This window comes from Hermetia illucens, chromosome 1, assembly GCF_905115235.1.
Source record: "Hermetia illucens chromosome 1, iHerIll2.2.curated.20191125, whole genome shotgun sequence".
In the NCBI taxonomy this organism is placed as follows: Eukaryota; Metazoa; Arthropoda; class Insecta; order Diptera; family Stratiomyidae; genus Hermetia; species Hermetia illucens.
The window spans coordinates 5,875,037-5,947,125 of NC_051849.1; the positions used below are offsets into that span (position 1 = coordinate 5,875,037).

General features: G+C 47.0%; 3 protein-coding genes across 3 annotated transcripts; all 3 read right to left on the minus strand.

The window, feature by feature from the left end:
• Window positions 1-18,102: 18,102 nt before the first annotated feature.
• Window positions 18,103-18,516, minus strand: LOC119646205 (glycine-rich protein 5-like). The gene has a single exon (XM_038046587.1). The coding sequence runs from the start codon at window positions 18,514-18,516 to the stop codon at window positions 18,103-18,105; it is 414 nt and encodes a 137-aa protein (XP_037902515.1).
• Window positions 18,517-39,479: 20,963 nt separating this feature from the next.
• On the minus strand, window positions 39,480-40,119 carry LOC119661648 (glycine-rich cell wall structural protein-like). Its single transcript, XM_038071080.1, has one exon. The coding sequence runs from the start codon at window positions 40,065-40,067 to the stop codon at window positions 39,621-39,623; it is 447 nt and encodes a 148-aa protein (XP_037927008.1). The 5' UTR covers window positions 40,068-40,119; the 3' UTR covers window positions 39,480-39,620.
• Window positions 40,120-41,038: 919 nt separating this feature from the next.
• On the minus strand, window positions 41,039-41,461 carry LOC119646210 (glycine-rich cell wall structural protein-like). The gene has a single exon (XM_038046593.1). It carries the CDS (start codon window positions 41,459-41,461, stop codon window positions 41,039-41,041), a length of 423 nt encoding a protein of 140 aa, XP_037902521.1.
• Between the last annotated feature and the right edge of the window lie 30,628 nt (window positions 41,462-72,089).

A 72,089-nucleotide genomic window follows, 5' to 3' on the forward strand; every position in this document is an offset into this window, starting at 1 on the left:
TTATTTTCTACTTCATTGAGAATGTATCACAGCCTTTTACTTATTGTTATTCCAAGAAATCGTTGAAAAAGATTAAATTAATAAGATTTAAATTAAAGCACTTTTTAAAAAATGTACTGCTCAGATCAGCGGACGAGACTAGAGAGTTGTTGATAAATGTCATCTTTGACATTTGTGACCCTAGTCTGCTGTCAGGCCGTCAGCTGTTTCTAAGTCTATTGAATGCATTGGCAGAGGCGAAATCACAATGGTGCTCAGGTTTGCGCCTCCGATGTCCCGCCATACCTTCTTGACGATATAATAGAAGCATAAAAAAAACCTGAAACCGGAAGTTTTAGGTACTAGTATCGTTCCAGTTTTAGCTTTTTTCAGCCAAATTCACACTTTTTTCCAACAAAATTTGAATTTTTCCCAACCCATTTCGTAATTTTCCTTAGCAAGTCAATTTCAAACAAGTGTCGGTTTCATGGAGGACAGTGTCAGTCATACTTGGCCCCAAAGAGGGAACTATGCATCAAAGAGGTGTAGCGACATGGTAGTGACATGATAGCACCAACATGGCAACGCCTCTCAACAGCTGATATGCTCAACAAAGTAACGTCACTATATGGATCGGCAAGGATATAAATTCGACGCCATCCGACTCTTTTACATACTCTTTCTCTCGACCTTCCCGGTGTTTGTAACTTAATTATTTTCGAATTTGAATAAATGGGTAGAACCTAAAAACGTACCTTTTCATGTTTCTATAATACATTGGTGACCCCGACGTGATGAGTTAAAATAGAAAGTGCAGTGATCTTAAATTTCCATACGTTTAATCGACACCAAGCGCGAGTTTCAAAATGGCCACTGAAGCCAAATCGCCACAGACGCCGAAAACATCCCTTCAGAGTGATTTCCTGCCGCCGATAGCTAATCGACCAGCAGGCGTATTCGTGGAAGCGGCACGCATACAAAAATTTCCGTCATTTTATCGACCCAACCCGGCATTTTGGTTTGAGCAGGTAGAGGCTGCGTTCCACACTAATCACATCACGTCGGACGAAACAAGATTTAAGTACGTGATACAATTTGCCGAGCCGGAAATCCTTCCGCATGTGATCTCGATAGCACGCAATCCTCCGGCAACAAATAAGTACGAAGCCGTGAAGGAGAGGATATTGGCAGCATTTGCAGAGTCCGCCGAATCCAAGCTGCGACGACTTTTCCAAGAGAAGAATTTGGAAGGAAAGAGACCATCGCATTACCTGCAGGACTTGCGAAACACTGGCGGAGAGCAGGTAACTGACGCCATGCTAAGATCGTTGCTACTTGAGCAATTGCCCGAAAATATTCGAATGGTGTTAGCGATTTCTAACAAAGCAGACGTCGATAAATTGGCGAAAATGGCGGATTTAATGATCGAGGTGCAACAACTGCCTTGCATTTCCACCGTTCAGAAGGCATCCACGGAAAATGATGTCTTGGAGCAAATATTGAGCCGAATTGACCGACTGGAAATCACGACACGCAACCGGTCCCGATCCAAACAACGGAGCACCAGAAGGCAAAGATCAGGTTCACGGAATCGAGGGTTTTGCTTCTTTCATCAACGGTTTGGGAAACAAGCTCGTAATTGCCGACCGCCATGTAAGTGGCAAAATAATTCCGCGACTTCGGAAAACTAAATTCGTCATCCCGAATTTCGGCGGTCGAGGACGACCCCTCTCACAGTAAACCCAGCCGATTATTAGTACTCGATCGGAAAAGCTGCATGCATTTACTGGTGGATACCGGTGCTGATATTTCAGTTTTGCCTGAAGACAAAAATCAGCACACGCCAATGCAATTTCAGCTTTATGCCGCCAACAATACGCCAATCAAAACATATGGACATCGTATCATAACGCTCGACCTCGGCTTACGACGATCGTTTACCTGGAGGTTCGTTTTAGCGGATGTTCGACAACCAATAATCGGTGTCGGTTTGCTGCACCATTATGGCTTATTAGTGGACCTACGCAGGAGAAAGATAATCGACGAAAAGACCAACTTATCCTGCATTGCAAAGCTCACCGACACCATAACTTGTGGTATGACAACGCTGAAGTCCATGACATTCTGAGAGATTTTGTCGACATCACAATTCCATCTGACCGAGCGAAAGTGATGGCTCATGATATCTACCACCATATCCTGACTAAAGGACCGCCTGTTTTTGACCGACCCAGACGATTAACGCCCGAAAAACTGCGCGAAGCGAAAGCCGAATTTGACTACATGCTACAACAGGGAGTTTGCCAACCATCGAGTAGCCCATGGGCGAGCCCGTTACACTTGGTACGGAAGAAAAACGGACAATGGAGACCATGCGGAGATTATCGGCGTTTGAACGCTATCACCGCCCCAGATAAGTACCCCATCGCTCACATTAGTGACTTTGCGCACAAACTGAGTGAATGCAAGGTATTTTCCACGATTGATCTGACAAGAGCATACCACCAGATTCCTGTAGCACCCGAGGACATTCCCAAAACAGCTGTCATTACTCCTTTTGGGCTTTTTGAGTTCCGAGTAATGACGTTCGGTCTACGTAATGCCGCACAAACTTTCCAGCGGTACATTGATCATGCACTCCGCGGATTGGACTTTTGCTATGCATACATCGATGACATTCTTATCGCTTCTAAATCGAACGAGGAGCATCGGAAGCACTTATTGACGATATTTAATCGACTCCGTGAATACGGATTATCCATCAATGTCGATAAATGCAGCTTCGGAACATCTTCTGCCGAATATTTAGGATATTTGGTGAGCGAAAATGGCATCAAGCCCCTTCCAGGACGAGTGGAAACCATTTTGAATTTCGGAAAACCGTCAACAATTGCCGATTTGCGACGATTTCTAGGAGCTGTTAATTCCTATAGAAAATCGTTCCAGAATGCAGCCGAAATTCAAGCACCTCTCCACGAGTATCTCATTGGTGCAAGGAAACGGGATAAACGCAAAATCGAATGGAATCCACGAGCAGATGTCTCATTTGAAAAGTGCAAGCAGCAAATTGCCAACGCTGCGTTACTACGACATCCCATTGAGAATGCACCATTGGCCATCAAATCAGACGCATCGGGCACGGCTATGGGAGCAGTTCTCGAACAGTGGAACAACGATGTTTGGGAACCGCTCGGTTTCTTTTCGAAGAAGTTCTCCGATACACAACGTAGGTACAGCACTTACGATCGAGAACTCCAAGCAATCTACAGTGCAGTCAAGGTTTTTCGCTACATGGTCGAAGGTCGTCCGTTATTAATCAAAACCGATCATAAACCGATAACGTTTGCCTTCCAACAGAAAGCCGATAAAGCTAGTCCACGGCAATTAAGGCAACTGGACTATATCGGCCAATTCTCGACCAATATCATATACGTCACTGGCGAGGAAAACGTTACAGCAGACGCCTTGTCCCGAGTTAGTGCTGTTACATTGCCGGTTGCCATAACGCCCGAAGAATTAGCTACACCGCAACGAAACGATGAGGAACTCCATCATCTACTGCGTTCTGAAACGACCTTGGATTTGAAAATGTTGCGAGTTGACGACAAGGATACAATGTTGTACTGCGATGTGTCAACTTCCCAAATACGGCCGTATATCCCAATACTTCTCAGGAGGAGAATATTTGAGATTACTCACCGACTATCTCATTCAAGCGGACGCGTCACGAAGAAGCTAATTTGCCGAAAATATGTCTGGCCTAGTATGTCCAAGGACATTCTCGAGTGGGCACGAACATGTCTAGCGTGTCAACGAAGTAAGATTGGACGACATGCAAAACCAACGCATGGCCAAATCGATATGCCGGACACGAGATTCAGTCACGTACATATCGATATTGTCGGACCGCTAACGCAATCACAAGGTCACTCGTATGTATTGACTATGATCGATAGATTTACGAGATGGCCTGAAGCGGTTCCGATACGATCAATTACGGCAGATGTTATCGCAGACGCATTCTACACCAACTGGATTTCACGATTTGGAGCACCTACTATATTAACATCGGACCAAGGATCCCAGTTCGAATCCTTGATCTTCCAGTCGCTGACACACTTAGTGGGTTGCAAAAAGATTCGAACCACTGCATACCATCCTGCTTCTAACGGATTGATTGAGCGATGGCACCGATCGATGAAAGCAGCTATTATGTGCCACAACAACCGTGAATGGGTCGAAGTTTTGCCAACGGTTTTGCTTGGTCTTCGTACAAGCGTTAAGGAGGATATTGGCGCAACAGCTGCTGAGCTAGTCTATGGGACAACGATTCGCATTCCTGGAGAGTTTTTTCTTGACGAGGAAATGCCTCCCGATCCGAAATTTTTCGTTGAGAAATTTCGTCACCATATGACGCAAGTTCGTGCAACGCCAATCTCCCGACATGATAGAAGGAAGGTGTTCGTCCACAAGGATCTTTCTACATGCTCACACGTGTTCGTGCGGATTGATCGAGTGAAGAAGCCGCTAGAGCATCCGTACGAAGGACCATATAAGGTGTTAGAAAGACTTTCCGACAACGTTTTTAAAATGGAAATTCAGGGCAAAGCAACAAATATCAGCGTCGAGCGACTAAAACCTGCCTATTTCGAAGTAACATCTGATCCAACGGAAGCAGCCCAACGACCAATAAGTTTGGCTCCCAAAACGTATGCAGGACCAAGAGCGAAACCAGCGAGTGGGAGGCGAGTAATATTCGATACGTAGTTTTCCAGCCGTTAACCGTCAAAACTACTCAGGAGGGAGCAGTGTAGCGACATGGTAATGACATGACAGTACCAACATGGCAACGCCTCTCAACAGCTGATATGCTCAACAAAGTAACGTCACTATATGGATCGGCAAGGATATAAATTCGACGCCATCCGACTCTTTTACACACTCTTTCTCTCGACCTTCTCGGTGTTTGTAACTTAATTATTTTCGAATTTGAATAAATGGGTAGAACCTAAAAACGTACCTTTTCATGTTTCTACAGAGGTGGGAAAAAATGCATGAACAAAAAGATGGGAAAAAAAATTCTCTCCAATTAGTCTAGTCCAGCATTAAGTGAATGACTACTCAGGACGCGTGATTTGGCAGCATTCGGATAGTTTCGTTTCGCCTTTGTTTTACATTGAGCTGGCGGGGAAATTATCATCCTAGCTTCCAATCAAACATAAATATATTTTAAATCTTAATTTATAAATGGTGATTTTATTTCCCTTTTAAAAATATGTATCACAAAACCTTGTTATTTTTAAACCTTTGGAAACTCTAAAACCTAAATGCTATTTAATTGTAATAAATAAATTTTCAAGTACTAAAATAATAATCAATCAATAACCCCTTTTTTGTTGTTGTTTTCCCCATACATTGCATGAGCCACCCATATACGTACATATCCAATCGCCGAGGCGCAGACGTAGTTCTTCAGAGCTTGAGAACCAACTCAAAATAAACAAAAAAAAACAAAATAATATATAATCGTGGTGGCGACAAAATCGGAAAACCATTTTGACAACGAAAATTGTTTTTCTGTTCAATACAGAATGGAGCCTGGGGAGAGATGCCGTCCGACACGCAAGTTGGGCGCTCCGCCACAAGCGAAAGGGGCGTCTTTCATGCTATAATCATGAATGAAATCGTTCTGAACTTCGAAGTCGATGGGAAAAAACCAAAAGGTCGACCGAAGCAACGGCGGCTTGATACGCTGGATAGCGATATGAAAGCCTCGCGACTGCATCCAGTTCAGACCTTTGATAGAACAAAATGGTATCCCCAAATCAGAAAAGGAAAAAGAGTTAGCAAAATAGAGTGTGAAGATCCGCCCACAAATACTGAAGCTCAATCAAAGTGGCTCTATCCGTTGGCACGCGCTTCTTAGCCTCTATAGTAGCCAGGCTCGCTACTCTCAGGGCAGAGCCGACGCACCATTTAATAAGTTGCATCTACCCTAGTGACTAGGACTAGACCGTCGGCTCTGCTCATTAAGCCGACGGAAGGCAAGACATTTGCGGAAGTCCTTAGTGAAATCCGCTACAGGATGAAACCCGAGGAAAACGGAGCAGAGGAGTCTTCGATACGGAAAACGAAGAGTGGTGGAGTTCTGGTCGAACTGGGCCCAAAGACGACCAACAAGAGCACGTTCTGCGCAGCAGTCAAGGGGCTATTGGGGGAGAAGGCTCTTGTTTCCAGCCTAGAACCCATGTGCTCTCTAAAAGCACGGAATCTTGACTGCCTCACAGAAAAGGCCGAAGTAGAGGAGGCGCTAAAGCGTGAATGTCCAGAGGTGACCAATGCCCGGGTAGGTATTGCCTCTGTAAATGCTCGAGGCCAAAAGCTCGCCGTGGTGGAAGTCTCCGAGCAATATGTGAGGAAACTCCTTAACAGCGGGAGAATCAAAATCGGATGGGTAGTATGCAGGGTGCGAATGCTTATAGTCCCCACCAAGTGCTACAGGTGTCTGGACTATGGACACACGTCAGCAGCTTGCAAGGGTCCGGACAGGAGGACAGCATGCCGGAGATGCGGCCAAGCGGGTCATCAAGCGAAGACTTGCAAGGAAAGCGAGAGCTGTTTTCTCCGCAGGGATCGTGGCGCGTCTGGCGAAAGCGTCGCACACACTGCGGGCTCGGGATGGTGTCCGATCTTCAGGGCGGAATTGGAGAGGGCTAGGGTGCGAACGCCATGATCCGCATTTTGCAAATTAACATGCACCGGAGTGCAACCGCTCACCATTTGCTAGCACAGTTCGCTGCGGAAGTAAATGCTGATCTAGTGCTGATTAGCGAGCAATTCCAAAACAAGGACCCGTCCTCATGGCATCTCGATTTATCGGGCACCGATGCCATCTGGGTTCGGGACAACGTTCGACATCGTGTTCTTGCCGAAGGCCGAGGGGACGGGTTTGTCTGGATCCGGTGTTTAGGGATAACGTTTTTTAGCGTTTACCTGACGCCGAATGAGACGATGCCGGACATTCGGCGCCGGCTTGATGCCGTGGAGGACGCCATTTCGATCACGGAGGGACGAATCCTGGTTGGCGGTGATTTTAATGCCAGGGCTCTTGAATGGATCATGCCTCAGTCAGACTCCAGAGGGAAACGGATTCTGGAAATGGCGGCGAGAACCGGGCTCGTAGTTCTAAACACCAGATCCACGTCAATGTTTCGGCGCCCAGGTTGTGAAGGAAGCATTCCTGACATCACTTTTGCGTCGGAATCTCTAGCATCATCGGTGGACAGATGGCGAGTCCTAGAAGACTTCTCGACAAGCGATCATCAGTACATTGCGTTCGAAGTGGTTGACGCTACTTGCCGGCGAGCACCAACACGACGTTCCCCCTGCGTGTGGAATGTCGCGAGGGTGAACATCGGAAAGTTCGTCGAAGCTCTTGGAGCAGGTAGGGCCGCGCTGGGGGGCACTCCAGGGGGTGATAGTGTCGCAGCTGACACCGTCGTAAATTCAGTGATGGACCTGATAACGACGGCGTGTGAGGCTTCCATGCCCCGGAGAGGCCCCAGGCGCGACAAGTGTTCTATAAACTAGTGGACGGCAGAAATTGCCGACCTACGAAAGGAGTGTCATAAGCTCCGCCGTTTGGCACAACGTGTGCACGCCAACGAGGAGGCATGTGCCATAAAGGCACAATATATATCAGCAAAAAAGGAGACTCCGCAGCGCTATAAATAAAAGCAAAGCTCGCGGCTGGCAGCATCTTGTTAATGAGGTGAATGAGGACCCGGCTAGAAGCTTGTCACCCGGAAAATCGAAGCTCTCCGGAAGCCCTGCATACTGAGCACAGACCAGATGGACCGCATTGTGCGGGCATTGTTCCCCAGACACCCTGTACGGGTTGATGTAAATAGCGCGAAAAGCGTCATGGTTTGCCCCTTTTCACAATGGGAGAACTCGAAGAAGCGTTTCTCACTATGAAAAACAGGAAGGCGCCAGGTCCTAATAGCATCCCGGCGGAAGTTCACAAATTGGTATTCCGCCAACGGCCAGAATTGCTGCTCGAAGCGTTCAACGCGTGCTTGAAGGAGGGCATTTTTCCTTGCCGCTGGAAAGTGGCCAGACTCGCGTTGATCAGTAAGGGTAAAGGAGACCTGGAGCTCCCGTCTGCATACCGACCGCTGTGTATGCTTGACACGGCCGGAAAAGTGCTCGAGAAGCTTATCAGGGGTAGACTCGCTGAAGCGATCCGTGCTGCCGGGGACTTATCCGCAAGGCAGTTCGTTTTTAGAACAGAGAAATCTACAGTGGATGCTGTTATGGAGGTCGTAGATGCGTTTAATCGAGCTGGGGCACACAACAGCCGATCTCGACGGATAGTGCTCCTCATAACACTTGATGTCAGAAATGCCTTCAATTCCGTAAGATGGACAGATATGTTAGGCAAACTAGAGAACTCCTTTCACGTGCCAAGCTATCTCTTGCGGATATTGAGGGATTATCTGAAAGACCGTTCCCTGTTCTATGAAACGCTAGAGGGTCAGAGGAGGATGGAAATCGCGTCGGGAGTAGCACAGGGATCTATCCTAGGGCCGGACCTCTCTAACGCTTCCTACGATAGTCTGCTGAGACTCGATATGCCTGAAGAGTCGCGCCTGGTCGGTTATGCAGACGACGTTGCGGCACTTGTTGCCGGACGCACTGTTGAACAGGCGCAAAGCAGACTTGGCATATAGATGGGACGGATAAGCGGATGGATGATTGCTCACGGTTTCAACCTTGCGCTGGAAAAAACCTGACCAGAAGGAGAATCCCGACCCCGCGTCCCATATCGATCGGCGAGTTAACTATAGAGTCAAAACCAGCGATTAAATACCTTGGTTTAATGCTCGACTCGAAGATGAGCTTCTTCGAGCAAATCAAAGCAGCAGCGGACAGGGCTGCAGCTGGAGTCGCGGCCTTGAGTCAGGTAATGGCGAATGTCGGGCCCCTATATTAACTAGGAAACGTCTCCTCATGGGAGGAACGCAGTCCGTTCTTCTCTATAGCGCGGAGGTATGGGCTGATGCCCTTGACAAGGAGCTGCATAGTAAACGCCTCGCTCATGTGCAGAAGCGGGGAGCTTTGCGAGTGGCGTCTGCTTATCGCACCGTCTTCGAACCAGCTGTGATGGTAATTGCGGGAGTGATCCCCGTTGCCCTCCTTGCCAAGGAGCGCAAAGCTATCTATCGCCGTAAGGGCGAAAACTTAAGAGAAGTGGTTACCCGTGAAGAACGTCAACGCACCCTTAGCGAGTGGCAACTTTCTTGGCAAAATGAACCATGAAATTATTACTTCCTTTTCCAACTTCTAAGTGGGCATGGAGGTTTTCAGTTTTTCCTGCACAGGATCTCCTGATTGTGTGTTCTGAAATGGAGTGGCAGACGACGCTGAACACACCTTTTTCTCATGCGAGAGGTGGGACGGCATCCGCCAGCAGCTTTATGCAGACACAGGGGAGCTCTCCCCAGACAACCTTGTCAGAGAGATGCTGAAGAGCGCTGGCAGCTGGAATCGTATTGCGCATTATGTTCGGGCTCTTCTTATTACGAAGAAGATTGAACTCGACCGGCAGAGGGATCGGACGGTAAGAGGTTCCCTGAACTAACAACTCCCTTCCTCCCCTCCCCTCCCGTTGGTGAAAGGAATTCCCTGACTTGAAGCCTCCCAAAGCCGGGAGAGCGGGAGGGCTAGCCCGAAGTAATGTGTCAAACGGTTCCAGGCTAGTTCTCTGAGGACAGGGAGGTGTTTAGTTGGTAGTCCGCCAGCGTGCTGTTCCGGGAGTCCAACACTCTGTGCGTAAAGACATTCACCTACCCTACTCCCAAAAAAAAAAATGTCCAGAGAAATCCAACGTAAGGAAGCGGAATCTTCGATGCAAGGTGGGGATAAACTGGTGACCCCGGTGAGATCCACATTGGATGCACCGGACTCTTTTGTCAGGGGTAATGCGCGCAAGAAGTATAAGACAAACACATCTGTGTTGGCCAACGCTTTATTGTGCTCCGGATCAGGGCCTACATCCACGCGTTCCGCGGGGATTAGGACCCGTATGCCGGGAGGTGGCTAAATCAGCGAGAGAAATCTCAATGAACCTGGTCCCTCCTATAGGAATACGGTCACGAAGGCGGGAAGGAAGAGGACATATACGCTAGCTGCAGCCTCAGTTCTGGCTGCTGTCGTGGGAGTTTCCTATAAGGATAGAAAAATGTTACAGGCGCACTTTACCATCCACCGGCAATGCCTGTGGAAAAAAACCTGGAGCCTGGAACCCAGCCAAGATTTAACGATCAAGGTTTTCGCGATGGCCTATTTGGAGTGCACTGATGAGGCTGCCTTAAAGTGACTCCAACAGGTAATCCCGGCTTTGAGCTCTGGCGGCCGGCCCAAGTTCAGGCTGCGAAGGATTGAACATGTTACATGTTGGTTAACGGGCCCTTGAAAGAAGGCAGAGGACATCATGGGTGAACAGAACCCGGACAAGGACTTCGAACACTGGAGAATAATGTTGATGAATGCCAGGAAGGACAAATCTACAAGCGTGGAAGATTTCAACATGGTATTCGAACTGGACCAAAAGAGTCTAAATGTGATCAGGGGAAGTCACCATATGGTGCTCCACGTTTTCATAGATAGATTGAAATTCAATCATATCAGGAAGCTGTAGAACATCACCTCCATTTTGGGAGGGAATATCACTGATGGTCCTCAACCCTCACAATATAGAGCAAATTGCAGGATTTTCGGTGTGCTCTCTCACAATGGATCTGCGCGGAGAATAGTGCATACAGTGGCAGTATGGGGGCTCGCACTGGTGAAAGAACTACAGAGTGAATCTTACCTGCTAGCAACTTCTCCTACACCTTTCAAGGAATAGGCGGAAGAAAGGGAAGCCAGCCACGTGAACGGAACTAATTTGATGCCAGTTCGAGTGATCGAATCTATGTAAACCGGACACGGCAAACAAGTCAAGGTGTAAAGTGGAAAACAAACGAATGCTCTGCGGGATGAAATGAGACTTTTGATGGATGAGAACATGGGAACTTTTCTGCCTCCAAGTGCAGCTTTTCTCAGAGAAATCAAACACGAAGGGATCGAGTCACTGTCGGTACGGTGTGGGAGAAGCCCCGTCACACGTGGACTCCGACATGCGCTTCTAACAGCTTTCCACTACTTTTTAGACTAAGCTTATGTCGAAAGACATAAAGATTGGTCAAATTAACCTGCAGCACGTCAAAGCCTCCTCTTATCTGCTGCCAGTGAGGTTGACAAAGCTGCACGATTTCTCCTACATTTTTCTGGTGCAAAAGCCATGGGTTCGATTTAATAGAATCTGTGGCATCGAATCAGTAAAGGGGGCTATGATCTTCTAAGATGAATGATCCATAAGACCAAGAGCCTGTGTGTTGATGTCGAGACAGTTAGAGGCAACCATCCTGAGACAGTTCTGTTGCCAGAACTTAGTTACGGTCATCGTATAATACCAGATTAATGGCGGGAGGAAAAACATCATAGTTAACTCCGCAAGAACTAAGGGATCATGTAGCGTATGCTGAATCAAGTGGTTTCGAACACTTAATAGGTTGCGATGCGAATCCTCAACGTATTTGTTGAGACAGTAGAAAATGCAATCCAAGAGGAGAGAAGTTATTGGATTTCATCACTTCTCCTGGTCTCATGACTGCAAACGTAGGGCGCGCCTCTATGTTGGTGGGACCGAGAAGAAGTGACCTAACAATCTGTACTTCAAAAGTGTTGGAGTTAATTGCCCCCTGGCAAGTGTTAGAGGAGGTCCCACTGTAAGATCACCGATACTTAGAATTCAATCTGACTATTGTGGGCGAATCCCTGGAAAACGTGTTAGACAAAGTCCAATAAACTCCTTTGGCACTTGAAGATGAATTGGAAACTCTCAACTAGACACTTTCAAAGTGCTATCAGCAGCTAAGGTTGTCTTCAAAAACTGAGAACAAACTTCTCACAATGACAAGTGGCAGAGCCTAAATGCTACTAGACACGTCAAACATTTCCTGTCAGTACCAAACATGCGTATCGGAAAGTTTATCCTGTCCTTGAAGGCTCTGATCCAATTGGATTGTTGATATTGATATTCCACATGACTATCTTTGGCGAAAAAAGATTTTACATCCTGACATGTAGATGTAGGAGTAACCGTTTCTGAGAAAATCGGTGTGACAGACACACGGTTAGACAGACAGGCGGACGGAAGAATCAAAAGCTAATAATGATTCCGAAGTCAAACAAAGCTCTAGGTGAACCTTCCTCGTACAACTTAGGAGTGCCGATGTACCTGATGGATATTGTTGCCGATTTCTTGATCGATAGGGTTTTGTGATGCGAATTAAAAAAAGATATGAAATCATGTCCAGCGACACGCGGAGTTCCACAAGGGTCTATCCTAGGCCCACTCTGTATAATTACTGATGTACTGATGGTAGATCTCCCTACTAGAATTCATTGGTTTCATGAACGACATTGCAGTGACGGTTGTTGCACACCTCTCCAAAAAAGTCGATCATAATGCGAATAAAGCCGTTGATGGCATTAAGTCCTGGTTAGAGAACGCTAGTCTATTGCTCGCAGAACATAGGACAAAAGCAGTATTTATCATCAAGCGGACGAACTACATGCCCATGAAAATCAAAGTGGGAACACCGACAATAGCTTCCCACCCTGGGCACAAGTATTTAGGGATAATGATCGACCTGAGGCTACACTTGAAATCATATACGGAGCGTGCAGCAACTAAGGCATATAACATCGGAGCCCTGATCGTAGGAATGCTACCAAATATACGTGGCCCAAGGTTGAGCCGCTGACTCTTAATTTCAAGGGTGGTCAGCTCGATCCTATAATATGCAGCCCCAGTGTAAAAGGCACTGAAAATTAAGTAAGTAACAGGAAAATTGCAGCTGCGTATTGCATAAGTGCACTTCAAACATGCTATGCTTACAGAACAATATCCGATGAAGCAGCCTGCGTAATAGTAAGGATGATCCCGATTGATATTCGGGCGAAAGAAAAACAACGCCTTTACGATCGTGCATACCTCACCGGAAAATCTTCCGGGAACGCGATCTTCAACACAAGTGTAGGCTAAATTCTGATCAAGCCCCGCGAAATAATCCTATATGACTGTCCCGCGGGGAGAATGAAAGAAGAAGCAGGTGGTTTAGTGGGCCAGAATTCACATAACTGTTTGGCTGGAATCAACGGTAGCTTTTAAGGTTTTCCACCTTCAACCGAAAAAAGACAGACGGTCAAAGGGTAGTATAGGCCCCGGGGCGAAACGTGGATTGGTACCCACGATGGAGCATAAAACCTGGGAAATGCCTGCTGAACCAACACCAACAGCTCTACTACCAAACCCTATCTCCACCTCCACGTGGTGACCGCTGGGAGCTCTTTCTTGACGAAAAGCTGCAGACGGAGAAGGATGAAGGCGAGTCTCCCGCGCCTAAAAACGGGACAAATTGTACCAACTAGTCCTCCAGGTTGGGGGTTGGGTAGGGCTGACAACCCTACATGGAAAACAACTTGTTACGAAGCCACAACAGGAGCCTCGGACAGGACGGATTTTAAAACGACGGACCCGGCAACGACAACGGAACAACGATTTGCGCATTTTCTCATCGAACGTGCGCTACCTGTACAGAGATGAAGCTGATGAGCAGCTAGCCGATACCCTGTCCCAATATAAGGCTGATATAACTGCGTTGCAAGAGATGCGATGGACAGGGACCGGTTTCCTGGGGAAGAGCCACTACACCATATATTATAGCGGTCATCCAGTAAACCATGTGCTCGGAGTATGTTTCTTAGTCAGCCAAAAAATGAAACCTGCTGTTATCGGCTTTGAAAACATAAGCGAACGGCTATGCACTCTGCGCCTGCGAGGCAAGTTTAGAAATATAAGCCTCATAAACGTTCACGCCCCTATAGAGGAGACTGCAGAGTCAGAGAAGGATACCTTCTACGAGGCAGTCGAACGAACCCTCGAAGCCTGTCCCAGATATGATATCAAAATCATACTTGGGGATTTTAACAGCCAAGTAGGGAAGGAGCCCGTATTCAGGCGATACGTTGGCTCCCATAGCTTACACGAAAAAACAAATGATAACGGACTGCGGACTATTCAATTAGCAGGGTCACACGAAATGGTTGTTGGAAGTACCTGGTTTGCATGGAAAGCGGTCCACAAACATACGTGGGCCTCTCCAGACGGGACCACTTTCAACCAAATTGACCACGTGTTGATCGAACGCCGCCACCTCTCAGCCTTGATCAATGTCAGAACATATAGGGGGACCAATATAGACTCGGATCACTATCTCGTTGGCATGGTGCTCCGAGCCCGAATAACAATACCACCTAGAATCCCCTCTGACAATCAGGTGAGAGTGAACACTGAAGCCATCCACAACACAACCCTCCGCGACACCTATAAGAGGGAAATGGATGTTGCAATAACCGCAGTCAACAGAGGACCTGGAGATGAAGCATCAACAAATGATCTTCACAACCACCTGAAGAACGTTATCATGGATACGGCCACAAACATACTTGGCCCCAGTCGCAAAAGGAGGCGGAACGGCTGGTTTGACGATGAATGTAAGCTAGCAACGGAACGGAAGAATGCCGCATACCGAGTAATGTTACATTCTTAAAGAACGCGGGCACGCGCAGAGACTTATCACGAACTCCGTCGAGCGAAGAAGCGACTTCACAGACGAAAAAAGGAAGCCTGGGAGAACCAACAAGTTTGTGAACTAGACAAGTACAGGGAGCAACCGCACCAGGCGCGGAAGTTTTACCAGCAAGTCAGCAGGATGAAGCCCTATACACCTCGATGCTCATCCTGCCGAAACAAAGAGGGAAATCTGATTTCCGACAGAATGGGCATATTAGAGCGATGGGTTGAGTACTTTGATGAGCTACTGAACAACCAGAACATCGGCGAGTTGGAGGTCCCGCCAACTGAAGACGACGGACAAATACTGCCACCACCAAGTTTAGGAGAAACAGTCCGTGCAATTCATCGGCTAAAAAATCATAAGTCGCCAGGAGCCCATGGAATTACAGCCGAATTGGTTAAATATGGAGGCGACCAGTTACACCAAGTGGTTCATCAACTTGTGCTCAAGGTATGGGACAGCGAATCAATGCCTGACGATTGGCAACGAGGCATTATCTGTCTCATACACAAAAAGGGAGATATCACACAGTGCAGCAATTATAGAGGTATCACGTTGCTGAGTACCATCTATAAGATATTCTCCACTATCTTGCTAGGCCGGATAGCCCCATACGCTCAGAACATCATTGGCCCATACCAAAAAGGCTTCACTCCAGGCAAATCAGGAACAGATCAGATTTTCTCTTTGCGGCAAGCGATGGAAAAACTGTTGGAATATGGACAACAGTTGCACCATCTGTTCATCGACTTTAAAGCCGCCTATGATAGCATAGCCAGGGTAAAACTGTACACGCCATGGGAGAATTCGGTATCCCGACGAACCAATGTGCGAGGCCAGATAAAAGCAGCAGGATCACTCTCAAGACCATTCAACATCAACAACGGTCTACGACAAGGGGATGCGCTATCATGCGTCCTCTTTAACCTGGCCCTCGAGAAAGTGATTCGTGATGCTGAGGTAAATGCAAGAGGTACGATCCTCTTCAAGTCCACCCAACTACTGGCCTATGCTGACGATATCGACATCATGGGAAGAACTACCCGAGACTTACAAACTGCTTTCATCCAGATCGAGCAGGCGGTGCGAGATCTTGGGCTGCACATCAATGAAGGCAAGACAAAATATATGGTGGCAACGCCAGCACCGAAGACGAATCAACCAACAACATCAAACCGCACTGGTCAAACACAAACACGAAGAAGAATAAGGATAGGAGAATACAACTTTGAGACCGTTGACAATTTCTCCTATCTAGGGTCGAAAATCACAACCGATAACAACTACGATGATGACATCCGCGCACGGTTGTTGTCAGCCGACAGAGCCTATTTCAGCTTACAAAGACTGTTCCGCTCGAAACGTCTCACCATAGGGTCAAAGCTCTTACTGTACAAGACTATGATCTTGCCAGTCCTCATGTATTCCTCGGAAACTTGGGTTCTTAGCAAGAAAAATTGCGAACTCTTGGCCGCGTTCGAGAGAAGAATCCTCCGAAGAATTTTTGGCCCCCTACATGGGGATGGACGATTCCGTAGCCTACACAATGACAAAATCTATGAGCGATACCATGACCGTCCGGTTGTTGATAAAATCCGGCTCAAAAGGTTACGTTGGGCGGGTCACTTAATCCATATGGATGAGGATGATCGCACCCGGAAAGTCTATAAGGGCAATATCTATGGTAGAAAAAGATGACGAGGCAAACCCTGCCTAAGATGGAGCGATGGCGTAGGTCAGGACGCCAGACAGCTTTTAGGGATATCGAATTGGTGGACCTCGGCGCAAAACCGGGATGTCTGGAGTTCCTTATTAAGGCAGGCCTAGACCGGATACCGGTTGTTGCGCCGTTGATGATGATGATGATGGTAGGCTCAGTGAAAAAATTTAGTTTTGCCCATCGAACCGCTCGATTTACCCTGCAGACACTGTAGGAAAAATGTTAAAAAAAGTTATCTACAATAGACTTTCTCCAATCATAAAATATAGGGAAGGCCTAACCGAGTGAGAGTTTAGTTTTCATTAAGCTCATCCAACGGTCCATGTCCCATCTAGCTCAAGGCGCGATGTTCTCCAATAAATGCTCTACCTGCATTCAACTCAATCAGCTGGGAATGGAGAAAATGCCCATTGGCTCTCAAGAGAATTCCCAGTATTTGACTAAGCTACTCGAAATTTAGGGATCCAAGAAGTACACCATTTCGATATTTATACCACAAGTTGCAGCATTTGGTACTCTCCTGTAGAACGCAATGCACAATGGGGTCGTTGCCCTTCTCGCGCCGAAGGAGACCACGATATTCACCATCGGTGGCATAATATCATGGCGGGACCTTCCGAACAAAATATTATACTAAGGCGGTTTTCATTATCAACCGTGGGAAAAGGAATACAATTAGTATTGGTGGTGGTGGGGACATCAGCAGTTCAAAGCCGACTATCAAATACTTGGGGCGATGACTGAAGTCAATATCAAGTTCAAAGGCCTGTGAGGAAGCCAAAGACCAGCATGTTACTAACACGAATAATGTCTAGCATTGGATCTACATAGTGATTTCCCGTATTGAGGAGTGAATTCAGCGACGATACGAGATTGCTTACTACCTAATCCAGTTCCCGTTGGGTCATGATGGGTCCACGAAGTTAGCCCTGAATTTGATTGTCATCAGGGTACTCGAAGTAAATTGTGACCACGATTTTGCTTAGAAGAGAAAACCATGAAAGTCTCTCCCAAAAAACAGCTTAAACCCGTCATTACTGATGTGTGGCTGCTGCTTGAACGATTAAGTCGGAAAGTTTTTCTGCATCGTATGGTTGATGGCACTGAAATATCCTATGATAATCTTAAACGAAAGGAAATTGGTGGGGCCATGCCCATGTCCAAGCCATGCATCTACGTCATTCCTCGAAGCTCATTCTCTGTATTTGTGAACATCGATATCGACCGCAACTAATAATACTAGGCATGATTTCGAGCGGCCGCATGTTGCGGAATCAGTGAAAAACAAAAAAGTCCTGCCCCACGCACTGCGTTTACCAGACATCGCTCTTTCGAACTTCTACCTACAGATTTCGATCAATGACGCAATTGGGTCCCTTTAAGGACTACGTACTAAGACCTGTTTTCAACGTGTCACACCCATTCTGCCGGAAATGTGGCAAAATGTTGCAGCTCACCAGAAAAATAAAAACGCCAACCCTATATATTATAATATAAGGCTTGATATTGGAAAGTTTGGCGCGAATACTACTATTATCAATAAAATTTGTCCACCTCCACATAAGTATAAAACTAAAGTGACTGCCAAATAAAAATCGTGTGACTTCAGTATATACACAATTTATTTTAATTTACATTTCTATATCTAACATTTTAACCAAAGAAACCGCCACCGCGTCCACCGCCAAAGCCGCCTCCGAAACCACCACCGAAGCCGCCACCAGCTCCACCACCAAAGCCGCCACCAGATCCACCACCGAAACCACCGCCGAAGCCACCACCACGTCCACCGCCAAAACCACCACCGAAACCTCGTCCACCTCCGAATCCTCCTCCGCGGCCGCCGCCGAAGCCACCGCCGAATCCTCCTCCGCGGCCACCGCCAAAGCCGCCTCCAAATCCTCGACCACCACCGAACTGTCTTACTTGGCGTCCTGCTTCGTTTTCGTGTCCTTGTGCTTCATTCACGGCCAATAGGGTTTCGACGTTATTATCCTCAGCAGCTGGGTAGGACCATGTTAAGGCCACTAAGCCCAAAAGGACTGCAACAACAAATGATGCACGCATTTTTGCTTAGCTAGTGTGATTTCCTAGAAACGATTTCCTCGAATTAACCGAAAGTATCTGATGCCTCCTTCCATCGATCCCCCGACTTTTATAGTAGTCAAAGAGGTGGTCATCTGCACGCATATCCGATTCACTCTCATCTAGAACATTAACCGGAATTCTAATCTATCGTAGTTCGGATTTAAGTTTTTTCCTATATTCAAAAATTTTACCTAATTATTAGATGCGGCTCCTAACCTGATACAGTAGATTGTCTTGTCGGGCAACAACTTTTTGGGGGTTTTTCCTCTTAATGCTGCTGATGAGGAGCCAAGACAGATCATTGTTTACCATTATATGCCGAAGCTAACTTTTCACCAATTCGATAATGGCCATTGTACCCACAGACAGCTGGTCCATTGTACTCATCTGTTAATTATCAATCTATGCCTCGCGTAAGTGCTAATTTTTTTGGGGGTTTTCTAATCTAATGACTTGTCGGAAGATAATCTGAAATCTCTATCAGAAATCTCGTCAGGTGAATGACTCAGTGCCACCATTCATTCTCTATGGATGGTTTTTTTCCGATTCCCCGAGATAAGGTTAGAAATCTGAGAACTCATCTTAGATTTCTCACTTAATCACATCATTAAGATGTCTATGACTCGTTACTTTTAATTATGGTGGACAACATGGCACCTATTTTGAAAGCGAAATAAAATTGCCCTTACATATTGGGGCGTAAAATCTAAGTTCAGCCTATATTCGGCATACATTTTATCACCACATCCTAAATCGCGAAAGGCAACCAGATTAGAGGTGACCATGACCCTATAACTTTTTGAAAGTTGGGCTTTCCTATAGGAAAATTTATGAGCGGTTTTCGAAAAACAAAAACAACCATTCCACGACTCATTTTTCTAGTTCAACTACATATGAGTGAATTTAGAGAATTCTGGTCGAACCCTCTCCCCGCCCTCCCTATGAGAATTGTGGTGGTTTCTTCGATTGGGCTTAAAATGATTTTTCAGACAAAAGAAAAACAAGTTATCTGCGGCTTCGATGACAACTTTTTGTCTAGCGCCAAATTGTAAAGGCACGTCATTAGGGTTTTTTTTTTGTTATCATTGACGTAAACTTGTGAGAATTGTTCGCTCAGCGACAATCTGCCACTGGAATGCAAATGGTATTAGCCAACATAAAATGGTATTCCTTGTCAACAGTGGGATCGATTTCCTCCTTATATCGGAGACTCATCTCACCGAAAAATATAATGTTATGATATCCGGCTACAAATTTTACGATACTGAGCACCCTTATGGAAGAGGACAAGGCTCGGGAATTCTTATTAAAAATCCAGTAAAGCCTTACGTCATTTTTGGTTAGCGAATGCATGAGAGTGTTAGACTCCCGCAACGGTACGTCGTCGAACTTTCAATTAACCACCTCCCCATCGCCAGAGAGCTAGCCTAGAACCATTTTTCACATTACTTCGGGCTGGTCCCCGAACTCTCCCACCTTGTGGAACCCTTCAAATCAGGGAATTCCTTTTGCCAACGGAAGGGGGGAGAAGTAAGGAGAAATCCAACGCTCTTCAGTATCGACTCCATAATGTTATCTGGAGAGAGCCCCTGCATTTAAATAGAGCTGCTAACGAATCCCACCCCACCTTCCACGAGAAAAAAGGGATACTGGGCGTTGTCCACAACTCCATTGCAAAACATACAATCCGGAGATCGTGTCTTTCCAATCTTGTGCAGGTAAGACTGAAAACCTCCATGCCCACTTAAGAACCGGGTAAGGAAATAGTCAGTCTCACCATGCTTCCGATTCAGCCACGCACCTAAATTGCCAATGAACTGCCCAGTCCATCTGAACAGTCATCCATCCGCTTGCCCGTCACATCAATATGCCAAGTCTGTTTTGCGCTAGTTCGACTGTGCGTCCAGCAACAAGCGCCGCGACATTATCTGTATAACTGACCAAGCGCGACTCTTCTGACATGTCGAGATTAATTAGACTATCATAGGTAGCGTTACAGAGGTCCGGCCCTAGAGTGGAACCCTGCGCTACCCCCGACGTGACCTCAACCCTCCTCTGAACCTCTATCGTTTCATAGAGCAGGGAGCGGCTCCTCAGATAGTCTCTCAATATTCATAAGAGATAGTTCGGCACGTGAAAAGTATTGTCTAATGTGCCTAGAATGTCAAGCGTTATGAGGAGCACCATCCGTCGAGTTTGGCCGCTATGTGCCTCGGCTCGACGAACGACATCCACGACTTGCACGACAGCATCAACTGTGGATCTCCCTGCTTTAGAACCGAACAGCCGTTGAGATAAGTCTCCGCGCATATCGCTTCAGCGAATCTACTTCTGATCCGCTTTTCAAGCAGTTTTCCAAAGACAATCCTAATATACAAAAGGGTGGTATGAAGACGGCAACTCGGGATCGCATTTTCATTTTTCTTTGTTGATCTGCGCAAGCCCCCACCTTTCAACGAGAAGGGAAAATGCCCTCTTTCAGCTATGCGTCGAATGCGCAGAACAGTAGGTCCGGCCGATGTTGGAATACCAGTTTGTATACGTCCGCTGGAATACCATCGGGTCTTGCCGCCTTCTTGTTTTCATAGAGAGCATTGCCTGTTCCAACTCATTTATAGTGAAAAATGGACAGTCCTCGGCGCTCTCCGTGCTGATGTTATCATCCAGTACGGGGTGTGCAGGGAATAATGCGCGTACAACGTGGTCCATACGCTCGGACGTAAATGAACAGGTTTTCCGCAGAGCCCCGATTTTTTGGGTTATCAGTTTGCAATCGAGTCCCCACGGGTCCACATTCACTTCGTCAATCAGGTCTTGTCAGCAGCGAGCTTTGCTCCTGTTTATTGCCCTACGGAGTTTCCTTTTGGTTGATCTGTACTCCGTCATTATGGTACATGCGTCCTCCCGATGGTTCAGATGTTGTGTTATGCGGCGAGATCTGTGACACTCCTTCCGGATCTCTGCAATTTCCATCGTCGATCAATACAAGAAGGTTTGGCCCCGTCTCGATGCCCTGGGCATGGAAGCTCCATAGGCCGTCGTTATCAGGTTCATAACTGAATTTACGACAGTATCAGCTGCAGTGCCACCACCCCCGGAATACCCTCCAGCACGTTCCCACCTGTTCCAAGAGTTTCGACAAACCTCCCTGTGTTCCTTCATAACGTTCCATGCACAGAAAGAGTGTCGAGGTGGCGCACAAGAGCAGCTGTCAACCATTTAGAAAGCAGTGTATTGATGTATTACGCCTGGAATGTTCTGTTTTCGCCGCCATTTCGAGAATTCGCTTCCCTCTGGAGTCTAGGTGAGGCATGTCCCATTCAAGCGCCCTGTCATTGAAGTCAGCCCCGACCAGAGTCCACCCCTCTGTGCCCAAGATAGCGTCCTCCGGGGCATCATGCCTTCGTCAAAAGTCCGTCGTAAGATACACACTTAAAAATCTTATCCCTAAACACCAAATCCAGACAAAGCCGTCCCCTCGGCCTTGGACAAGAACTCTAAGGAGGGTGCCGTCGGGAAATCAGTTGGTAAAGGTACCTGATATGTCAGGGTGCCATGCGAAGCTGGGTCCTTATTTTGGTGCTGCTCACTAATGAGTACTAACTGTGTTTTGGGCTCCACAGTGAACTGCGCTAGCAACTCGCTAGAGGTTGCACTCCAGTGCATATTGATTTCTAGGATGCGAATAATATTGACCTCATCCTAGCTCTTTCCAGTTCTGCTCTGAAGGCTGGACACCGTCCTGAGCCCGCAGTGCGCCCAATGCTCTCATCAAACGCACCACGGTCCCTGCATGGGACGCAACTCTCCATTACATTACAGGTGTTGGTTTTATGGCCTGCCTGACCGCATTTGCGGCATGTTGCCCTTCTATCCGGTCCCCGACAGGTTGCAGATATGTGCCCATAGTCCAAACATCTCTAACTTTTGGTTGAAGCAGCCCGGATTTGTATCCTACACAACAACCAACCAATTCTGATTTCCCTGCTGTTTAGATGCTTCTTCGTGGACGTGGACGTGGACGTGGACGATTCAGAGAAGAGACTAGTCTGTTCTCTATCGATGAAGCTTTCGAGATGTGGCTTAACCCAATCCATTATGTTATCCATTATGTTTGCATTGTAACATTAGGGAGCACGAAAGTGTGCCTCCAATTATCGCACTCAAGGCGGTAGAGCCCATATACGGAGTATTGACGATCAACTTCTTTTCTTATTAAAATCAGTTTACTGTCTGTCTGCCTTTTCTTTTTTTTCAGGAGGTGGAACCTTCAAAGGACGCTGTTCTGGGAACACCAGCGAATTTTTACCCACTAAAACCACACCGACTCCCTCCCTGTCCCGCGATACCACCACAAGATATTAAATCACCGAGCGGAGTCAGCTCACTCTAGCTTGGTAACCTTTCTTCTATACGCGGCGCATGTGATCACGCTTTTCTCCTCTCCTCTGCCTTTCGCAATTTGTTCTGGTAAGATGCGATCACGGAGTTGATCACATCCCAATTCTTCGCTTGATATGCTACCATTTTCGGCGCCAGATTTTCTGGTACCAGCATCTTCCAGAGAGCCTCCTCTAGATTCCTCCCTTCCGGGTCCTCTGGAACTCCATCCAAATCTGGACCGTCGGGTGAGGTCTCCAGTTTAAACCTGTGCAGGTATTGGTGAAATTAGGTGAGATTATAATTAATCACACCGTGTCGTCTCTCTAACTTCTTCTTGATGGCAGGAATGAGCCTGTGAGTCCACCGACCTTTTCCGGAGCGTTCTCACCGCTCTTGCTATCTAGTTATGAATCTCTCTCTCTCTCTCTCAGCGTCCTTCATCTGCCATAAGGGAAAAATTGGCTTCTCATCTCATCTCCCAAGATATCAATCGGCATCTTTCCCGAGATGCCGAATGCTTCATCATCTGAGACAGTCCTGAAGGGAGAGTATACCCTCACGGCTGCCCTCCTGTAGATTACATTCAGTTTTTTAGCGTTAACTGACATCCGAAACGCCTGCCTCCAAACTGGGGTTGCATAGACCATGATTGAGATCACCACCTGGCTATAAACAACCTAGAAGTATACCGTGGTCCTCCCACGTTCGGCATCATCCTTGCCAGGGCCATACTTGCAGTGGATGATTTCTCACAAATATACTGCCTGTAACTGAGCTCGCTGTTTGTCAGCACTCCCAAGTCTTTGATGGTCGGCTTGGAAGTCATGATATGATTTCCAATTCTAATACAGGCGTATTTCTCTTCCAACGCTTAATGATGAGGACCGTTTCCGTTTTTTTCCTCCACAAGTGTCAGACTAGAGCTTTCTAGCCAACTTTTAACAGCATGGATTGCCTCGCCTGAGTATAACTCAGCATCTTCGAAATGCTATGCGAAAGCAACCACTGCTATGTTGTCGGCATAACCCACCACTGTGGCATCCTCCGGAAGGGGGAGATTAAGTGTATTATTCTACATGATCTTCCACAGTAGCGAGCCCAATACGGAGCTCTGCGGAACATTCGCGGGAACCACGTATTCCTGGGGTCCATCATCGGTGTCATACCACCTCTCAGCTAAATAACTATCGACGATAGTAGCGAGATAAGGGGGAATACCAACCTTCACTAGGGATTTACGTATTAGATTTCAATTGGCCAAATCGAATGCAATTTTCACGTCCAGGGTTACCAACACGCAATATTTGCTGCTACCCTTTCCGTGAACTGCATCTTCAGTCGCACCAGTAGACAATTTGATGGCATCAATAGTTGAGCTGGCTTTACAGAACCCAGACTGGCGATCTGAAAGGTCGCCTTGGCTCTCAACAACCGGAAGTAATCTATTGTAGATTACCCCCTCTAAAATTTCCCCCACAGTGTCCAAAAGACTTATGGGTCTGTATGATGATGGGTTACTAGGAGGTTTACCAGGCTTAGGGAGAAGTACTCATTTCTGCCGCTTCCATGCCATTTGAAATATCCCCTTAGACATGCACGCTTCGAACAACTCAGCGAACATGTCGGTTAACTAGTAAGTGCTGTGGGTGTAGCGTTCGCTGACGCACCAGGACATACCACGCCCCAGTGCTGACAAAGGTCAGGTCTACAACCGAGCCTGACCCCCTTTCTGAAAAATGTTTGCAACACCTTCGTTAACCAAAATTATGTTCATCTGCCCAAAAAGCTTCTAATAAACTGCGCCCCCTTGCATTTGATTCTCTGCTACAACACTCAAGGACCCATGCGTTGAACCATGCGTTCACCAGCAATTATCTTTGGGTTTCGTCCCCTTGCGTCGAGAGTAAGGTTATCAAGCATTTGCTCGCGTTCAGACGGTGTCAAATTTGACGGGGGGTAGCAGCTATATAAATAATAATAATAATCGTTGGCGCAACAATCCAATTGGACTAGGACCTTGAAGTGTGTTAGAGCACTTCATTCAAGACCGTTACGGTGCACTACAGTACACCGTAGGAGGCAGTGTGGTCAGCATTGCGCTCGCCGATTATTACCCTGATTTCACTCCGATAATCATTCACAGCTGAGTCGACTGGTATCCGAAATCCAGTCACGATAACAAATCCCTCTGCCACCAGTGAGTTGGTGCTCAGAGGTGGCGGCGAGGAAGATGGGGCGGCAAGCCTATCGGCCAAACCAAAACCAAGTGGCCGAGGAGAACCTCCATAGTGGTGGCACCGGGAGACGCCGTAATCACTTTGGTTTGCCGGCCGTGATTCAGTAGGCGAATGCTCCAAAGGCCTAATCAGGGCTATCAAACCCGAGTCTGCACGGGGACTAATCTGAAGTGGCAAATTGGTCACGAAATCTTACCAGGGGTATACTGGTACCATGGGAACCGGGAAAGCCGCTGGGCTCACATACTTCGGGTATGTGAGGACAGCTCGGTTATTTGCGGTTGGCCCCCCTAGTGGGAGTTTCATGGTGGTTGTGGTTATGCTCAAGCGAGAAGAGACCTTCGGGCCTCGACCTGGTGTTGCGTATCAACACAGGTGCCGTACTCCATAGTTCGGTAGAGATTTAGGTAATTCTTGCATCCACCAGTATGAATGCTAAGCCACGCACTTGACATAGACTGGTACCGTTGTTGCTTGTCTCAGCGGGGCTCTGATTGTGGTCACAAAATCAATCCGTGTCTTAAGAGGATCGTAGGATTAAGTCTCACGACAGGTGCCTACGTAAAACACTATGGACTTCACTGCCACCAGTGAGATTTGAACCGCGGCCTTCCGCTACGACACCTAGCGCTATAACCACTTGGGCCATCCGGACACTGGCTATATAGATACACCACTTATTTTCGCCCACACAAAGCGACTCGTTGCCTAACTTGCAGTACATTATATGATCTGCCAACCGCAAGCCTATATTGCCGCCCCACCAGTCGAATCTATGACTCATATGCCACCGTGACGTTTCTATGCGGTTCACTTATGATGGAGATTTCCATTTCAGAATCGAACGTGGTCTGCTCAAGACAAATTCTGAGCAACCCTGCAATGATTGAAGTCAATTCAAATAAACCTCACTTTTTCATTGCAGTCAGCGATATCTTAAATTTCGCACATTTACCACATCCGGCAATATGTCCCTCTTTTACTTCAAACAATAGGCATTTTGGGTCCCTATTGCACTCCCTGGCAATATGACCTTTCTCCCTACGCTTTCTGAATCGATAGGACTGATCAATGTCGCGGGTGTATTCCTTCGCGAAGTGTCCAAACATGGGACGTTTAAAGCACCTCTTTAGTGAAGTTTGCTCTCTTAAAGGCAGACAACCCATCCAATCCGAACTTTTCCGGCCGCCAAGAACTTCTGCGTTGCCTCTCGTATTATAACCATTTGAGTAGCCATAGGCTTTTTGTCAACCCACAACAGATTCCTTGGCAAATTCTTCCAACTTGATTGCTCCTTCAGAGCAGTACAAATTTCTGTTTTGGATGTCACTTCATCGAGACCCTTACACTGCCTAGAGATCTCAGATTTTTAGACACGCACTGCGGCATTCTCTCCAAGCGAGTTTTTAACTTGAGTGCGAAAGTCGTCAGTCTTGTCTACGCTGAATATTTTCAGCTTAAACAGGAGACCCTTTTTGGGTTCTTCGGATTCTTTTCAAATTTCCGCTCAGATCTTTTAGGTCGGAATCAGCTTTGAACTTTCTGAGTATCCCGGCGTAGGACAGATTGCCTTACTGGAGATAGCAATCGCCTCTGGACGAACTCCCATTTTTGCTTTTCCTTTGGCTTTCTTGCTGGTAACCTTAGTCCATACATTGCTTTCGTTCGTCTTGGGTTTCGCAACCGACTTTTTTAGGTTCGCTCTATGCTTTCCTCCTTTTGAACTATTGGGGCTGGCTTTCAGAATTGCCAGTCCGCCTTTTTTCCTCTTAAGCGTCTGCTGATTATTGCTGAGTATTCGTTTATTTCGCCGCGATTCGATGGCAGAACGGTTAGGTGTCACTTGGGTCGCTGGCGACATTGTTGGCACAGTATAACTCGGGCAGTTCAACAATTTTTGTTTCAACATGGGTGAAAGGTAATTCCTTCGGATCGGGACTCTGTTCTCTACAAGCCCACTTTTGGCGTTTATTTACTTTACCTGTACCTTATCCTTTACCGTATTTGACGTTGGTGGAGATTTCTTAGTTAATGAACTTCTTTTGAATTGGTCCCTTTCTTGGTCCTGAAGTAGCTCCTGCTGTCGCGCATCTTGATCATATGCGGTGGGTGTTATCACGGTTTTTTTTTTCGTCCAACATTCTGCCTTCAGTTCACCTTTGTTTGGTCTTTTTACTGGTGTTCTCGGTAAGGTGGTACTTCCCTCTGCAGATCCAAACCTCGTCTAGCAGTGTATGCCCGGGTGGCCAAGTTGTTCACCACCGAGGCACTGCTGTCGCGGGATATTGATGACCTAAAGCCCCTGCACAGTAAATTTTCTCCTTCTCTCGCCTTCCATGATGGCTTTATGTCCTGGGTATCCTTCCCTCCCTGTCTGTCTGTCTGTCACACGCATTTTTCTCGGAGACAGTTATAGCCATCAAGTTCCTGGCAAAGTATATTGCATTACCCAACATAGGTACCAATAAATCAGGTTGTTTATTGCGTTGTGGTGGGTGGGATTTTCCTCCTTGTGGTTTTTTTTTGTGGTGGCATTTTGAAACACAAACACTAATTTTGACATTTCATTAAATATTGAGCCGAATCATTGTAAAACTACCGTGAAAGTTGGCACTTCCTGAATGTTCAATGCTTCCCCAAATGAATTTCTTTTGCTTCCACATCAAATCTATGAAACAAATCAAATTCTCTTATCACAAACTTTTTATAATTATATCAAAACGACATATATATATATTTGTTTCTAATTTATCACACGATATTTAACTTGTTCCTTGATCCTCATGCATTCGGTGTTCCTTTGGGTTCACTGGGTGCGTTTCTATTCGGACGAAATCCTTCATCAGGTTTTGCTTCTTGATTAGCCGCTTCACGAGGATATGCGAACTGTTCATTGCAGCTGATTCCTTGGAGGTCGCCTTGTTTGCCAGGACTTGCACGAACGAGGGCCAATAAGGCCAGGAAAAGTCCGACTAATAGTAGAAATCGCATCCTGCTAGTCTCTTCAGGGTATTTTGATTACAACTTGTCCGACACTTCACAAAATATGATTCCAGCTTCCCAAAACCCAACCTATTTATATATGTATGCGCAAAGTATTCCTAATTACATTATTATTCCACGCGCAGCAGAAACGCATTGTTGCGGTGTTTTTCCGATTATTCAAAGGCAAATATCAATATTTTTCCCTGTCGAAATCATATTAGATGACCGTGTTCAGTCGTGACTTAGATATCTAAATTTGGTCATTCACAGATGATTTACTTTCCTACTTTAATTTATTGTACGTTTACGTTTGATTGAGCGTGATTTGCGTAAATTGTTGATGGTTACTTTCCTGAGATAAGATACAGGAAAGTTTAGAAGAACCATAATCACAAATTGATATTTTCATTATACGAAGAAACCAGAGGATAGTCTACATAATAATCATATATCTGACCTATTGTTGATACCACCTAAAGGCATAAAAGGTTCTCAAAATTCAATTGCAGATCCCAACATAGAAGTTCAAGATGACCTGTAATAACTAAAAGGGATAACGATAGCCAGATGACCATCCTGAGTGGCAGAAGGCGATCAAGAGGGGAGGAGCTATCGCACGCACTTTGCTGGAGCTTCAATATTTGTTAAGTTTTTAGGATAGCCCTCCCCTTTTGATCATCTCCGGCCACTCAGGATGGTCGTCTGATCATCATAATCCCTTTTAATCATTACAAATGGCGCCCAACGTGGGGCCCACATTTCCTAGGTTCAGGCCTAATATATTCTAATTTCAGGTTCCTTGAATCAAAGGAAGATAGCCTACTCCGGCTCAATACTTAGTTGTCTCGGATAGACAAACAATAGCGTCTAAACATTGTTCCCGGCTAGGGTCAACGTACACTTGACTTCATCTTTCAAGTTTTAGGTTTCACGCCTTTTTTCCCAATGCAAGCGTTCCTAAGCCTAAATTTTCCTTTTCTGCTTTATAGAGTAAAATTTCTCGTCTTATCCTTGATAGTATACCACAAAAGCTAGTCGTTTAATGTGTTTGTCTTTAAGACTTAACGTCTCATAAGTGATGGTTTTCCAAAAGTCTCTGAATCTACCGGCCTTTGCGGCTATATATCGGAAAGTATTGCCGTCCGAGCTGCTGTTATGTGAAACGACTATCTCCTTGTTTCAGAATTTGAAAAATGAAAAACTCTTTCTTTTTTGTCAGGAAGAAGTGACGGGTAAAATGGATCCCTGATGAAATACGGAGGTAGTCGACTAAATACTGTGCCGTTCTATCCTCAATGATTCATCCTCACTTTGTTCTCTGATTTCAAACGAAAATGATTGATTTCGCGCCAGTCCTTTTATTTTGATTTATTTATATATTACTCTGCGACCCTTACCCTGGTGGCCAGGCCAGCCAGAGTGGACATTCTTCCCGGACTACTCGTGGGACCAAGACGTGGACTCAATTAACAAAAAAACTAAAACGACGATAGAAGAGGAGGCCATGATGCCAGGCGCATCATCGGAGGACGAGCTGCTGGCCTCCAGCCAGGAGACAGTGGCCGTCGAGAGCAGCACACTCGGTGCCAGCCGTAGCACCGTTGTGCTGAAACCAACCGCAGGGACCTCCCGGAGCGAGGCGTCAGACGGACTAGTGGCTTCCAGCCTGGAACCCACTGCCGTCAAGCTGGGTGCGGCAAGTACCAGACATAGTACTCCTGACCCGAAGTCCTCAGCGTCGGGGGATCCCTCGAAAGCGAAAACCGACAAGAATGTCGGTCGCCGCAAACCGGCTAAGAAGCGAAGGTCCACGGGTGTCTTGCTCAAGAGCCAGTACCAGAAAGCCATGCATACTCTCGGCAAGATTGCCAAGAATAAGGAGGCCGGTACTGTCGACGAGCGGGATGAAAAATACCTCGCTAAATACCAGGCGATAGTTGATGAATATCACAGCAAACGCCGGGCTGACGAGCAGAAGGCGAAGCCCATCGCTCTAAAACGCAACCGATCTCAAGACGAGGTCTAACAAAATAAGAAACGGAGCAGAGTGGGCAAGAGCGCAGACACCAAGCAACATACGGAGGAAATTGTACAGCAACCGTCAGCCGGCGAGCCACGTATTGCGAAGCCCTTCAGCGACGCGGCCAGGAGTCACTTACGTGTGGTGCTGGCGGATGGCAATTCTGCTAGCGGCAAACTAACGCTGGAGGTGGGGACCAGTGGACTAGACTGTCGGGCATGGTCTATGAACATCTCTTGGAGACCGGAGGCAAACACCCGGGACTCACTCCCCACTTTGATTCATCTCAGGTGGTCCGTGGGTTCCACGTAATAGCTTGCATGGACCAGTTCTCTAAGGACTTTCTCGGCTCGTGTGTCGCTAAGATCAGCGACGCCTGGGAGGGCGTTAAGCTCACGATAATCCCTTAAGACGAGATTCCCAGGAGACCGGTCGCTCGCATCTGGTTGTCGAAGATCCGCATGGAGAAGGACAAGCTCGTCCATTTCCTGCGCCTTCACAACCCCGGGATTCCCATGGACGACTGGGTTGTTATAAAGAAGGAGGAACCTCAGATAAACAGCCAGCCCGTACTACTTCGCATAAACGAGGAGTGCCTGGAGGCACTGAAAAAGGCTGATTATAAAGTGTGGTTCGGAGTCAGGAATGCCAAAGTGAAAGTGTTCCGCTCTGCAAAACCGGACGACGACCTTGACCCAATCGACGCCGCCAACGAGCTGTTGGAGGAGATGACGGTCGACGGGAGCTGACAAACCCCCCACGCAAGCAGATCATGCTGAGGGTAACGCAGATAAATCTGCAGCACTGTGCCTGCAAGTGTGCCTCGACTAATCTGCTCGTCTTCCACTTAGAGGAAGAGATCGACATCGCACTAATACAGGAGCTCTGGGTCGGAAGCGACCGAACCATCAAAGGGCTCCAAAGCAAATATTTTAATTTATTCCACAGCACAGGAGACGCCGATCAGGCTAAACCTAGAGCATGTATTCTTGCGAGGAAGAGTCTGCACGCTTTCCTGTGCCCGGACTTGAGTTCCAGTGACCTAGTTGTGGTTATGCTGGAGCAGGTGGGGGCAGAGAACGTGTATATTTCCTCGGCGTACATGGCTCATGACCGATCAGCTCCGCCAGAAGAACTACAACATCTGACGAACACCATAACAGCAAAGAAAGCCAACCTGTTGATAGGCTGCGACACCAATGCAAGGCATACGCTTTGGGGCAGCTCCGAAATCAGCGAAAGAGGTGAGTCATTCTTTGATTTTATTATTACTTCAAATCTATCGGTGTGTAACAGGGGCAGTACACCAACCTTTCATTTCCCCTGCTCGGAGAACTGTGACGGTTGGGAGGAGGTCCTTGATATCACCCTAATAACCGACAATGGGATTCTTAAGATGGAGGACTGGAGAGTGCCTGACCAGAGATCCTTCTCTGACCACAGTTGGATACTCTTCAGTCTAGATCTCGCCGCAGAGGTCTCAAAGCCCTTTAGAGACCCCAGGAGGATCGACTGGGGAAAGTTTGGTCAGGTAATTAAGAACAAACTTTCCGGTGCGGAAATTGGTGAGATTGGCACGACAGACGAACTGGAGTCAAAGGTCGGGGCTCTGGAGAAGGCATTTGATACCGCCTTCAAAGTCTGGTGCCCTGCTAAGTACAGCCAAAAGACCCTACCACCGTGGTGGAACGAAGATCTCTCTAGTCTCAGGAAGTTGACCAGAGAAATCTTCAACATCTGCTACAGGCAAAAATACTGGCAGCCATACAAGAACTGCCTAAAAAAGTACAAGTCGGCCATCAGGACCACCAAGAGGCGGTCTTGGCTAGACTATTGTCAGAACATTGAAAGCACTAGTGAATCCGCGAGGCTCAATAAGATTCTGTCCAAGGAACATAAGAGTCCATCCTTCCATAAAAAGTCGGAAGGCTCCTGGACGGAATCTTCTAGTGAAACCTTGGAGCTGCTGGTGCAAACGCACTTTCCCTCCAGCAAGGAGGACTGTGAATCAGAACCTCGCTTGGAGAGTTTGCGGCAACCCCAGCTGTGCGAGACTATCAAATCGGTAATTACCGGGGATAGGATCGGCTGGGCCATAAATAGCTTCTCCGCATACAAATCTCCAGGCCCAGATGGCATAATGCCAGTCATACAACAGAAGCAGCAGGAAGGGGTTGTGCCGTGGCTTGTTGAGATTTATCGAAGCTGCATCACTTTAGGATACGTACCGCAGTCCTAGAGGCGCACACAAGTGGTTTTCATACCGAAAGCGGGCAGGCGAGATCATGAGTCCGCGAAGGACTTTCGGCCAATCAGCCTGACCTCTTTCGTGCTAAAAACCCTAGAACGCGTCCTGGACATTCACTTAAGGGCGATTATGGAGAGAACGCCTTTCTCTAAGTCCCAGCATGCCTACCTCAAAGGAAAATCCACAGAAACCGCCCTCCACGGGGTAATTGGCACGGTTGAGCGGTCACTGCAGTACAAGCAGTATACCCTTGCTGCCTTTTTGGATATAGAAGGAGCTTTCAACAACGTCAATACCAACGCCATCAAGGAAGCCTTGACCGGTATTGGATTGGAGGGGTATCTCACGCATTGGATTATATCCATGCTGAGTACCAGGATTATCCAGTCCGATCTGGGAGGCAACCACTTGACAGAGGCAGGCCCCAGGGTGGTGCTATCTCACCGGTGCTCTGGTTAATAGTAATGGACAAAATTTTACGTACATTGAACAGCAGCGACGACTTGGTGATATTAGTATCAGAGATGTTTCTGTCCATTATGAGCGACATCATGGAAGGAGCGTTGCGAAAGATGTGCCTGTGGGCCACAAGATGCGGACTCAGCATAAGCCCAACCAAAAACTGATGCTATTCACCACCAAGACAAGGATACCTGAATTCCATCTACCACGACTGAATGAACAAAGATTGGTTCTTTCCTCTAACGTAAAGTATCTGAGTGTAATCCTGGATCCTAAGCTAAATTGAAGGTTGAACATAGAACTGAGGGTTAAGAAGGCCTGTATAGCCTTCTATGCCTGTAAGAGAACCTTTGCCAAGAAATGGGGTCTCCGGCCGAGGATGGTTCTCTGGATGTACACCGCTGTAGTGCGTCCGATCCTCACGTACGGATCTATTGTATGGTGGCATGCTTTGAAGAAGAAATACAATAGAACGAAGCTTAATAGGATTCAAACAACCGCGTATGCAGGTGCTACGGGGGTTCTGCAGTCCTGCCCGGCAGATGCTCTCAATGTACTCCTGCATCTCCTCCCCCTTGACCTCCACATCAAATATGTTGCAGCGTGCAGTGCCGTCAGACTACGTGAGTCCGGATGGTGGGTAGCAAAGTCCTACGGCCACAGCAACATTCTAGATGAAATACCTCGAGAAATCTGGGCATCCCCCACGGACTATGTCACACGCAAGCTGAACTTCACGAGAAACTTTGTTGTGGACCTTCCAACCAGGGCAAAGCGGAAGACCGGCGGCGTGTTGCAAGACTATGACACGGTATTCTTTACGGACGGATCAAAGATGGCCTATGGAGTCGGTGCGGGGGTTTTCTCGAATACACACAGTGTATCCAAGTCGTATGGTCTCCTAGGTTTCACCAGTGTATTCCAGGCCGAAGTACTGGCAATATTGGAAGTCTGTCGATGGCTGGAGCGTGATTCAAGCCCCAAGCGTAACATAGCCATTCTGACCGACAGCCAAGCAGCCATCAAGGCCTTGTACTCAACGACGACATCTTCCCGGTTGGTGGGGCAGTGCAGAGACACGCTCAATCATCTGGGCGGCACGCTCAAGATAACTCTCCTCTGGGTTCCCGGGCATAGGAACATAGAGGGGAATGAGCGGGCTGACGGATTGGCCAGGCAAGGCTCTGCTCTTGGCAGTCTCTCGGGGAATACAGTCGGTGTTCCGCTGGCGGCTGTCGGGGCCGAGTCTACTCGCACTACCTAGCAGCCGCGGGCCTGAGATGGCGAAGGCTTACAAGCTGTGCCAAATCAAGGAGAATTTGGCCCGCTCATAACATAGCCCGATCACGAAAGCTCCTGTGCCAGACGCGTGCAAATGCATTCAAGATTACGGCGGTCTGCACGGGGCACTGGCCCATAGGGGACCATGCCGCTAGGCTCGGCTTACCCTACAACTTGCATTGCCGAAGCTGCAGAGAAGGAAGGGAAACCCTTATGCACTTTCTCTGCGATTGCCCGGCTCTGGCTCGAGTCAGGCTGCGGACACTGGGTAAACCATTCTTTGGGGACCTCAGTGAGATTTCTAGCTGCAGGGTCGGAGAGCTGCTTTCCTTCGTGAATGCTACGGGCTGGCTCTGACGATCCGAGCCAGCTGGACTCTGCTTCCCTGTTCCAATAACAACAGTCATGGTCTTAGGAGTTTGTGGCATCAAAACGGCGCACCAAAGCGCTAATTGGGCTCCTCGGAGCGGCCACTGATACCTACCTACCTACCCTACGCATACAAATTGGTTTCTGGAGAAAGGGCAGACTGGTACTGGGAGTATCGGCAAGACAACTTAGATGCTCAATGCCGGATCTGTGGGACGCTCTCCGAGATCGTCTGTCAGATATTGATCTCTGGGGGTGGATCCGAAACCGAACCAACAACTATCGGGAATTTTTCGCGGCTTGCTATCGAGATATTTGGCGCCAAGTGTCAAGACTCCAGCAACCGCCCAAAGAGGGGCGAGAACCTCAGAGGCCGCGCCTCACAAATTATCTAAGGCAAGAGAAACATCAGGCGAGGATGTGATCCTCCACGCGTGCGGTCGGGCGTCTTTTTTGTATTTTAGTTCATTTCGATTGGGGCACGCGAATCCCCATGGAGCTTGAGTTTTTTGACCATCGCAATCTCAGATTTACCATTACAAACCTCCAGTTTGATCATTCACAATTCTCTTCATCGTTCAGGGTTTGTCAGACCGTCCATATGCAGAGGCCGAAATAGAAGTTAATTCTACAATTTATTGCAAAGGGATGGTATAGGCGATCAAAAAGAGTATAATTGAATCAAGAGCTCATGCTGAAAAAACACTCAATCCAGAAATCGCAAAAAAAAAACATAGTAATTTCCCTATATGACATTTAGGTCTCGAGTTAATAATAGAATATTACTATATCTTGCTAATTTCAATTGCAATTTTAGCGATGTAGATAATAATATGAAACACGATATTGGAAAGTTTCATGAAAATCCTTCACTTATTAACAAAGTTATATTAAGTGAAAATTACCTCTTTCCTTTGAATTTACTGATAGCTAACATATCAGATGCAGAATATATCTGACACCTTAAAATGATTAGTCTGACGCCCTTAACGCAACGTTGAGCTTTCGGTTTTCGACCGCTCAAGTTGATATTGACAGCTTGATGTAATAAGTCTTTTTAAAAGGCTCGATTTTCGCTGCCTCAACAAATTTTACGACTTCTTCGACGCACCAGATAGTCTAGCATGGTTATACTTGATCTGCATTCGTATCAAAACTATCTTTTGAAATACATTTAGCATTTTCTCAGATACTTGGTCTATACATCCCACCCCAAATATTGATTTATTTCCACAGCTATCTTGTGATACATACCAAGTAATTGAGTATCATTTCGTCCTGTGTCTTCTAGAGCTCCAGGAGAAGTCTTGCCTTCTACGTTCTTCTGATCTGTAACCTAGGCAACTAGTGTCGGATTCCGCTTGACATTCAGCAGAATCTCAGCGTAAGAAAGGTCACCTCTGTTCTCGATAATAATCGCATCCCGATGGGGCTTTCTTAGTTTTGGCTGTGTCTTCGGCTATACAAATATTTGCTCCCATCATCTGTGATTTCATTTGCGAACCCGATTTGAAATTGAGACGTCGTGTTCCTGTTGTTGGATCCTTGCAGCTTTTGCCATCTACAACTCTCCGTTTTCAAGCTGTTTGCGTGACTAGCTCCTCTTGGTAGCAATACCCACCTGCTGCAATGGAGTCACCGTAGGACTTTGTAACAGCCCTGCATTCCCTGTATATTGACCCGTCGAATACAATTCGCCCATGGTTTTTCTGCAGGAGTTCTTAAGATATCGGACCACCATCTTATATAGTGGGGGTACATTCTGCTTTGGCCCGACGAATTTATAAGGCATGCTCAGGGTATTACCTATCTAGCTAGCACTGTATCAATTTTGTCTTTGTTGGCATTCACCACTTCTTGGTGGCTGTGCCCGACAGAGCCATGGTCATTATCAACGCCTGGTCTTCCATTCGTCTGAGTGGATTGCGAAGCATACCACTTCGTCTAAAGGGTTCCAGGCTCGCCACCTCCTCATTATCACTTCAGCAAATAACTCAATGCTCTTCTGATCTGAATCAACCAGAGTAGCATCTATATCTCTCTATCCTCCAAAGTTGTTGATAATTCATTTTTACATTCATAATTTTATTCGGGTAGATGTCCGAAATTTAGGCATAGACTTCCGTTGACGGACCAGGGCCGTGACAATTACCGGCTTACGCTACCCCTGCGCTCTATAGGAAGTATTATTCCTCCAGCTCCAGCTCTTTCTTTGAACTGCCCCCCGCAGGCTTTCAAAAATTATTCTTCTTGCCCATCTCTTCAGTAAGCTGGACTAACTCAGGTATTCCCCTCGCTTAGGGGGTGGTACTTCAACCAAACAACGGTTATCCCGTCTCAGGATTGTAACAAAATCACATGTTGGATTCCGAAACCCGTAGGAAACATCCACATCAACCGACCAGTCACAACTCTATCCCGGTCACGTATCGCCCATGCGGGGAGGAACATGGACTTCCCACTGAAGGTAGTCCGCTTATAAGGCGATACCGTTGGTTACTGCATCAGTTACCACTGCGTGGGCGTGTGCCTAAGATGCCGTTACTGTTAATCAGTCTTCAAATATCAACGACTTTTCGGTTTTCTGTTCTAAGTGTCCTCTCCATATTCACTTTTTGTTAACGATCACAGATTAGCCCACATGATAGGAATGTTCCCAAAAAACCCCAAACCTGAACCTAAGAGGGGAGAAAACCCGGATAAGTTAGGAGTGAAGGCAGGAATTAGGAAGCCCGCCATTAGCCATGCCAGTGCGGTCAAAGGCATTCGACTGGCCTTACCGCCAAAAACATTTTCCGAGCAAACACACACTCATCTGGAGCAGGAAACTATTGAAGACCTTCTCGACAGGTGGATGTGCAACCTTGTGAACCTTGTGTTCACCGGGATACCCTTTCGACCAGGTCACATACTGGTGGACTGCGCGGCTGAGGACAGTGCACACTGGTTTTGGAGGCGGGGAAGGAGCAAAACTGTCGACTTGTGCTGGGTATGATATACCAGGAGCTGACATGGTGACAGTGTTTCCTCCGAAAGCCGCAGCAATAGAGACGGAAGATCTCATGCGCATCCTAATCGCTCAGAATGAGGATCTCGATACGAGATTATGGAGAGTTTTCAGAAACAAGATAGAAAGTGGAGATAGACTTTTCACGATTGTTGATGATAGTTGATGACCGATCCCTCGAGGCAATGAAACGTCAGAGTTGCCATATAAATTGTAGATTTGGCAACATACCTGTACATGTCATCATCATCATCAACGGCGCAACAACCGGTATCCGGTCTAGGCCTGCCTTAATAGGGAACTCCTGTACATGTTCATAGGGAAAAGCCGAGGAAAGACACTTCGGAGCAGACATCGGGTATAAAATTTACCGAGGTCCCCGAAAGAATCTCGGAGACCATAGAAACGGAAAGGACTGAATCAAACAGGGAAGTAGAGCTGCTGTCCAATAAAAATGAGAAGCTGGACGACCTAGACCTAGATCTCCTATGGCTTAGGATGGACGGTAACTTGCAAGAAAGCACCATGTCGGAGGAGGAGGGTTATTCTCCTTCAGTGGAGGAGAGATCCAAATAATAACGGAGCCAATAGTCACCACTAAGATAGCCCAGATAAATCTCCACCATTCGAAAGCTGCATCTGCAAGTTCAAATTCCAAGGAGAACTTTGGGATAGTGCTGGCTTAGTAGCCCTGGGTGTACCGGGAACAGATTCGCCCTCTACAAGGAGGAAGCATCCTGACCGGAGATCTTGTAGCTATCCAAGTCTCACAGGAAGTCGGGGAAAGCAGTCGCGGCATCGAGCTACTTCCCAGGAGACGACATCCAGATACCACCGGACCTACTCGCATGAAATGGGAATACCTGCTCCACGTTCTATATTTTCCACACCATTTTCCACCACTACCGCTAAATATCAATTATTTCGATCAATGGTTTGTCTATTCAGCATTTGTGAACTTATGAAGAAATTAAAGATTGAAGATGCGAATCGATCTTATCTCAAAAGAAGGCGGGTATTTTAGGCGCTCGTAAGCTACTCAAGAAAGGCCAGGCAATACAATGAAGAAGTATATCCATTTCTGCAAAATTTCGTACCTCCTTTTTGGAGTTCGCTCTTAAACTAGGAAACTTGAGGCTGATAGTGAAACAGGAAACACTGAGCCCTAGGTTCGATTCTCTGACCACCATGTATCTCGACGACTTCATGTCGTTCACACTGGCAACTACAAAATACTAAATTAAGCATTAAATAGCACAGATTTATTCAGCGACCCTCTATGAAATAAAAAAGCTCGGATTCTAGAGATAGCAATTTCTCAATAAAAGGCTTTACCAACTTTTTACAGTTCGATTTCGATTACTTTCCATAGATAGGAATACACTGCATCATCCAATGACTAATAGGCACAGTTGGAACATATGTCAGCCTATAGCTATATCTTTAGACTTTTCAACAGTAATGAAAGCTGGTAAAGATACAGATAAAGCACTAAAGCGCCTAGTTTTATTCCACCTCCCACTTTTCAACCTTAGGGGCCATAATGAATTGTTCTTCGTTAGTCGTAGCAAATTTATCAAATTGGTTAATTCTAGGGATGAGGGAGGGTGTAGTCAGCAGCTAAGCTAGTAAAGTGGATTGTTAAAACTTCAACTGAATTGTTGGTATCAAAATTGAATGAAAGGGGATAACTTTTGGTTTGGTTTGGTTGGGTTTGACAAGGATCATTTCAGGATCCACACCAAATACCCACAAAGAATTAGAAATCTGTCAAGGGAGCAACAGGGAGATCAGAAAACAACCATAATCCAGCCACCCAATTGAACTTATACCATATGTAGCTCTTCAAACCTCTGCCTTGTAGAAACTTCATTTATATTTTTAAAATGGCACTGAAGAAGGTGGCAACTGACTCCCGAAATATCGGTATATGCAGAATATTAAATGTTCTTTAAATTAGAAGAAAAACAATCTTTTATTTCCAAAATCTAGAAATCAAAAAGTTTAAAAAAACATAAATCACATTGTCAAACAAACACACTACACAGATGCTTTTATTAACAGCTAATTTCAAGAACACTTAATAACTTTTCATCGGCCAAAACCACCTCCAAATCCGCCTCCTCCACCGAAGCCACCTCCTCCTCCAAATCCACCACCTCCTCCGAAACCACCGCCACCGCCGAAACCTCCACCTCCTCCAAATCCACCACCGCCGCCGAATCCGCCACCTCCTCCCAATCCACCACCGCCTCCGAACCCGCCTCCTCCACCGAATCCACCTCCACGTCCAAATCCACCACCTCGGCCAAATCCACCACCACGTCCAAATCCACCACCACGACCGAATCCACCGCCGAATCCTCGATGATGGCCGAATTGTCGAACTTCCCGTGCAGATTCGTCCTCATGGCCCTGAACTTCATGAACTGCCAAAAGCGATTCAACATTGCCTTCTTGGTCCTGAAGGGCTGTTGGGTGAGACCACGTCAGGACTATCAAGGCTGCGAAAACCGCAGCAACTACTGATGCACGCATTTTGTCCTTACTCAATTCACTATTGTTTCTTTATCACGACTGATAATTTTACCAATGGCTCTAAACATTTTTATAGTAATCAGACAAATCATATTCAAATTTGGCCCAGTAAGAACCCATCAAGGCCCTGAATTCTAATTCCTTATTAAGTCATTTTTATTTTATGGCCTATTCTGTATTTTTCAACATGGATCAGGTTATGCCAGATGAGTTATGCTGGAAATTATTCATCATTATACGGACTTCCAATGGTCAGCCTATTTAATAAAGTTCTTGGCTAATTCTTGAGAATAATTTACAGTATTTCGCACTATACAAAAAAAGACCGTACCAAATGACCCGTCTGCTGCCCTCTGAGCCTAATACCTACACCTCGTGATCTAAAATTTTGATCGATTAATGAATTGATTACTTTGTTTTTGTTTTCATTTTCGACTACACCAGACTCCACATCGCTTTCAATTTGGCTAAACCCTGCGAATAGATGCGTCTAAGTTAAAGAAAAACAAAACCCATTTAGTTTTACGAAAAAGAACCTAAGACTGGAATTTCCACTTTGTATCTTTGATTTGTAACCATTTATTGGTAGATTCATTAGAAGCTTAAGCCTACCAGTGACCATTGTAAATTTATGGTAATTTTTTCTGGAACCACTTTTTAAAAACCTATTGAGCCTCCACGAGCATGTTACTGGTGGCATTGGCAAGGTTGATGGTGTTTCTTGACCATAATGGGGTCATTACAGATACTTCTATCTTGCAGTTATCATATTCTTTTAAAATAAGCAATAATAAAATTGACGCCAAGTATGTTTCTTCAATTTCATGGAATGGGGATGAAAATACAAGGATTCGCATCGAATACAAATAGCAATTGCACCAGTTAATAAATCAAAACAAAAAACATATATCCTTCTACTAATATAGTAATTTATTTTGTACTAAAACATTCATTTAATATTCTATAATTCTCTAGCCGTAGAAACCGCGTCCACCTCCAAATCCACCACCGAATCCACCGCCGAATCCACCACCAAATCCACCACCGAATCCGCCTCCAAAACCGCCTCCATAGCCGAGACCACCTCCGAGTCCACCACCGTATCCGCCTCCCAATCCCAAACCACCACCGTATCCACCACCGAATCCGCGGCCAAATCCACCACCGAATCCTCGTCCAAATCCACCACCAAATCCGCGACCAAATCCACCGCCAAATCCTCCGCCGAATCCTCGACCGAATCCAAATTGTCTAACTTGACGTCCTGATTCGTTTTCATGACCCTGGGCTTGATTTACGGCCAAAAGTGTCTCAGCATTATCAGTTGCAGCCGGGTATGACCACGAAAGAGCTACCAAAGCAGCGAAGATTCCAACAGCTAGTGATGCACGCATTTTTTAGTCCTACTTGAGTTCTTGAACACGAGAATGGTGTCTGATGCTTCCTTCAGTTGCTTCCATCACTTTTATAGTAAACGGAATTCTCCCAGTAACACTTTCTCAACTCGTGTTCACCGCCTGAACCTGAATCTATTCCAAACCCCAAAGGAACCAGACTTTACAAATGTAAATATTATGTAATACCCAAAGGTGCGTGTCTTCCTCAAAAACGGATATTCTAGATTCGCTAGAACAGAAATAGATACGCGCTCTGGTATGACAACTTTTTTGGGGGTTTCCCTTATCAGCTAAGATTTCAACAACTAATCATATTAGCAACCTCTTTGGTTGTCTACTACTTACGGCCCACCTGCCGTTTATCGATCTTATTGTGTTAACCAAAACCCAGTGCTCATGGGACTTTTGTCGTTGATTTATGGCCCGACTTGGCTAATCATATTACGGACGATCTTACGCATGCCTAAAGATATTTCTGATTTGCACACTTTTTTTGACAATGAAGAACTTTCCATTTTAGGCCGAGATAGAAGTTAACTTTTTCAGTGTTAATGACTGTGATAATTACTACTCCTTTATAGCGTACTAGGTAATATCTGCCCAGCTTTTTTATTGACTCTGACGCAACTATTTAACAATAGACAAGTTTAGAGAAAAAGATATTTCTCATGATATGGAGTTAACTCTAACAATTAAACAGTCCAACTTCAAGATATCTAATTGGTTACTTTTGGGATTAAATTGAATTAAATATTGCCATCATAATTAGTCCCTAATATCGGTGTATCTAAAATTCTGAGTAATTAGGGATCCCTCCCTCAAAAAGCGGAGTAATATCCATTCATTGTTAAAGCATTATTATCCTGTCAAGGGAAATTGCGTCCTTAAAGAACTGTACCCCATTTACTGATTACAATGTACCTATAAACTATAATGTACCAAGCAAGCCTATAACCGTCAACAACTTTTAATATATTCCCTACTTCCAAATATTTCAACTTGACATCTGGTATTAAGGGTTCTCCCAGATGCGTCCACCTCCTGTTTGGAGTTAACAAATCTCCCATGAGGCGCGTCCCTTCGTGCAGAAAACGGGACGCAAGGCGGAGCTTCCTGCTTTTTTTCAGATTTTTCGGTTGGGTAGTTTCTGAGAATGGGTCCAATAAAGAGATGATTACTTTCGACCCGCCACGCTCCCCACCTTTCCAATAAATGTTAAAACTAAGACCGGCTTCGGAGACCTTTCATTTGATACCCCACACGACAATATTTGGTGGAAAAAAATCTACAAACTCCTTTTTGCATATATGGGGACCCCCCCCCCCTAAATTTGACGTAAAAGGATGTAACTCACTGTATGCGTCAGTGATCACAGTTTCCACCTTTCCACCAAATTTGGTGTCAATCCCTATAACTGTCTCCGAAAAAAATGCATGCTGGCCAATCTCGTGTAGCCGCAATTTTATGAAGAGGGTTTGAACCCCCTAAGGAGGATGTGGAAGTCTGGAGAAAGGTGGCTCCTCGGAAAAAGAAAAATAGGGGGAGGATACGACCGGAGGTTATCATCATCTCCCAACGTGCTGAAGGGTCATACGCTGACATTCTCAAGAGAATGAAGGCAGACCCCGAACTTAGCACTTTGGGAGATAAAGTTAGCCACATTACACGGTCTCAGAAAGGAGACCTTAAGCTGAAGCTCAAGAAGTACAAGGGTAGACAACGGCGGATAAATTCTTGAGCCAAATCGGAAAGTCAAGGCTAGCAGACCGCAGGTCCCTATAGCCTGCAAGGATATGGATAAGGTCGACACACAGGAGGAGGTTCGTGAGGCTTTTTTTATACGTGGAGGTGGAAATCTTAAAAAGACCCTGCTGCGTCAGGTTGCATCAGTCTGTGGGATTCTCACCCACTAAAACCACTCCCACTTCTCCATGCATCACCGCCCGGAACCACCGTGAAGTATTACTTCGCGAGGAGTGTTCTGGTTTACACCAGCATAACTAAGTCGTCACGCGTCCGTTGCGCTTTCCGGGATCGTTCCAGTTCCAACTTTTCCTGCATCACAGTTACTGGTGCGTTTATCGCACTCCAATTCGATACGGACCTCAGCATCTCCTCCGTGAAATTATGAGGTCCAATAATTGTGTTGAGGACGCCGTTTAACCTCCCTCTTTCATTCGCGAATCTCGGACAATGGAACATAACATTCTCCGGGTCTTCAGGTGTAGCGAACCTCTCTCTTTCATTCCCGAATCTCGCACAGTGGAACATAACAGCAGAGCATTCAGGACAGTCTGAAAACTCACTTAATCGGAAGCGATGCAGGTACTACCTATATCCACCGTGTCCCGTAAAAAACTGCGTTAGATGGTAGTTCAATTCTCTATGTTTGCGCTCGACCCATCTCTCAATATACGGGATCAGTGTATTGGTCCAGCGGCCTTTTTCGCAATTATCCCACCGTTGCTGCCATCTCCTACACAGGTCCTTCCTAGTGGCTTTCCGGAATCCCGTAGCCACTTCGGCCGGCTTCGCTCTCCTTTTCCGATAGAGGCAGTGTGCCTCATTCGCCAGAAGATCTAAGGGAATCATCCTAGCGATGACACAGACTGGCTCACCAGATACCGTCCTTTATGCACTGCACACCCTCAGCGCGATTGGCCGGTATGCCGAACTTATCATTCCCTGGTTCACTATGTTATCCAGTACGCACGCCCATAAACCTACTATTAGATTTTGGCCCTCCAATATTAGACATCATCCTTGCTAGAGATGAGCTAGCCTTTGCTGCCTTTTCACGTGCATAGTCCAGGTGCCCCTTGAGCTCAACTTAACATTAATCATCACCCGCAGGTATCTAATGATTGTTTTTGAAACGACCTCGTGATTAAGAACCCGGATTTTGACAGGGTTGTTTTTCCTCCGATTGGTAATAAGGACCGCCTCCGCCTTATTTCTGCCGGGCCCAATTTTACCACTAGGAGCCATGCTTTTATGGCGTGAATGGTTTCGCTTGTATACAGTTCCACATCCTGGTGGTGTTTCGCAACTACTATCACTGCCAGGTCGTCTGCAAAACCAATTAATGTCGCCTCCTTTAGCACGGGAAAGCCGAGCACTCCGTCGTACATTATGTTCCCCAGCAGGGGTCCCACTACGGAGCTTTGCGGAACACCTGCTGTCACAACATATTCCTTCGGTCCGTCGTTCGTCTCGCACCAAAGAAGTGTCTCCGAAAGGTAACTTTCAAGGAGGATTAAGGATTAAGGACACCCAATTTAGCCAGGGTGCCCTTAATCCAACCCCAGTTGGCCGAGTTAAATTCATTCCTGACATCCGGTGTCACTACCGCGTAGCACTTACCAGCGGTCGATGCCTCCCGGGCCAGGTCTACGACCGTTGCAATGTCATCGACTGTGGACCGTGCTCTGCGAAACCCGTACTGCCGCTCCAATAGACCACCCGCTGCCCCGATGTTCATGGAATGGCTCATAGATTTCGTCGTTATCAAGCTCCACTTGATGAGGTTTAAACAATCCTTTGAGCGCTTGGATTTGTATCCCCTCATTAGCAACGTGAGCTGCCCCATCCCAGGTAGGTTCGCCCAGTATACCTTCCACAGCCGTTCCTCTTCATTTTGTAATGTCGTAGCCACGAACCCGTTTCCGATTCCACAGAAAAGTTCTGGTCCGTAGAGAGACTTCACTGCTCCTTTTCTGACTACTCGTCGGCTGCTTCATTGCCTTCTAACACAACATGGCCTGGAACCCAGAGTATTCCAACCTCTTTGAACGAGCAAACCATGTTCAATATCTCAAGGCGTTCCCATACCAGTTTGGAGTTCACTTCGTTGGAACTAAGTGATTTGATCGCCATTTACCTATGGCGTATATTTCCGCTTGGAATATGTTAGTGCGCTTATCCATTCGAATTCCTTGGACTAGTGACACCGGTGCCTGCCCCCTTTGCCTTAAGGGATCCGTCAATGTACCAGTCGTATGTCGCAGCTACGTTCTCCTATTTTGCCTACTACTTGTTACTCCAAAGTGTTTCAAAGTTCTTATCGAAATGAATGTTTGGTGTCATGCTACCCCTAGTGTCAATGATTTGGGATGACGCCCAGAAAAAATGTTAATTTAGTGAGTGTGGGTAGTGTGCCTATCACATCGGTTATCCTCATATTTGCCCCTACAAACTAAAACAATAAGCATAACCCTGAACCTATATTCCAGTCCGGTGAAGAATCCCCAGGGGTCGTCAGTGAGCGTTAATGGGTCGCTTACAATATCAGGAGTGGCGTCCCCAAGGACCAGCAAGTAGTTCTGTCCCCCTAGCTGGTATAATAGCTGCGTCCTAGGTAGTAGCCTTGAGAAAATTTCTCGGTGAAGAGCGAACAACTGCATCTCCCGACGAGAATACTACGAGTACCAAACGGATCGCTGACAGCGGAACTGGGGAAAGCACGAAAAGAGGAGGGGATATCTGAAGGAGACTTCACTCAGATACTCTCTAGGGGGAGACAAGACGTCGCACCATCAGAAAAAAAAATGTATGCGGACACGAAGGGCAGACCACCAAAAGAATAGGTGGGAGATGAAGGAGGACTAGACCGTCAGCCCTACTTATTAAGCCGAAGGAAGGCAAGACTTTTACGGAAGTCCTCAGAAAAATTCGTTACAAGATCATACCCGCAGATAACGGAGCAAGAGTGTCTTGCATTCGTAACACGAAGGGTGGTGGAGTCCAAGTCAAACTAGGCCCGCGGACAATAAATAAAGTTACGTTCTGTGAAGCAGTCAAGGGGTTTCTGGGTTGGTGGGCGTTGGTTTCCATCCTAGAACCCACGTGTTCTCTGGACATCCGAGATCTTGACTGCTCACAGAAAAGAACGACGTAGAAGAGGCCATCAAACGCGAATGTCCGGAGGTAACCAATGCCCGGATTGGTATCACCTCTGCAAATTCCCGAGGCCAAAAACTCGCTGTGGTAGAAGTTGCAGACCAATACACGAGGAAACTTCTAAACAGGGGGAAAATCAAATTTGATTGGGTAGTGTGTAGGATACGAATTCGGGCCGCCCCAACCAAATGTTACAGATGTTGGGATTATGGAAACACGTCTGCAACCTGTCGGGGAACAGACAGAAGAGCAACATGCAGCAAATGCGGTCAGGCAAGCCATAAAGCACACCTGCAACGAAAAAGAAAGCTGCGTCCTATGCAGGGTGTGCATCTGATGAAAACGTTGCGTTACTGCAGGTTCAAGGCGGTGTCCAGACTTCAGAACAGAACTGAAAAGAGCTAGAACGCGGCCAACATAATTCGCATCCTGCAAATCAATATTCCCAAGAGTACAGCCACTCACGAGTTGCAGTTCGCTGCGGAGACCAAAGCCTATCCAGGGCTCATGAGTATCCGAAATAGGGACCCCGCTTTAAAGCACCCTGACATATCTGGTACCGCTGCCATATGGGTTCGAGACGGCACCCTACTTAGGGCTCTTGTCCAAGGCCAAGAGGACGGCTTGGTCTCGATTCGGAGTTTAGGGATAACGTTTTTCAATGTCTACCTTACGTCGAAGGTTCGACGTCGATCTGGAAGACGCTATCTTGAGCACAGAGGGGCGCATCCCAGGGCACTTGAATGGGGCATGCCTCACCCAGACTCCAGAAGGAAACGAATTCTGGGCGAGAACAGGACTGGTAGTTTTAAATACCGGATCCACTCCAACGTTTCGGCGTCTAGGCTGCAAGAGAAGCATCCCAGGCGTAAACTTCGCGTCGGAGTCACTGGAGTCGCTGGTGGACAGGTGGCGAGTTCTGGAAGACTTCTCGGCGAGTGACCATCTATATATTATCTTTGAAGTTGTTGACACAAACTCTCGGTCTGGGCCACCCCAGCGCTCTTTCTGTGTATGGAACCTTGCGAAGGTGAAAACCAGGAGGTTTGTCGAAACTCTTGAAACCGGTGGATCCGCGCTGTACGGTACTGCTAGGGGTGATGTTGCTGCAGCTGACACTGTCGCAAATTCAGCTCTGAACTTGATAACGGCGGCCTGCAGACCCTCCATGCCTAAGAGAGCATCGAAACGGGACAAACCTTCTATGCATTGATGCACTGTGGAAATGACTGACCCTGGAAGGAGTGTCATAATTCGCCGCTTAACGCAACGTCTACACGACAGGGAAGGGGAATGTACCATAATGACAGAGTACAGATCGGCCAGAAAGAGACTCTGAAGTGCAATAAACAGGAGTAAAGCACGATGCTGGCAGGGTCTGGTCGACGCGGTAAATTAGGACCCATGGGGACTCGGTTACAAACTGGTAACTTGAAAAATCGGGGCTCTGCGGAACCCTGCACACTTAAAGTCGAGCAGATGGACTGCATTGGGCGGGCATTATTCCCGGCCCACCCGGTACGGAATGATGACGGCGGCGCGTAGAGCACCAAGGACTACCCATTTTTCTTTATAAAACAGCGAAGTTGCCAGGACCCGATGATATCCCGCAGAGGTATACAAACTGGTGTTCCAGCATCGGCCAGACCTATTGCTCGACGTCCAATGTGAATCCAACGTTTGCCGAAAGAGGGCATTTTTCCTTCTCGTTGGAAGGCTAGCACTAATCAGCAAAGGGAAAAGCGATGCTAAGTTGTCGTCTTCATACCGCCCACTTTGCATGCTTGACACTACCGGGAAAATGTTCGAAAAGCTCATCAGAAGACTTTTTCGTTTCCAGAGGCTTTTCTCCACGGAAGTTCGATTTTAGAGCAGGGAGATCCACAGTTGATGTTGTCATGCAAATTGTGGATGCCGTTCGCCGAGCGGAGGCACATAGTCGCCGAACTCAAGAGGTGGTGATCCTCGTAATGCTTAACGCCAGAAACGCCTTTAATTTCGTAAGATGAAAAGACATTCTAGACACACTAGACAATACTTTCTACGTGCTGAGCTACCTCTTAAGTATATTGAGGAACAATCTGAAGAACCCCTCCCTGCTCTAAGAAACGCTACAGGGTCAGAGGAAGATGGAAGTCATGTCGGGGGTTGCACAGGAATCCATCCTATAGCTGGACTTCTGCAGCCTACCTATGATAGTATACTTAAACTCAGATGCAGAAGATGTCATGGTGTTTGTTGCTGAACGCACTGTCAAACAGGCGCAAAGAAAACTTAGCATGTTGATGCGACGGATGAGCGGATGGATGACTGCTCATGATTTCAACCTTGGACTGGAAAAAACCGAAGCAGTCATTTTGACTAAAAAGCGAATTCTGTCCCTGCGTCTCATCTCAATCAGTCACAACCAACGATAAAGTACCTTAGACGGCCTTTTGACGGAAAGATGAGTTTTCTTTCAGCAAATCAAAGCAACAGCGGACAAGGCTGCAGCTGAAATTTCACTTTTAAGTAGGCCTTATGACAAATTTTCGAGGTCCTGCGTCTAGTAGGCGACGTCTCCTGATGTGTTCGATGCAGTCTGTCCTGCTGTACGGCAGAGGTATGGGCTGACGCTCTTGGCAAGGAGGTGTACCAGAAGCAGTTTGCACAAGTACAGAGGCAGTGAGCTTTTTTGAGTGGCATCTGCCTATCGCACTGTCTCCGAACCGACAGTAATGGTGACCACGGGAGTGATCCCCGTTGCCTTTCTTGCTAAGAGAGCGTAAAGACATAGAGAAGTGCAAGGGAGAAGAGTCAAGAAAGGCGTCAAGTGAAGAAGGGCAACTTACACTAGATAAGTGGCAACTCTCTTAGCAAAATGAGACTAGAGGCAGACTATTTCTTTATCCAGCTCCTAAGTGGGCACAGAGGTCTTTCAGTCTGTCCTGCATACGATTGGAAAGGCACGATCTCTGGATTGTGTGTTTTGCAATGGAGTTGTGGACGACAGCCATCCCACCTTCTTTTTTGTAGAAAGGGGGAAAGGAAGCTAGGATTGGCGCTGAGAATGGGTGGGTTTTGAGAACTGGGATGAGGAGTAAATCCCATTGTAGAAGATTACTTTACCGCCGGGGTCGAAAAGGAGGTTACGAGACTGGAGAGATAAGAGGATTTGAGGGAACAGATGAGTTCGTAGAAGATTCTCTTCGACGATCTCGATTTGCATGGCCTGGGAGATAAGTGGATTTGGATGGGATATGGATTTGTCTAGGAATTTGAGGGCATGACGGGCTAGGACGGCCTCAATGCAGGGCGTTTGAGAGGAGTCGTAGAGGATCTGGTTTGAGATGTATTTGGAGCGGTCTTCGTTCTTGAAGATATTGGTACAGTGGCGAAGGATTCTGCTCTCGGAAGCGTCGGACCAGAAGATGAAGCCGAAATCGAGAAGGGGACGGATAAGCTGTTTGTAGCAAAACATTTAATTTTTATTTTAGGATTGGGTAAAGCGATTTGAAGGCACCTGTTGCACGATTCAGTGCCTTCGTGATATGTGGGACGTGGGATAGGCGGGAATTGATTGTCACCCCAAGGTAGGTGACTTCTTTGACGGTTGGGATGGTGTCGTTGTGGATCTTCCGGGATAGGGTTGAAATGCCGTTCCTCATTTTCGGTGTCATCCTCGTGATACCACGGAATACGATGGTTTCGCATTTTTGTGGGTTTAGGGACAGTTTCCAGCGGGTGAAATACCGGTAGAGCTCGTCTAAATAGGAATTCAGGCGGGCTTCATCGGCAGGGACGTTTCTGGTGGCGGTGTAGAGGATGAGATAATCCGCGTAGTGGAGGATTCGGATTGGATTTGGGTTTGGAGTTGGTTTGGGAAGGTCTGCGGTGAACAGGGAAAGGAAGGTAGTGGAGAGGACTAACCCCTGAGGGATGCCAGCCGGGCTAGAATATGGGGAGGAGAGGTGTTCACCGAGTTGGATTTGGGATTTTCGCCCATCAAGAAAGCTAAGAATTAGCTTGCAGAGGTGCGGATGGAACTGGAGGACTTTGGAAAGCTTGTATGCGAGCTTGTATTGCCATACGGAGTCGAAAGCTTTCTTTATGTCCAGGAGACAGGCTATGGTCGGTGCGTTCCGGTTGAGGCCGAGGAGGACGTTCGATTTGAGCACGAGTAGTGTATGCTCGACTGAGTGTTTGGGGTGGTTGGCGAATTGGAATTGTGGGATTGAATGGTTGGAGTCACAGTGATCAAGTCGATGATAAGTTTAATGGTCCGCTCGAAAATCTTGGCGGAGGATGAGAGGATTGAGATAGGCCTGTAGCTATCGCGATTTAGTGGATTTTGCTTTTTTTGGGAATAGGAACAATTCGAGCACTCTTCCAATCTGTTGAGAAATGGGCGTTGATAAGGCAGTGGTTTATGATGGAGGACATAATGGGGGCAATGCTTGGGGGGCATTTTTTGTGACGATGGAGGGGATTTTGTCAAGCCCAACCGATTTCTTGTTTTTGGAGGCGGCGATGGCCGCCCTGACGAAGTCTGAACTGACAAAGTGAATGAGGAGGATATTTTCTCGCTGACTTGGGTCGGCGAGGGCATGGGTGAAGGGATTTTGTGCGGGTTGGGGAATGAGGTGGGAAGGGTGGGTTAGGAGTTGGGAGATCTTTCCGTTTACCTCGTTATCGAAACTTGGTTCACGGAAGTGGAGGGTGCACTGGTGAGCTTGAAAGAAGTGGTCAGCGAGGACGTTCACTTTTTCTGTGGGTGGGATGTTTTGGGGAAGGATCGCGTTTTGTTGGACTGATTTCCCCAAACCCGGGCAGATCTTCCTGAGTTCCCTGTATGTAGCAGGGTTCAGTTCAGTGTTGGAGAGACGGTTGTGGAGATATTGGGAATATAGGGTGAGGATTCGTTCACGGATGGACTTGTCCAGTTCGCGGATTTCGGTGAGGAGGTGAGAGGATTGTGGAGAGTATCTATTCCTAAATAATCTCTGCCTGAGGGTCTTTTTGTATTGGATGTCGGATAGGATATCGTCGGGAAGAGTTTAGATTAGGTTGCGGTAATTTAAGGGACAGGAAGGGATCGATTCCTCGCATACTTGCCGAACTGCTTCGGTGTATTGACGAACTGTCAGGTCGATGGACTCATTAGAAACTGTACGGTTAGATGGGAGTAGGAGAGGTTGAAGTTTGGTTTTGAGGGCCAGATTGATATGCTTCCAGTTAGCACGCTGGAAGTCGGGAACTGAGGGTGGGTGTTGGAATGGGATTTGTTGCCAGTTCTATTTATATGCAGGGATATCTCTCCAGACAACATTATCGAGGAGATGCTGAGGAGCGCTGATGGGTGGAGTCGTGTTGCGCTTTACGATCGGGTTCTTTTCGTTGCAAAGAAGAAGGGCTCGACCGGTGGAAGAGCTGGATGACGGAGTGTTCCTCGAACTGACAGTTCCCTTCCTCCTCCTCCCTCCCATTTGGTAAAAGGAATTCTCTGATTTTGAGCAATACTTCCTTTATTATAACTTAAATATCCATAGTTTGCCTAAGTTTTATATAGATCGCTTTAAAAATTGGAAATTGGAAAAGGTAATTCCCATACAAGATGTCATAAATTTGTTAAAAATATTTATATTTATTCAAGCTTGAATTCATTATTATGTTTATCTCACACAGAACCGATTTTGGGAATCTTTCACTAAACCGGTTGATGGATGATTTTGTCGTTGATCCCAAGCATGATTTTCGTTTTTTTTAAATCAAGTCAACATGTATTTACCATTAATAATAATCATCAGGTGATTAAGCGACGAACAAGGAACACCAAGTTGTTCTACAAACTTTTATTAAATTGGGAACTCCAAACAATAAAAAAGAATCTGAAAATGTGAAAAGTATGAATTAAAGTCACAGAAGAGGATTATTGTTTCTTATTGAATTTTGACCGGCACACGGAAGACTTTCAATAAATTTCAAGGGCATATTATTATTTTGTGGAAGTATTGACAAATTTAAGATTTTGTTTACAAAGATATTTAATTGTATCTTATTCATTTATTTCACTAGCAGAGCGTTCGTGAGCCTACATCTAAGTATTGTCAGTCTTAGCTTGTTTTTAAATCAACTTAAAGTTGATTTAGCAAAAACAAAATGAATGATAAATTAAAACAATTACAATATTATGATGTATCTGATAGATATATCTGCTGAAAACATACTGAATAGCGTGCCTAAATGGAACTACGAAATCCAACAATTATCTTTGTGATATTGTTAGGCAAATTTTATTGACCATCAAATGTAAAGCTAATTTACTGAAAATAAAAGTTTCTAGTTTTTTCTGCCCGTAAACTTTTTCTTAAACCACAAAAACTAGTAGAACAAGGCTTCGTTACATACATATGTATGTACTACACCGTCTTTGCCTATTAGTTAGATGCCTACATTGTACTCATATCCATGGCAAAAAAACCTGAAAGTGTGTTTCCCAGCAAAATGTTAAAATGGAATTATAATATGGTAATGGGCATCTGAAAAAAAGATATAAATACCACCAACTTCCTTTTGGGGGAATAGTCAGTTTTTTGGTCTTTTAAGAGGGACTTGAAACAGCAATCAAGACAGGGTGATTTCTTTAATTGGCGTACCTATAAGATAAGATAGGGCCTAAATGTTGCATCTAGAGTTTCCTCTTCGTGTCTTCCACGAACCTGGAACATTGGAAGAATACGTGCGCTTAGTCTTCTGGGGCCAAGACAAGATAGAACCCACCAAATATCATTCAAAATTCCAATACTGACAAAATTTCTCTTACGACCCTAAATAGTAAGGACCGTTTCCGTTTTTTCATCCGTCAGCCCCGGTTCAGCACTCTCTAACCAAGCCTTAACAGCACTGATTGCTTCGCTTGAGTACAACTTAGCATCATAGAGATGTTTTGCGACCACAACCACCATCATTGGCCATGATGTTCGACAGTAGTGGGCCCCATTCGGAACCCTGTGGGACATCCGCGGAAATAGCACACCTCTTGGGTCCATCATCGGTATTATAGCAGAGCGTCCGCTCTCGCAAATAGCTATCGACAATAACAGCTAAATAGGTGGAATCACCAATCGTCGCCAGAGACTTTTGTATGACGTTCCAACTGGCTAAGTTGATTGCATTCCTCATGTCCAGGGCCACCACCACACAATATTTGCTGGTATATCCCTTTCTGCGAATTTCATTTTCGGCGAAATCACTAACAACTTTGATAGCATCAATGATTAATCTGACTTTACGAAACCCATCCGCCGATCTGAAAGACCTCCTTGGCTCTCGACGACCGGGAGTAGTCTATTTTAAATTACTCGGACCAAAATTCTCCCCATAATGTCTAGAAGACATATGGGTCAAGAGGAGGACGGTTCCTCTGGATGTTTACCAGCCTTATCCAGCAGCACCAACTTCTGCCGCTTCCATGGTGCAAGAAAAATACCCTCGAACACGCACGTTTGGAACAACTCCGCGAAAATATCTGGTTTGCATTTGATGCAAAGCTTGAGGGCCTTATTCCGTACGCCATCCAAACCCGTGGCTTTATTTTCGCCAATTCGGTCACATATCTCCAGCAGCTCGTCCCTGGTTACTGATGGAATCGGTGTCACATTCAGGGGCCGCTGGAAGGCGTCTGTACCCCTTTTTTACTGAGGAATCCCTCCCTTCGGAGATGAACGTCCTCTGAATCATCCTGTCACGATTTAATAGACGCTTCTTCACAGATTCATGTTCTCCTCTGAACAGAGTTCCTTGAAACATTCCCCCTTACTCCACTGGATGTCGAGCTTGAGCATGCTCCTTTTGCCCTTGCTAAATCCTAGCTTTTATCCTTTGAGTAGTTCTTCTGGCTCTATGGCAAATCAATCGAAAGTTGGCCAGTTCACTTTTCCACCAATAATTGGGTCTTCTTGCGGGCATGCATCACATGCTTTAGAGATGCATTGTGTGGCATAGAGAGCTGTATCCGTGGAGGCGCCTGCTTTGCTAGGTAGGTCTAACCACACCTCCATGAATAATTGTTCATCCAAGACTTCTGTAGAACATCCTGGCATTCTTTTTACTTTCGACTTCCGGGGTGTGGGTCTTCTGCCCTGTGGTTCCATCTTAATATCAAAGGTGATAACGATCGGTGGTCGCTGTACATGAAGACCTCGCTACCTTGTCAGGACATATTACGTGCCAAAAGTCAGATCTACAATTGAATAGGACCCCCTTTCCGATAGGTGTTTACATCACCTTCGTTGACCAGAACTATATCCAACTGGGCGAATGCTTCTAATAAGCACAGCTCCCTTGCGGTAGTCTCTTTGCTGCCCCACTCGATGGCTATCACCTTTGGTATTTGTCCCCTTGTGTCACAACAATATCATCCAAAAGATCTTGAAACTCACAAAGCCACTAGTCGTCTAACCCATGCTGTATTTTAGGCTTGACTGCACCCCCGCATCGCCATACCACTAACTCATACCCCATCGTCAAGGTTCCTGCACGATTCACTTATTATGGCAATCTCCATCGCGAACTCGTAAATAATCTGTGCAAGCATATCCTGTTTGACCCTGCAATGATTGAGGTTTACTCGTATTAAAGTAATTTTTTCATTGCAGTTAACGCTGCCAGCAATATTTCGGTTATCCAGTCCCTCTTTTCCCTCGTACAAATGCATTTGGGGTCCCTATTCCTCCTTGTTAATATGTCTCTCCTCACCACACCGACATTCAACCCGCTAGTGCATGCCTTCGCGAAATGTCCAAACCTCAGGAATTTTAAGCACCTCTTTAGATACATTTGTTCCCATAGCCGGCAAAGAACCCATCCAATCCGGATCTTCTCCACGGCCAACAACTTCTGCGCTGCCTCCGCTGGCACTCGCATTGTGGTTGTTTGAGTTTCGTCATAAGCTTTTCTCAGGCTCACAATGAATTCTTCCCCAAATTCCTACAACTTGAATTGTTGTTTCAAATCAGTCCAGATCTCTTCTCTGGATATTACCTCATCGGGGTCCTTGCACCACGATATTTGGCGACGAAAGCCTTCAGTTTTTCCGATACTGGAGTTTTTCAACGAAAATATGAGATCCTCTTTCTGGGCCCTCGGGATTTTGAAGAATGACTCACCCATTTCATTGATTTCCGAGCTGCCCCAATCGTATCCCTTGTATTGTCGTCACAGCCTATCAACAGGTTGGCCTTCTTTGCTGTTATGGTGATCGTCAAATGTTCCGCTAGAAGACTGACGTTCGACAGCGTTTGACCACCACTAAGTCTCTGGGACCCAGGTTCGTACTCAGAAAAACGTACAGTCTCTTCCTAGCGAGGGTACATGCTTTATGTCTACTCCAATCAGCGTCTCTTGTGCTGTGGAATAAATTATGATATTTGCTTCGACGCTCTTTGGAAGTTCGGTTGCTTCCGATCCAGGGCTCCTGTGCTAGTGCGATGTCGATTCCTTCCTCTAGGAGGAAGACAAGCAAATTAGCTGAGACGCACTTTAAGTGCTACAGATTTATCTACGCACCCCTCAGCATGATCTGCTTGCGTACAGGGTTCATCGATCCCAGTCGGATCATCCATCCCCATCTTCCCCAACAGCTCGTTGGCGACGTTGATTGGATCCAGGTCGTGGTTCGGTTTAATGCGCAAAATATTAGTAAAGCAAAAAGGAAATGATTTTATTTCAACTTCGACCGTTTTACTCAATTGCTCTATTAAGGTTTTGGTGAAAGCAATCCTAGTTTGCAACAGATAGATCATACAGGAGGCAACCACATACTCAGAAGTAGGATTCATGAAAACTACAATCAACAGAATCCATATTGCTAATCGCAGTGGTTTTTCCCAGCACAAAATTGCCAACTCTCCACTGCGTTCGAGCTGCGGTGGGCGGATCACTTAATCCGTATGGATTAGGATCGTCCTGCCCGGAAAATCTATAAGGGCAATATCTATGGTAGAAAAAGAAAACGAGGCAGACCCTGCCTGAGATAGAGCGATGGTGTTGGTCAGGACGCCAGACAGCTTTTAGGGATATCGGATTGGTGGACCTCGGTGCAAAACCGGGGTGTTTGGATTTCCTTATTAAGACAGACCTTGACCGGATACCGATTGTTGCGCCGTTGATGAAAATGATCCATCCCAACGTTTCAGCGCCCATGCTGTGAAGGAAGCATCTCTGACATCACTTTTCCGTCGAAATCTCCAGCACCATCGGTGGAAGGGTGGCGAGTCCTGGAAGACTTCTCAGCCAGTGATCACCAATATATCGCGTTCGAAGTTGTTGAGGCCACTTGCCGATGTGTACCAACTCGACACTCCCCCTGCCTGTGGAACGTTGCAAGGGTGAACACCGGAAAGTTTGTCGAAGCTCTTGGAGCAGGTAGAGCCGCGCTGGAGAGCGCTCCGGAGGGTGGTTGCGATGGCAATCGCGCGGAAAGCATCAAGGATAACCCTCACAATGAGAGAGCTCGACGAACCGTTTCTTTGTGTATGCTTAACATGGCCGGGAAAGTGGTTGAAAAGCTCATTAGGAGTAGAGTCGCTGAAGCGATCAGCGCTACCAGGGACTTATCACCAAGGCAGTTCGAGTTCAGAACAGGGAGATCCACAGTGGATGCTGTTAGGGAAAAGCAAATGCGGTGCATCGAGCCGAGGCACATGGCCGCCGATCTCCACGTAAAACGAACAGATATGCTAGGCACATTAGAAAACTACGTGGAATGAGTTTTCTAATGTAAGCTATCTCTTGCGGATATTGAGGGATTATCTGACCGCTTCCTGCTCTATGAGACGTTAGAAGGCCAGTGGCGGATGGAAATCACGTCGCGAGTAGCACTATAGAGTCACTATAGAGTCAAAACCAGTGATTAAACACCATGGTTTAATGCTCGACTCCAAGATGAGCTTCTTCGAGCAAATCAAAGCAGAAGCGGACAGGGCTACAGCCGGAGTCTCGGCCTTAAGTTGGCTAATGGTGAATATAGGGGGGTCCTATGCTTACTAGGAGACATCTTCTTATGGGAGCAACGCAGTCGGTTCTGCTCTATGGGGCAGGCGTGAAGAACGTCAACGCCCTCTTACCGAGTGGCAATTCTCTTGGCAAAATGAACCAAGTGGCAGATGGACTGCGCGGCACATCGACAATTTAGAACCATGGCTTTCCTGTTTTACCTGCACGAGATTGGGAAGGTGCGGTCTCCTGATTGTGAGTTCCGCAATGGCGTGGCGGGCGACGGCGACGGTCATCACTAACCGACCAGATAATTTGGTTGTTTAAAGTAGTGTCCTTCTGAATAAGAGCTGATGTGAGACATCCTAGATTTCTGTTTAGGGATTGTGGAGTCGTCCTAAGTCGGTATCAATTTGATGTCGGCTCAGACCAAATGGAGAGCAACAGATTTTGTGAAAAATGCCATCCTAGAGGGGCAGAAAGTCGCGAATGTACTTCCTGAATTGAGCTCGTTTTATAAATGCCCTTGGCGGTGTACGCTATTTTGTCAAATCCGAGTGTTTGCCCATTTTCGGCGTATTAAGTTGAGAGCTACCCCTGAAAATTTCTCTTGTTCCAGTTGTGGAAATTGGTCTTCCACAGATTCTGAAATAGAACGGCTGGAGGCAAATCCCTGGCCATTTCGGAATCAATACGCCTATGATCTGAGAGCGTGATATCTTTCGATACTGAGCACTTTCCAACAAGAGCCCCCATATCAGAGGATACTGTCGCAATGTCAACGACTTGTCACCTGAAGAAAATAGGTTTATTGTCTAAATTTAGTTCTTGCAGTTATTCCTGTTAGTCTCGACCCTCACGTTTTGCTGTTAAAACGCTTCCAGGACATGTGGTGGGCGTTCCCATCGCATCCTGCTATTACTCTCTTGCCTTTATTCTCAGTATGTTGAATAGCTCTAACGAATGCTTCACTAGGAACATTTTATGGTTTTTTTTTTGTTGTGGATACTAGCAGTTCTGGGTCCGCATCCACTTGATGACGGACCATCTTTTTTATGGCACCCAAGTTGTTAAAGCCAAAAAAGAGGAGTCTCTAGACCACAAAAGAAGAAGTAAGTTGCTTCCCAAGTGGTCCGGTCCCCCGTCAAGTGAATGCGGACCTAGGACTCCCAGCATCCTCAACAAAACAAAAATTCACTTCGGCCTGGTTTAGGTCTGAACTTACGATGGATTTCACTTCAATATAATTTGTACTCGTGTTTACGATTATATATAAATGGAACGATTACCAGCTGTCGCTACTTTCGGTCACGCCGCTCCTATGGCAGAGGTGAGGCAGCGTCTGATGAGTTGTCTCTGCCCAGGACGAAACCGCCAGTCGCTTTTTTTATGGTTAATTTGAGCGTTGTGATGTCGCCAATACGTAAATCCATAACTACGATAGCTCGCAGGTCCATCCAAACCAGCATACATCAGGTCAGGATGTCGGAAATTTAACCCCCTGATTCCTCACCAACAACGCATGGTGTCTGTATGAGATATATAAACGTGTTGCAACTATTTTTGCGACGTCTAATTGGTAAGGATTTTACCCAATCTACGGTTCATATGAAGATGCCATGGGCTACATCGTTCAGTACCATTAGGAGCCAGCACCTGTAACCTGACGTTCCCAAGCCCGTTTGCTCCCGAATAATTTTAAATTAATTTCGGCCAATCTGCTTTCTCTGTTTCCTGCTTTTATACCTAGTAGCATCCGGGTGGAGGTGTTGAGGTTATTCTGGACACCGAGTTATTCTACAATCTCAGCGATATTACACTTCTTTTCAAGAAGCCAAGGAGGACACTTTTTGAACCATGGCAGCTCCAAGACTCTCCTCAGCGATAGTTTCACTCCCTCTGTCTTTCCGAGCAGTACTAACAGAGTCAATTGTTCGATTGTTTTCATTGGCCAAGGTTAGCCTTAACAGTTTACGGCATACACCTACCGACTCCAAGCAAAACTTGAGGCCTTCCAATCATCCGGTCCATACAACACGATGAATTGGTATCATCATATAGAACTCATCCATCGACTTCGATAGCCTTGGTTGCAAATGAAAACTTAACGTTTGCCGCCCGAGCGGCTTTTGCTGCCCTTTGAACTAAGGTGTTGGGGTCGTCACAGGACCGATATCGCTACGGTTTGCCCTTACCTGCAGACACCTCCGACGTTCATTTTTTCTCAATTTGTCTCGGTTATCCGAAGGCAGTTTTCCCGAGAATGGTTTGCCAGAGGCGGTTTTTCCGAAAAAGGTCTGCCCAGAGGCGGTTTTTACGAAGGTAGTTCACCCGAAGGCATTGTTTTGCCAGAAGGTGGTTTACCCGAGGCTGCTTTTGCTCGAAGGCAGATGTTTGTCGACGGGGAGGATTTTAGCGCTCAACTGGATTAGAAGCCCTGGCAGAAGGGACCTGCTCTGGCCCGTCCGTTAAAGACAGGGTCCCAATTAAGTGAGTGGTGAATCCAAGTCTACACTGAGTCTAAGCTCAGTTTCTCCATCAGTGAGATCAGATTTGACCCCACACTCAAGGTTTGACGGTTAACATATATACATATACCCCCCTGTGTGAAGTTGCCAAATCTCCCATCAGGCGCGTCCCTTCGTGCGGATAAGGGAATGCTCGGCGAATGTGTCATGGCCATGCACATGCACGCATCCGGAGATGTGCGTGTATGGGCATGTTTATGCGCAGGCCGGGTAGGTGGGAAGTAAACGCCCACCCGTGGATAAAAATTGGCTATGGGAAGGATACCCAGAAATAAAACCAAACATGGACGAGCAGAAGAATAATGAAGTTACGGTGCAGGGCTTCGGAAACCCAGTACCGGCGGTTTTTGGGAGTGAGCAACCGGGCTCCCGGCCGTCGATATCCAACGACCGCAGTGCCTCAGTAGTGGGAACCTTGGCTACTGTGGCATCTAATGTTACAAGCGTACGGGAGGAACTTGAATTGGCTCCAGTGATGGACCCGTTCAGAAGTGCAGATCCCCTCCCACACAGGCACAAGCCCCCACGATCGCTACCCCCAGTGGGAAGCGTATAGCGGGAGTCTTCGATGAGGAAGAATCACTGACGCCGATTCACCCGAGCGATGTTTTGGGCAATGATCAGTCTCGAGCTGCCTTTACTGCCCTTGGAAAAAAAATCATGGAGCTGTGTGAGTTTATAAAGGAGCGCAGGAACGTTCACCAAAATATAAGGGCCATGATAAGAGGCATCCGTTTGACGTACGGCAAGGCCCAGGATAAAGGAGTAGGGAAGTTGTCGATTGGAAAAGTGAACCAGGCAACTCAAGTAACGTCGGTTCCAAACACAAAAGGGGAGAAACCGGGGAAGAGGCTGCGCGAGAAGCTGAATGACTCAACAGGCCAGCAAACCCCGAAAACAAAAAAGGACTCAACTCCCAAAAAGGCGGAGTTCATGAAAAGTATGTCTGAAGCTGCCAGTGAAAATACTGCAGTGGCTACCTCGAGAAAAGGGATCGAACCTTCAAAGGCGGATGCGGAAGCTTAGAGGAAGGTAGAACCGCGGAAAAGAAATTATCGGAGGAAGATTAGACCGGAGGTGATTTTCATTTCCAAACGGGGCGAAGGGTAATACGCCGACATTCTCAGGAAAGTGAAGGCAGACCCCAAACTCACCAATTTGCGAGACAACGTCAGCCGCATTAGACGGTCCCAGAAGGGAGATCTTATGTTGGAGCTTAAGAAATCCAAGGATGTAACCGCGGACAAATTCTTAAGCCAAATCGGAAAGACTTTAGGACGGGAAGCCGACATAAGAGCTAGCAGACCGGAGATCACTATAATCTAAAAAGATATAGATGAAATCACGACGAAGGAGGAGGTTCGCGAAGCGTTGGAGAAACAGTTCGATCTTGCCGGACTACAAGAGTCAGTGGTGAAAACGTTAAGGAAAGCCTATGGGGGAACACAAACCGCCATCATCAGCCTACCAGTGGAGAATGCACTCAAACTGTTAGCAGCAGGGAGAGTGAGAATAGGCTGGGTTATGTGTCTCTTAGGGAACAGGTGGCGTTAAAACGGTGCTTTAGATGCCTTGGCTTTGATCACATTGCAAAGGCATGCACTAGTCCAAATGACAGGACAAAGCAATGCAGGAGATGCGGAGTGGAAGGCCATATCAGCAAGGACTGCGGAGCTGACCCAAATTGTCTACTGTGCAAAGGAAAGGAGGGTGTGGATCATTGGCACATTGCAGGCAGCAGCAAGTGCCCGGAATACAGGAGGGCCCTTAGCACAAATCGCAGATGAGGTTGATACAAATCAACCTCAACCACTGCGAGGCGGCGCAGGATCTACTCGCGCAAACCATCCGCGAGAAAAACATCGATGTGGCCATACTAAGTGAACCATACCGAAACCACGGTGGGTAGCGTTTGGGTCAAAGACCAAACGGGCCAAGCAGCGCTATGGAATTGTAGAGAACAAGCCTTCGAGGAAATAATGGAGCACCCGGAGGAGGGCTTCATCAGAGCGAAAGTGAAGGGCATCCGCATCTACAGCTGCTATGCTCCATCCAGCGCTACACTCGTCCAGTATGAGCGGATGCTTGCCGGTCTTGTTTTGGATGTAAGAGGTCGCCTGAAGGAAGCCATTCGGGGAAGCAAAAAGAACTGCTTCAAACAGCTGTGCGACCATGCCGACATAAACCCTTGGGGCGAGGCTTACAGAGTGGTGATGAAAAGGCTGCGGAAATCACCCCAAGTGAACTGTCCGCACCTCCTGAAACAGATTGTTACCGCTCTGTTCCCTCACCACGAAAATAGGGCAAGGTAAATTTTTGTCCACCTAAATGACGGCATAATACCGCCTGTAACTGTGGAGGAGCTGCGGGAAATATGTAGTACGTTCGGTGACAACATGGCCCCAGGTTTGAATGGCATCCCCAACCGAGCTTTGAAACTGGCAGTGAAGACTAGGCCCGACCTTTTCGCCAACACCTTCGAGGCGTGCCTAAAAGAAGGAATATACCCTGCCCAGTGGAAAACGCAAAAGTTGGTGTTGCTTCCGAAGCCTGGCAAGCCACCTGGAAACCCAGCGTCGTATCGTCCTATCTGCCTGTTGGATACAATGGGAAAGATGATGGAGAGAGTCACCTACGACAGAATCCTGCCCATCGTCGAAGTCAGCAATGGTTTGTCGGAACGCCAGTTTGGTTTCCGACACCCCCACTCTACGGTAGACGCAATTGGCATGATGATAAACCTGGCAAAAGGTGCACTGATTTCTGGGGGCTGCTGTGCTGTGGTGGCGTTGGATGTCAAAAACGTATTCAACTCGGCCAACTGGAATAGAATTGAAGGGGTGTTGGCTGACATAGGTGTCCCCGGATACTTAGCGAATTTGGTGGAAAACTACCTCTCAGAGAGGACCCTCTGGTACGGGACGGATGAGGGCCCCAAAGAGTACATTGTCACAGCCGGGGTACCACAGGGATCGGTACTTGGTCCCCTGTTGTGGAATATCATGTATAATGGGGTGCTTGCTCTTCTCGTCCCAGAGGGGACTACGATTGTCGGCCTTGCTGATGACCTAGCTGTGGTTGTTGCAGCAAAACACCCAGAAGATGTGGAGGTTTACGCAACGGAGACAGTGAGAGCGGTAAAGTCCTGGCTAGAAAAGGCCGGGCTGACCTTGGTGGACGCGAAAACGGAAACGGTCTTAATAACGAACCGCAGAAAAATAACACTGTGAAAGTGGAGGTCGGTGGACATACGGTCGTATCAAAGCCGGCTATTAAATACCTGGGGGTAATAATTGATACAAAATTGAGTTTTAGGGAGCACCTAGAGTATGCATGTCAAAAGGCAACCAGTGCCGCCACTGCACTTGCAAAAATGTTGCCAAATATTGGTGGACCGAAACATTGCCGGAGGTTGGTGCTAGCCGGAGTGGTGCGCTCCATCCTGCTCTACTCGTCGCCTGTGTGGGCAGAGGCGCTTGCAAACTCTCAGAGACGGAAGCAGGTGAACTCGGTTTACCGGCGGATCGCTTTGAGGGTTTGCAGTGCTTTTAGAACGACATCAGATGAGGCAGTATTGGTGGTGGCAGGCATGATCCCGGTTGACATTCTGGCCAAAGAAATGAGTGTCCTGTACAGTGCAAGACATATGGAGGGGCATGCACAGCGTAGAAATGCGGCAAGGTCAGAGTCGCTTGATCTCTGGCAACGCAGATGGGACGAGTCTGCGAAAGGTCGGTGGACGCACAGGCTCATTCCCAACATTAGGGTGTGGCTTGAGCGAAAACATGGGGAGACCAACTACCACATTACCCAGTTCCTCACGGGACACGGTGGTTGCTACAGGCAGTATCTGCACCGCTTTGGGTTGGATGATTCTCCGAACTGTCCCAGATGCGATGGCATACCGGAGGATCCAGAGCAAGTGATGTTTCAGTGCCCACGATTTGCGATGGAGAGAAGGAGCTTAAACCAGGTGCTGGGCAGGAGCGGGACCCCGGAGAGCTTGGTTACTCAGATGCTGGAGTCCGACGAGAAGTAGCTTGCGGTTGGCTCCGCAATCATCCAAATGCAGGAGGAGTTGCTGAAAGAACAAAGAAGGAGGAAAGCTGCAAATAGGAAAAGGATGTGCGCCTAAGAGCAAACCTACCCCGCGAAGTAATACCTCAATGGTGGTCCCCCGGGGGGCTGGTGCTGGAGACACCGGGGGTGGTTTTTAGCGAGTGTGAATCCCACACGCGCCCGCTGTAGTTCCGCCGTTCAGGCGGCGGACGTGTCTTTCTAAGATTTTCCACCTCCGTGTACGCACAAAAAAAAAATATATAAAGTGTCGTGCTTCGCATGTTCATGCCATGTGATCACATCAAGATCTCGGCAAGTTATTCTATAGCAAAACCTTATCTTTCTTTCATCTAGATTTTTTTTTGGAGCCATATAATATTACGCAATAAATAAAGTAGAATTGCTAATTAACATTCACCTAATGCCACGAAACGTCTTGGGAGCTAATGAGATCTTAGTCAGCATCAAACGCCTGCAAGCGACTCAATTCGAAGGCGAAAGTAACCGCGAATAGTTCAGATACTATCACTGGTCTAGGCTATGCAGTTTCTCAAGAAGGCAGACGAGTTTGTGGCCTCAAAACATGAGTGATCTTTCTAACGCTATTCGGTCCGAATGGAGGCATAATTAATTACAAACATATCTAGATGGCTCCAACCAGTAGAACATTTTTAGATACATTTGTTTGTTTCGGGTGAAATTTATTTAAAGGTGTAAAAATGAAATAGGCAGGTCATCGTTCTGCCTAAAAAAAGTCCACAGTAGTATCTTTGCTTTCTAATAGACGTGATTACTGCGTATCAATTTAAAAATATCTTTACTAGTTTTCGGAAATTCTAGACAACCTGTCACCTGTCAAACCCTCGTTTAGATGTTCTTGGCCTTTCTAAAATGAACAAGGCTTGGAAGCACCTTTGGGAATTATCTGATCAAAAGTTGGAATTGAAATAAAAACTCGCCAATTAATAAATTAAGATTAAGTGATATATCTTAAAGCAAATGTACCTGCATTACGTAAACACGTTTGAAGACCAGTTGGATTTATTTACATGGATACCTTCAGCAGAATTGCTGGAAAATTCCTATACATGAGGCACGGGATAGGGCCGCAGTCCAACAACTGCGTTAAATCCCAGATATAAAATGGCAGGCTATATATATATCGGCAATGATATCCAAATCTTTCAAGTGTTGAATCGTATTTTTCGGCTCCTTCATTGATATTCTTTCACTCAGGGTCGGCGCATTTGTCCATAAAAAGTTACATTCTATCTGACCATCAGACCGAGGCGAGCATACCAAGAACCGGTTGCATCTCCCAAATATTAAATTCTAAAGTTTAAGTAAAAGCAAATGGTATAAAAGAAATTAGCACTTCCTTAAAAGTGTGCAGTGCTCGTTTCAAGTGTGCAATTGTGATCAGTCTTCAGTGACCGCGCATTAACAGTAAAAATGCAGAAAATATTCTTTATCGCTTTCGGGATACTCGCATTGGTATCGCTAGTGTGGGCGTATCCTGCGGAGGCGATTGCTGAAGAATACCCCAACATGGATGACCTTTTGTCAGTTAGTAGTTCAGGACATGAAAATACTTCGGCACGGAAAGCTCGACAAAGAGGACACTACAGTGGACTAAGAGGTGGACGCAGAGGTGTAGGCGGATTTGCTGACACTTCCATTTATCGGAGACAGGGTGAAACTGGACAACGATTTTGGGGATGAACAACGATTTGTTTTCTAAGTGAATGTGATCCTTGAATTAATTTTACTATTAAAAGCGCATAGTGTTACTCATTTTTCTAATACAACCACCGCATTTATAATCCCAACAATATTCTCTTCATGACTAAATAAAAATGTATTAATTTGTGCAATAAAGCAGACTTTCCACTTGTTGGTCCATTACCAATAAAACTTCCTTTGAATCATACTAGCAATCATCCACCAATGTTATACCAGCAATAAAATAGTGTGTAAAATCCTCATTAATGGCGGCACTGATGTTAGTATACATTTTGCCCAAACCAAGTCAGAAAGTTAAGCGTTGTCCGAAATGGATAGTTTCTAGATGGAGGACCAACTCTGTTTAAATTTCAGCTTGGTACTACTGCAACAATATATGGTTTGTATTGCTTTGTAGGACATAATTCATCAACCATATACATACGTCGTCGCTGTCGACTGCTGGTAATCCGCTTTAACTCCCGGCCTAATTTTGAGAGAGGTTCACACTACTCTTCCACCGTTCTACACCAACACAAACAACGCTTCCAATCTAAATGTAATTTCGCTGTGTCTCTAGCGATTTAATTATTTCACACGCTTCCTAGATATTCGTATTTCGACGCCTTCGGTGTTCTTCTCATTGATGCAAATAGGAAAAATACGATGAGGCTTCAAACTGAGAACCTGAGTTTCGTCGGTGTTTATCTTCAATTCTATTCTGCTTGCCCCATTCTCTCACCCTAAACCAATTTGAGCGAGGTCTTTGAGTCAGTCAAAGAGCGAATAGATGTCATCAACATATTGAAGGTAATCGAGGAAGGATGACATGATCCAGCGATAAATGAAGGACTTCAACGATAACTTCGAATTCCTCTGATATCTAAAACCTACATGCAGCACTCCAGTTACACTCCCTGTTGACATTCCCGGTATCATTCTCAAAATCGAAGAAAAGCCGGTAGAGATCATTTAGCAGGGGTTCAAGAATATACCAAAATATTCCCTGCTCGTCCTTAAAGGCGACTAAGACGGGTAGAAATTTGTGGTCTAAAAATGTATCAAAACGTCACCAATACCTCGGACAGGGACCCCCACCTTCTTTGACTATTGAAAACAATTTTTTATTGGTTTCTGAAATTCGTGAGCCTTTTTCTGCAATTGCCAAGGAGCGGGAATTCCTGCGATATAATCCCGAGCTTGTGGGTCTAAGCAAAAGGAGGTGGTGGGATCCTGGAAAATACTCCTCTCCCTCTTTGGCACTGTGTTTTGGTACTCTGGACAATCAAGTGGTAGCAGACTGGAATCTTGTATCGAACTATCGTTGATCACTATTGCGGTGCACTCTGTCTGATTTCGGACGACCGTTGGCCACTACTGCAAGACACGCTGTTATGACGTCGAAGCCGGTTTCTGACAGGATCTTGACTTAAAGTTGCCGGTCCAGGATAAGAAACATCATAATTATCGAATGCTTAGCACCAACGCAGATGCTCGATATGGTGGAGAAGGAACTTTACTATTAGAAATTACACGCAGTTGAAGACACATCTGAATGACAAGATGGACAAGTTCAACATCTTACTCAGACATATGATGAGGGGGTATGCTTTGATGACTGCAACAACAATAGATTTCTTCAGCTTTGATCGCCTCCTGACCGGCGATGCACTCTTCGAATACAAGACCTGCTATAAGCTCCCTTACGCTTGCGCGGGTGTCTTTGTGGTGGGGGAGAAGCTATAACCTCTAAGCACTCACATCGTGGTGGCTCATTATACTCAACTCACTAGCCTAACAGAATATCCCGAATTCTTAAATGAATCGCAGGATTTCCGTTAGTGGATGTGATGCAACCGTTGTCACTAAAGAGCGTCGGCTCCAATGATCGGATGTCTCATGTGTCCATAGGCGGGGCATCTACATAGAGAATGCTTCGTGGATTCCGCTCCCTCAGTACAGGAGGAACAACATCATCTTGAATAATTCCTATTGAGAACATATGTCCAGTTAATGAATTATGGCCTGTCAGAACGCGAACAATACTCCTGCAAGTCCTCCTGCTTTTCGACAGGATAAACTTTGCGGTATGCATATTTGGTTCTGGCAGGAAAACGTTGGTGTCTCTAGTAATATTTAGGCTCTGCCACCTATCATTGAGCGAAGCCTGTTCCTAGTTTATGAAGACAAACTTAGCCCTCAGGGGTCGTTAGCGATTTTTAAACGGGTCGCTTACGATACGGGGTGTGACGTCCCCGAGGTGCCCGAGTAAGTAGTTTTGCCCCCTAGCTGGCAGCATACCTGCGTCCTAGGTAGTAGCCTCGAGAAAGCTTCTCGGTGAAGAGCGAACCGCGAATGACCGGTACACGTCAGGACACACTGGGAGTCTCCGGAGCCGTCGACAACTCTCTGTCGGCGTCGACGGGGTGATGTGAGCGTAGCTCTGCCAAGGTGGTAGTTGCGACGTGTATCAGGAGCCAGCCCCTTCGGGACCCTGGTCGGGAAGTGTGCATTGAACCGGTGTTAGTAGACCGCGTTGCCCCGAGCGAGCGCTGATCCGTCCGTGAATTCCGGGATCAGCTAAGCGTAGGTCAGGCCTCAGGGAACTGGGGTAGGGGCTGTGTCCCCGAGGGTATACCCGTTCTTGACTATTGCGGCCCGCTCCCTTGCACACGATGCGCTGGTAACTTTTTCATGGAGAATATTCTGAAAATTATAAAAAAAAACGACGAAACAATAGACAAGGAGGAAGAGCTGGGTGCGTTTGGGCGGAGCACAAAGATGCGTCGTTCACCGCAGCGACCAGTGAAAGAGGCAACGAGGGCTGATATACCCGATGAGACACCGGGGCGCCCAAATAAAGAGGAAGCCTCATCAAGTGGTGCGACTGACCGTGCGGGGATGGCAACTCCACTACCTTGCAGTGCCCCTGTCCTGGAAGTAAGCTCAGTGAGAAACGCTAGTCCTGAGCAGATGGATTTGGGCACAAATCGAGTGGAAATGCATTCGACCGTCCTCGCTAGAGCCGAAGAGGAAAGGCTCATCCGAAAGTGCGCAGCAGTGGTGAAGCGTATGCGGTCGGCAACGTTCCTTCAGAGAAACGTCAGATGCGGCCAAGCGGGTCATCAAGCGAAGACTTGCAAGGAAAGCGAGAGTTGTGTTCTCTGCAGGGATCGTGGTGCGTCTGGCGAAAGCGTCGCACACACTGCGGGCTCGGGACGGTGTCCGATCTTCAGGGCGGAATTGGAGAGGGCTAGGATGCGAACGCCATGATCCGCATTTTGCAAATTAACATGCACCGGAGTGCAACCGCTCACCAGTTGCTAGCGCAGTTCGCTGCGGAAGTAAATGCTGATCTAGTGCTGATTAGCGAGCAATACCGAAACAAGGACCCGTCCTAATGGTATCTGGACTTATCGGGCACCGCTGCCATTTGGGTTCGGGACGACGTTCGACTTCGTGTTCTTGCCGAAGGCCGGGGGGACGGATTTGCCTGGATCCGGTGTTTAGGGATAACGTTTTTTAGCGTTTACCTGACGCCGAATGAGTCGATTCCGGACTTTCAACGCCGGCTTGATGCTCTGGAGGACGCCGTTTCGAGCACGGAGGGACGAATCCCGGTTGGCGGTGATTTTAATGCCAGGGCTCTTGAATGGGGCATGCCTCAATCAGACTCCAGAGGGAAACGGATTCTGGAAATGGCGGCGAGAACCGGGCTCGTAATTTTAAACACCGGATCCACGCCAACGTTTCGGCGCTCAGGTTGTGAAGGAAGCATTCCCGACATCACTTTTGCGTCGGAATCTCTGGCATCATCGGTGGACGGGTGGCGAGTCCTAGAAGACTTCTCGGCAAGTGATCATCAGTACATTGCGTTCGAAGTGGTTGACGCTACTTGCCGGCGAGCACCAACACGACGTTCCCCCTGCGTGTGGAATGTCGCGAGGGTGAACATCGGAAAGTTCATCGAAGCTCTTGGAGCAGGTAGGGCCGCACTGGGGGCCACTCCGGGGGGTGGTGGTGTCGCAGCTGACACCGTCGTAAATTCAGTGATGAATCTGATAACGACGGCGTGTGAGGCTTCCATGCCCCGGAAAGGCCCCAGGCGCGACAAGCCTTCTATGTACTGGTGGACGGCGGAAATTGCCGACCTACGGAAGGAGTGTCATAAGCTCCGCCGTTTGGCACAACGTTTGTACGCCAACGAGGAGGCATGTGCCATAAAGGCACAATATAGATCAGCAAAAAGGAGACTCCGCAGCGCTATAAATAAAAGCAAAGCTCGCGGCTGGCAAAATCTTGTTAATGAGGTGAATGATGACCCGTGGGGACTTGGCTATAAGCTTGTCACTCGGAAAATCGGGGCTCTGCGGAAGCCCGGCATACTGAGCACCGACCAGATGGACCGCATTGTACGGGCATTGTTCCCCAGACACCCTGTACGGGTTGATGTAAACAGCGCGGAAAGCCTCGTGGATTGCCCCCTTTTCACAATGGGAGAACTCGAAAAAGCGGTTCTCACTATGAAAAACAGGAAGGCGCCAGGCCCTGATGGCATCCCGGCGGAAGTTTACAAACTGGTGTTCCGCCAACGGCCAGATTTGCTGCTCGAAGCGTTCAACGCGTGCTTGAAGGAGGGCATTTTTCCTTCTCGCTGGAAAGTGGCCAGACTCGCGTTGATCCGTAAGGGTAAAGGAGATCCGGAGCTCCCGTCTGCATACCGACCGCTGTGTATGCTTGACACGGCCGGAAAAGTGCTCGAGAAGCTCATCAGGGGTAGACTCGCTGAAGCGATCCGTGCTGCCGGGGACTTATCCGCAAGGCAGTTCGGGTTTAGAACAGGGAAATCTACAGTGGATGCTGTTATGGAGGTCGTAGATGCGTTTAATCGAGCCGGGGCGCACAGCCGCCGATCTCGACGGATAGTGCTCCTCATAACGCTTGACGTCAGAAATGCCTTCAATTCCGTAAGATGGACAGATATGCTGGGCACACTAGAGAACTCCTTTCACGTGCCAAGCTATCTCTTGCGGATATTGAGGGATTATCTGAAAGACCGCTCCCTGTTCTATGAGACGCTAGAGGGCCAGAGGAGGATGGAAATCACGTCGGGAGTAGCGCAGGGATCCATCCTAGGGCCGGACCTCTGGAACGCTTCCTACAATAGTCTGCTGAGACTCGATATGCCTGAAGAGTCGCGCCTGGTCGGTTATGCAGACGACGTTGCGGCACTTGTTGCCGGACGCACTGTTGAACAGGCGCAAAGCAGACTTGGCATATTGATGCGACGGGTAAGCGGATGGATGACTGCTCACGGTTTCAACCTTGCGCTGGAAAAAACCGAAGTAGTCATCCTGACCAGAAGGAGAATCCCGACCTTGCGTCCCATATCGATCGGCGAGTTGACTATAGAGTCAAAACCAGCGGTTAAATACCTTGGTTTAATGCTCGACTCGAAGATGAGCTTCTTCGAGCAAATCAAAGCAGCCGCGGACAGGGCTGCAGCAGGAGTCGCGGCCTTGAGTCGGCTAATGGCGAATGTGGGCGGCCCTATATCAACTAGGAGACGTCTCCTCATGGGAGCAACGCAGTCCGTCCTTCTCTATGGTGCGGAGGTATGGGCTGATGCCCTTGACAAGGAGGTGCATCGTAAACGCCTAGTTCAAGTGCAGAGGCGGGGAGCTTTGCGAGTGGCGTCTGCTTATCGCACTGTCTCCGAACCGGCTGTGATGGTGATTGCGGGAGTGATCCCCGTTGCCCTCCTTGCCAAGGAGCGCAAAGCTATCTATCGCCGTAAGGGCGAAAACTTAAGAGAGGTGGTTGCCCGTGAAGAACGTCAACGCACCCTAAACGAGTGGCAAGTTTCTTGGCAAAATGAGCCAAGGGGCAAGTGGACTGCGCGGTTCATCGACAAATTAGACCCGTGGTTGAACAGAAAGCACGGTGAGATTGATTACTTCCTTACCCAACTTCTAAGTGGGCATGGAGGTTTTCAGTCTTACCTGCACAGGGTTGGGAAGGCGCGATCTCCTGATTGTGTGCTCTGCAATAGAGTGCCGGATGACGCTGAACACACCTTTTTCTCTTGCGAGAGGTGGGATGGCCTCCGCCAGCAGCTTTATGCAGACACAGGGGAGCTCTCTCCAGACAACATTGTCAGAGAGATGCTGAAGAGCGCTGGCAGCTGGAATCGTATTGCGCATTATGTTCGGGCTCTTCTTACTACGAAGAAGATTGAACTCGACCGGCAGAGGGATCGGACGGTAAGGGGTTCCCTGAACTAGCAACTCCCTTCCTCCCCTCCCCTCCTGTTTGTGAAAGGAATTCCCTGACTTGAAGGCTCCCAAAGCCGGGAGAGTGGGAGAGCTAGCCCGAAGTAATGTGTCAATCGGTTCCAGGCCAGTTCTCTGATGACAGGGAGGTGTTTAGTTGGTAGTCCGCCA

Coding starts and splice junctions, on each gene's coding strand:
- LOC119646205 (XM_038046587.1), bottom strand. CDS start 18,516: ATGCGTGCATCATTTGTTGTTGCAGTCCTTTTGGGCTTAGTGGCCTTA.
- LOC119661648 (XM_038071080.1), bottom strand. CDS start 40,067: ATGCGTGCATCAGTAGTTGCTGCGGTTTTCGCAGCCTTGATAGTCCTG.
- LOC119646210 (XM_038046593.1), bottom strand. CDS start 41,461: ATGCGTGCATCACTAGCTGTTGGAATCTTCGCTGCTTTGGTAGCTCTT.